The 72,089-nt window shown below is 41.9% G+C and overlaps 2 protein-coding genes across 2 annotated transcripts; both read right to left on the bottom strand.

Annotated features, from left to right (window-relative positions):
* Positions 1 to 12,493: 12,493 nt before the first annotated feature.
* On the bottom strand, positions 12,494 to 12,876 carry LOC120913322 (ATP synthase subunit g, mitochondrial-like; the record flags this gene model as incomplete). The annotated part of the gene is made up of 1 exon (XM_040323229.1): positions 12,494 to 12,876. A coding segment is annotated over one exon (303 nt), but the record flags the coding sequence as incomplete, so codon positions are not given.
* An 8,973-nt stretch (positions 12,877 to 21,849) lies between these two features.
* Positions 21,850 to 53,820, bottom strand: LOC120941704 (teratocarcinoma-derived growth factor-like). The gene is made up of 6 exons (XM_040355295.1): positions 53,685 to 53,820; positions 44,458 to 44,507; positions 40,930 to 41,076; positions 33,210 to 33,324; positions 32,986 to 33,086; positions 21,850 to 22,184 (listed from the first exon to the last, which is right to left on the bottom strand). The coding sequence occupies exons 1-6, from the start codon at positions 53,696 to 53,698 to the stop codon at positions 22,075 to 22,077; spliced, it is 537 nt and encodes a 178-aa protein (XP_040211229.1). The 5' UTR covers positions 53,699 to 53,820; the 3' UTR covers positions 21,850 to 22,074.
* Positions 53,821 to 72,089: the final 18,269 nt, after the last annotated feature.

Genomic DNA, 72,089 nt, shown 5'->3' with positions numbered 1-72,089 from the left:
ACAGTGTTGGGTACATGCTGCATGAGAATGCGCAGCGTTTTCAAAGCTCCGATGATGGTACACAGCTAGAGGAAGGCAGTAACATGAGCCCATAGAGAGGGGGTGCCCAAGAAGGACAGCAATCTGGCAGTCATGTTCCCCCAGCTGCAGCATACTGCCAGGTTTTCTACAGTGATGAGGAGGGAGGGGATGATGAGGTCACTGACTCTACGTGGGTGCCTGATAGGAGAGAGGAGGAGGAGGTGGCACAGGCACATCTCCAATGAGGCAGGATGCCCTCCAGGGGCCAACTTAAGGGCAGCACACCAACTGCATCACAACGCAGAGCTACGCATTTGCAGGGCGCTGCTGTGTCTCAGCGTTATTCCAAAAGTTCTTTGGTGTGGGCCTTTTTTGAGACGAGTGCATCAGATCGCACCGCTGCTATTTGCAACATATGTCTCAAGCGTATCTCGCGTGGCCACAACATCACCCGCTTGGGCACCACATGCTTGACCAGACATATGTCAACCTGCCATGCAGTTCGTTGGCAAGCGTACCTCAAAGACCCACACCAAAGAGCAAAGCGGACCTCCCCTTGCCCCTCATCAGCTGGGATCTCCAACCCTACTATACCCTCAGTCCTCTCTGAAGCCTGCACTGATAGGACTGAAGGTGTATAATTAGGTGTGTCACAGCCTAGTACATGCGGGCAATCTACTATTGGTACACCGATGGCAGATTGTACCAGGCAAATTTCCCTGCCCCAGCTACTGCAGCGCCGAAAGAAGTTCTCTCCCAGCCATCCACATGCCCAGCGGTTAAATGCTAGCTTAGCTAAATTGCTAGCACTTCAACTGCTGCCTTTTCAGTTGGTAGATTCTGCCCCCTTCCGTGAGTTTGTGGAATGTGCGGTACCTCAGTGGCAAGTTCCCAAACGCCACTTCTCATGGAAGGCGATTCCGGCTCTCTACCGCCATGTGGAAGGCAATGTCCATGCCTCGCTGGACAGGGCGGTCAGTGGTAAGGTGCATATTACTGCTGACTCATGGTCCAGCAGGCATGGACAGGGACGTTACCTATCTTTCACGGCGCATTGGGTGACTCTGCTGGCAGCTGGGAAGGACGCCGGACAAGGTACAGTATAGTGTTGGAATTTGTTCCGCCACCACGCCTCGAAAATGCTACTACTGGTTGTGACACACCTCTCTCCTCCACCCCCTCCTCTTCTTCCTCTGTGGCCTCTTCCTGTGCTGATGTGTCCTCGGAACCAGCGGTGCTTCGTAGGCGTTCAAGGGGCTACACAGGTACGCAGGCAAAGAAATGCCATGCAGTGCTTGAGCTGGTGTGCTTGGGGGACAGGAGCCACACTGGGCCAGAGGTTCTGTCAGCTCTGCAGGGGCAGGCTCAGAGGTTGTTGACGCCACGCCAGCTTAAGCCAGGAATGGTGGTTTGCGACAATGGCACCAACCTCCTCTCCACCCTGCGACAGGGACAACTGACCCATGTGCCCTGTTTTGCTCATGTCCTTAATTTGGTGGTGCAGCGGTTCTTGGGCAGGTACCCAGGCTTACAGGATGTCCTGAAGCAGGCCAGGAAAGTCTGTGTGCATTTCCGACGGTCATATAATGCCAGTGCTCGGCTGGCAGACCTCCAAAGGGAAAACAACCTGCCCAAGAACCGCCTAATCTGTAACAAGCCCACCAGGTGGAACTTTACGTTGGCCATGCTGCAGCAGGTGCAAACGCATCAGAGGGCCATCAATGAGTACCTGTGCCAATATCGCAGCAGAACTGGGTCAGGGGAGCTTGGTTTTTTTTCCCCACGCCAGTGGGCCATGATCAGGGATGCATGCACTGTCCTGTCACCATTTAAGGAGGCCACGAGGATGGTGAGCAGTGACAGTGCATGCAGCAGTGAGACTGTACCTCTTATTCACATGTTGGAGCACACGCTGCATGGAATAATGGACAGGGCCCTTGAGGCAGAACAGAGGGAGGAAGAGGAGGACTTCCTTACCTCTCAAAGCCCCCTTTATCCAGACAGTGTTCCTGCTTGCCCGCCTATCACACAGGAAGAGGATGAGGAGGAGGAGGAGGATTGTGTCAGCATGGAGGTGGAGCCTAGCACTCAGCAACAGCAGCAGTCTTCAAGGGATCAATTACAGTCCCAAGGAACCCATGGACTTGTACGTGGCTGGGATGAGGTGGCTGCGGATCCTGTCGTCCTCAGTGACCCAGAGGACTCCGCACCGAATTCCTCAGCAAACCTACGTTGTATGGCCTCCCTGATCCTGCAAAGCCTGCGGAAGGATCCTCGTATTCGTGCTATCAAGGAGAGGGATCATTACTGGCTGGCAACTCTCCTTGATCCACGTTACAAGAATAAGGTTGCAGACCTTATCTTGCCGGCGCAGAGGGAGCAGAAGATAAAACATCTTCGGGAGGCCTTGCAAAAATGTCTGTGCAACGTGTTCCCAGAGACTGGGGGGTTACAAAATCCAGGTCCTGGACAACGTGTTGCTGAGGGTTCGGTCAGTCACAGAAGGAGCGATGGGGAAGGTGGCCGTCTGACCGATGCATTCAGACAATTTTTTAGTACGCAGCCCCAAGGTATGACCGGTTCCAGCAACCATCGCCAGTGTCTGTTTTACACGGTGCGGGAATACCTAGGGGCAAGAACAGACTTGGACACCTTTCCCACCGAAAATCCTCTGGCTTACTGGGTCTTGAGGATGGATCACTGGCCAGAGCTTGCACAGTACGCAATTGAGCTACTGGCTTGTCCTGCATCCAGCGTTCTTTCAGAACGCACGTTCAGTGCTGCTGGAGGCTTTGTAACCGATCACAGGGTGCGCCTCTCCACCGACTCAGTCGATCGACTGACCTTCATTAAAATGAATCAGGCTTGGATCACCACCAGCTACCAAACACCTGATGCTGATGTAACTGAATCATTTTTTTTTAAATGTCAGATCCCTTCAAGACTGCCTATGCTGATGCTGAGTGACTATACTGTTATGCTTGCTGAGTGACTATCCTTTTCCTCCTCAATGATCATGCTGATAGCTTGTAAGACCTTTTTTGGTTCTGGGCACCGCCACCAGTGGCCCAATTTTTCTGCCCCTGTTTAACAGGGGCATGTAATTACATTTTTTGATGCAATACTTTGCAGCGGGCTCATTCCTGTGCTCCAACTAGAGTATCTGTGAGGGGTTGCAGTGTTGTGGCACCAGCACCAGTGCCTAAGACCCAATTTTTCTGCCCCTGTTTAAAAGGGCATATAATTACAATTTTTGATGCAATACTTTGCAGCGGGCTCATTCCTGCGCTCCAACTACAGTATCTGTGAGGGGTTGCAGTGTTGTGGCACCAGCACCACCACCACCACCACCACCAACAAAGGCCCAATTTTTCAGCCCCTGTTCAACAGGGCATGTAATTACAATTCTTGATCTAATATATTTTACAGAAGGGCCCATTCCTGTGCCCACAAAGAGTAACTGTGAGGGCTTACAGAGTTGTGGCACCAGTGCCAGCACCAAAGGCCCAATTTTTCTACCACTGTTCAACAATGGCATGTAATTAAAATTCTTGATATAATAGTTCACACAGCAGGGAGTTCCAGCGCCCACCAAGACTAACTGTGAGGGCTTACAGTGTTTATGCAGAGTATATACGGCAGGCCCCTACTTTCAAACATCCAACTTACAAACGACTCCTACTTGCAAACGGAAGGAGACAACAGGAAGTGAGAGGAAATCTACCCCTAGGAAGGGAAATTCTCTTCTGTGAGGCCCTGTACACACGGGCGGATATCCAATGAAAACTGTCCGCCGGACCGTTTCCATCGGATATATCCGCTGGCGGATTTTGATCTGATGGCTGTACACACCATCAGATCAAAATCCCCGCGGAAAACATCCACGGTGACGCGGCGACGTGCGCGACCCTGGAAGGTAAATACTTCCACGCATGCGTCAAATCATTTTGATGCATGCAAGGGATGGGGATCGGACGGACTTATCCGGTGAGCCTGTACAGACGACCGGATAAGTCCGGAGGACAGGTTTCCAGCGGATAGATTTCTTAGCATGCTAAGAAATTTTTATCAGCTGGAAAACCGTCGGCTGGACAAGTGTCCGCTGGAAAATGTCCGCTCGGGCCTACACACGACCGGATCTGTCCACTGGAACTGATCCGCGGATAAATCCCAGCGGACAGATCCGGTCGTGTGTACAGGGCCTAAGAGGTGTCTCCTGTCCACTGATGCTTTATCACCAATCCTTGTTTCACTAAAAAAAAAACATTTTCAAAACATCATTTGTCATTGGGACAGAAAGTGAATTGCAATCCTCTGAACAGATGCACACAGACAGCAAAACAAATGTTACCGGGGTGATAACCCTTCTCTATGTTTTCAGAAAAGCTTAAAAATAGATTTTATGGCTGGAGCTACACTTTAAAAATAGTACCAGTTCAAAATTACAAACATTCTACTTAACAACAAACCTACAGTCCCTGTCTTGTTTGCACCGCCTGTATAATGCTGTTCAAAGTATATAGGGCCAAAGGGGCTTGCAATGACCTGGGGGGAGTGGGGGGGAAACCCATGCTATTTTTCTCAATGATTTTCATCCATATTGCAGGAACCAGACATTACATTAAAGCCGCAAGCAGTTTTAAATTACTTTTTTCTTATAGTAATCTCATTTTGTGCAGGGACAGTTCTAAACACGTGCCACCTCACAGGCATACTATAGACACCCAGCAGGTACGATATTTAAAGGAATTTATTTTTTCACTTTAAGCATCATTAAAATCACTGCTCCAGAAAAAACGACCGCTTTTAAAACTTTTTTTTCCATTGATACATGTTCCCTGGGGCAAGACCCGGGTTCTCAAACCCGTTTTCCGACAATAACTTGCATATTAGGCTTTAAAATGAGCACTTTTAAATTCGAACGTTCGAGTCCCATTGACGTCAATGGGTTTCTATATGTTTGCGCAAACGTTTGGTCCGTTCGAAGGTTATGGTGCGAACCAAACGGGGGGTGTTCGGCTCATCCCTACTGGTGGTACTGACAGATAACTGATGGCTGCACCAATGTCGGTACTGGTGGCAGGCCTGTGTGACAGATCCAGATAGACTGGGACAAATGGGCTGTGTGACAGATCCAGATAAGCTGTGAGACAGTACAATGCCGACAGGTTCTCTTTATTAGGGGGTATGTGGTGCACAGTAAGGTGTAAAATGTTCAGACAGTAATGAACTCACTGATCTCTTGCTCTCTCCTCACATGACTGGTGTGTGAGGAGGAGAAGAAGAGATCTCCTAGTAACCACTGTGTTGTTTACATTTGTGACCGGCTGTGATTGAACATCCCCGCTATGTGTGCCTTTAGTGTTGACAAAATGTGACTGGCTGTGATTGGACACAGCCGATCACGTGGTAAACAGCCAATTTCATTGGCTATTTACCCTTATCGGGGATGGGCTATGTCCGAGGGACACATGCCGTCCTTGATGGGCGCGTGAGGAGGACTGGTGTGTGAGGAGGAGAAGAAGAGATCTCCTAGTAACCACTTTGTTGTTTACATTTGTGACCGGCTGTGATTGAACATTCCCGCGATGTGTGCCTTTAGTGTTGACAAAATGTGACTGGCTGTGATTGGACACAGCCGATCACGTGGTAAACAGCCAATTTCATTGGCTGTTTACCCTGATCGGGGATGGGCTATGTCCGAGGGACACATGCCGTCCTTGATGGGCGCGTGCTAGCGGCTTATCCTGCTGGATGTCATATGATGCCCAGTCAGGATATTACAACCATTTTCTGGCCCTCATTTTGCAATATGGTGGACGGGAAGTGGTTAAAGCTTATTTAAACCCAAAAACAAAAATATCAACTGGTTGAACGACAAAAACTGTATTATCTATGAACTGCTTTAGAGGAAATAGGGATAGATCACACAGTGTTTGCAGGGAGAGTTTGTTGCTGCCTTCCTATACAGTAATGTTGATAAGTGTTATGTTTACAGTCAGTTTGTGTTAGAGAGGTTTGGAGAAAAATAATTACACAGTGTTTGTAGGGAGAGATAGTTGCTGCCTATGTAGTGCCAAACAGTTTCACCCAGTCCTGTACTGAAAAATGATGTTCGAATTTCACAATGCTCAATTTTCCAGGATGTCCAAAAATTATCAGATTTACTATTTCTAAAACCATTTTGCTAAAACAGTTCTTTGCTGTTTGAACTTTTATATAGAAAGACTCACAACAAATTGTAATTCTTTTCATATTCTCAGCAATATTGCACTACTTTTTTTTTATGTTCTAGCACAGTCTTATAATAATATGAATACAGTTGCATTTATTGGAACATATTTCATATACACATTTTATTGTATTCTAGTCTCTTAGATATTTATATTTACTTGTGATTTAACTCACATGCAACATGTTCTTTGTAGAAGACAATAGCAGGAATCGTGGCTCCTGTTACTTAAACTTGAAACTGTAGTTTTCTATTTCCAAAAGTCGGTCTGTCTTTATTAAGGAGCCAATAAAGATAAGGGAATAGGAAATAACCCTAATTTAACAAGCTGTTGTATCGGGGAAAAATACTTAAGAGGAAAAAACATTCCAATATATCAAGATGCACTTGCAAATGTTAGGGAACTAATTCCAAAGGCCATACAATTACTGAAGCAGTTCAATCTCTATGCATTTATTAAATTCGATTATACAGCTCTAAAAATTTAGTGCATAGAACTATTTTAACCCTGTGCTAAAGTAGCTTATGTTTTCACTACAACTACACAAATATGAGAAAAATATATATAGTTGCGCTAATATCAAAGGAAACCTTTGCGAAAAAGGTGACCATAAATGTGAAAATTATATGAATAAACGTGAATCATGGATTAAGTTAAAATACCTGTTTGTATAAACAATACACAAAACATAAATTAGGCCATAGTGTAGACCTATATGCAAAAAAACAAATAAGAATCATACATTGTAGTAAACAAAACATGAACTATGAGCCCTGCATTGGGCTAAATCTAAAACACACAGTGAATTGAAAAGGAAAAAAGTCCATATGATTGCAATATAAGGAAACACCCAGTGATGATCAAGTTGACAGCTGCTCTACCTCCTCAGGATCCGCAACATTAAGTGAATGCCACCACCCTAGTGTAAGTGAGACTGCTTACCAGAGCCAAAGGTCCCTTGTAGTATAGGACCAAAACCAGCATAAGTGTTAAACCCAGCAGACACGACTGAACACTGCATCCATAACGGTGATACGATGTGATGATACAACAAGCTCCTCATACGACAGACTCCAAAACCAGCATAGGTGTTACAACCAGCAGATACGACAGAGAATTGCATCCATAGCGATGATACGATATGGTGATACGACAAACTCCTCAGCATAAACGTCAATTGACATGGTATCATGCAAAGAAAGCAGATGCCTCGATAGTGTAAAACCAATGACTTTTATTAAAATATAAAACAAACAGTAAAAAACTCACATTTCGTAAGTATAAGAACAGCCTTAAACCTGCAGCGCCGGCCGGACGCAAACAGGAAAACCCGTCCGTATGGGAAACCGAGCAGATGAGGGCGATGACGACAGCAAGCCGCTCGTCCCACCCGACGCGTTTCGTGATAGGTCACTTCTTCTCGGGGCGCATACAGAAGTATAAGGGACCTTTTTTGCAAAGCATCCCAGCACCAGAAAAAACAGGGGATTTACCCACATCTATGATTTTTTTTTCTTTCATGAAAAATTATGAGGCACAAAGAAGAGACTTGGAGCATGCTTATAAATAAATATTACATGCAGACCATACCACTGTTATGGAACAAGAACAGCATTTAAACCAGCAATCCAGCAGTGAAATAATACTCAATTAAAGATAAAAACAAAACATCTTTTACAGAAAATATATCCAAGCTGGAGCTCTCCTGCTCAGTTCTTATTTTCCATCACCAGATGTCCTCTGACTTCTGAGTTCAGTGATATCATTCAACCCACTTCCTCTGAGCACAGGCTGTGATTGACTCACCCACACCTTGTGAATGAACAGTGATGCAGATACAACACAGCGATAAACTCATCTATCTACCTGCTTTCTTCAGCTATCATCATGCTCTTTGTCAGCACACAAACTGATTGGCTCCTTATGCTGCTTTTCCCTTCATGAGTCTGAGCTCTGCACAGAGAATGCATACCAATAAATTCAATTACACCGTTTGTATTTACAAAAAAGAATTTAAGGCATCATACATACTGGACACTTTTCTGTCTCCCTAGATGTTGTTCCTCCTAGCAGGGGCATTTGACAGAAACAACACTTGATGCTTGTAAAAATGTGTAATGCGTTTGGCATGTTTGGATGCATCAAGCATCTGGGCACTAAAGTAGAACTATTTTTTTTATTTGTATTATGACTAGTGCAAGGGACTGTCAGATTTGTAATTTTGCTATCTGTGTCCCATTGTGGATAGTTTACTTCCTGTCCCGTAGCCACACAGGAAGTGAGAGGAAATCCCTGCAAAGTAAAGGATTTCCTTGGGGACCCCCAGATCACCAGAACTAATGTCCCCATTGGAAGATTTCCCCTCTATTACTTTTCTGTGGACAACCCAAAAAATTTTTTTTTCCCTTTCACTTTCAATGATAATGGTAAACAGGACAAATAAAGAGGGTGAATCTCCTTACCGGGGTCACAGACGATAAAACTGGCAATTCGAATCCCTCTGCACTCTAACCAAAACAAAACAAAGTTTGCCTTTAGTTATACTTAAATTAATTTCCTTGGCCAGGATAATCACTTATTCTGGCCATTGAAATAAATGAATGCTCATGTGCTAAATGCACCCACCATTAATATGCATTTAGATGCGTCTACTACGAGTTTAGAAGTGTCCAGTATTTTTTCTGTCAAAACTCTGCTTCTCCTGGACGCACTAGCAGAAGGGTTTTTTTCCTGTCTTCAAATGCCTCTGCCTTTACACTCCTCTAAAAGCTTGGGTGTGCATGGACACATGGGCCAACATGCAAGGTCGTTTAGAGGCAGGAAAAAAAAAATTCAGATATCACTTGAAGCAGCTGAAAAAATGTCCATGAGACCTAATGATGTATTAATAAATAAAGAACTGCATTAATTTCATATTTTATATCTGCCTAAAGTTTAGCTTTAATTTTGAAATGTGTCTGAAATACAGTTAGTATCTTCATGATGTTGGTACATTTCCAATGTTTGTGTGGATCTCCTTTTCTCCAGTTTTCTCCCACAATCCCTATTATGGGAAGTTAAAGTGTTACTAAACCCAGGACCCTACATTCATTATATCTGGTCTATCACAGTACATAGAACATGGAAATGCAATTATTTAAGTAAATATAAACTGACAAATACCCTTTCTCATCAGCAGTTTATAGTCTTATGACTTCTATCCAGTGTCTGGCCGAGCACTGATTAAAGCTTGTAGGAGGAGTTTTTATTCTCCTCTCACTGTCCTATGAGGCTGCAGAACCCCTGACTTTGTCTGGACAGTGCTAATTGGCCCTGTGCTGATCATACGCACCCTCCCAAAAAAATAAAAAACACTCTCTAGCAATACACACTAAACTGAGCATGTGCAGAGTGCCACCTAGGAATTGGTAAAAGAAGGGGAGGATCAGAGAAGACAGGACCAAACAGCCTTTTTACTAAAAGTGGAGGATTACCCCTTTAGGTTCCACAGTGAGTATAACAAGCATGCTTTACTTCGTATACAGACTGATGTTACTGTTGTGGGTTTAGTAACACTATAATATCCCGTGATCCAAACTGGTATCAGTTTGATTCTGTAAGCTTATTATAGACAATGTGAATTGTCAAATGTTTTTTTTTTTATTAAATATTAAAGCTCTTAAGAGAGTTTTATCTCACTGGGCATTCAACATCGCCACTGTTGATATCGTCATGAATAGTCTAATGTTTAAAGATGGCCTCTTGTGAAATCAATTTATAGGATGCTAATGTGTGTCTCTGCCTAAAATGCTAGTTATCTGATATGAAGTAAGTGCAGATATTATAGTTTATGGCTTTCTCTGACGCCTATTTGGTCCATGCCTGTTCGGATTGTATAACTCAAAAGTATTGAAATTACGTATATTCAGGCAACTAGAATTTTCAGAAGGCATCCAGGAAAGGTAGCCCCCATACTTTTTTCATGACAAGTGCACTTGTGAAAAGAGTTGGGGAATATGCAGATGCTGTAAAAATGAGCATCCATTCATCCCGTTCATTATTCAGAGATAAAAAAATTATTACAGCATTTGTATACAAATTAGATTATTCTGAGGAAATCCAAATCAGCCATGCATAGCATAGGTTTATAAGAAGAAAAGCCTTAAATTACCAAAAAAGGAGAGAAAGAAAAAGCAGCTCTTCACAGAGATAACTATATAGACGTCAAGATACACTTGATTGAACAACACTGCAATACTATTAAATTGAATTTCCAATTAATCAATATCCACTAAAACAGGTCAAACACACAATATTGAATCATGTCTTAAACCACATATATGAGTAAATCAAGATGCTAAGGTACCTCAGAAAATCTGAAATCCATTTTAATTAGCAAAACAATTTAGTGAAATATGGATTTTTGCCCCCTTTTTAAGTCTTTCCATCGGATTGGTTTGCGGTGGACTTAAGTCATCACTCTATGCGTCAACATCCCTTGTTGTGCTTCTGTACATATATAAAATGTAGCAGAAACATTTTGCTTCTTTGCTTGGACGTCATTGTGTAGTTCAGTATAGATTTTGTGCCATGGGTTAACGAGGTAGGGAGCTATAGTATGTTGCATATTATAATTAAAACATGTAAAGCATGAAGAAAATAATAACGTTCTTGGCAATAATTGAGGATCTAAGTGCATGAGGTAGTAGTGTTACAATCCCAATGAAAAATATACCTGTAAGCTGAGACTTATCCTGAGTGTCTGGGGAAAAAGGCTATGTACAGGTGGTTCTCAAAAAATTAGCATATTGTGATAAAGTTCATTATTTTCTGTAATGTACTGATAAACATTAGACTTTCATATATTTTAGATTCATTACACACAACTGAAGTAGTTCAAGCCTTTTTATTGTTTTAATATTGATGATTTTGGCATACAGCTCATGAAAACCCCAAATTCCTATCTCAAAAAATTAGCATATCATGAAAAGGTTCTCTAAACAAGCTCTTAACCTAATCATCTGAATCAACTAATTAACTCTAAACACCTGCAAAAGATTCCTGAGGCTTTTAAAAACTCCCAGCCTGGTTCATTACTCCAAACCGCAATCATGGGTAAGACTGCCGACCTGACTGCTGTCCAGAAGGCCATCATTGACACCCTCAAGCAAGAGGGTAAGACACAGAAAGAAATTTCTGAACGAATAGGCTGTTCCCAGAGTGCTGTATCAAGGCACCTCAGTGGGAAGTCTGTGGGAAGGAAAAAGTGTGGCAGAAAACGCTGCACAATGAGAAGAGGTGACCGGACCCTGAGGAAGATTGTGGAGAAGGACCGATTCCAGACCTTGGGGGACCTGCGGAAGCAGTGGACTGAGTCTGGAGTAGAAACATCCAGAGCCACCATGTACAGGCGTGTGCAGGAAATGGGCTACAGGTGCCGCATTCCCCAGGTCAAGTCACTTTTGAACCAGAAACAGCGGCAGAAGCGCCTGACCTGGGCTACAGAGAAGCAACACTGGACTGTTGCTCAGTGGTCCAAAGTACTTTTTCCGGATGAAAGCAAATTTTGCATGTCATTCGGTAATCAAGAGGGGAGGGAAATGCCAAAATGCCTGAAGTCCAGTGTCAAGTACCCACAGTCAGTGATGGTCTGGGGTGCCATGTCAGCTGCTGGTGTTGTTCCATTGTGTTTTATCAAGGGCAGGGTGAATGCAGCTAGCTATCAGGAGATTTTGGAGCACTTCATGCTTCCATCTGCTGAAAAGCTTTATGGAGATGAAGATTTCATTTTTCAGCACGACCTGGCACCTGCTCACAGTGTCAAAACCACTGGTAAATGGTTTACTGACCATGGTATTACTGTGCTCAATTGGCCTGCCAACTCTCCTGACCTGAACCCCATAGAGAATCTGTGGGATATCGGGAAGAGAAAGTTGAGAGACGCAAGACATAACACTCTGGATGAGCTTAAGGCCGCTACCGAAGCATCCTGGGCCTCCATAACACCTCAGCAGTGCCACAGGCTGATTGCCTCCATGCCACGCCGCATTGAAGCAGTCATTTCTGCAAAAGGATTCCCGACCAAGTATTGAGTGCATAACTGAACATAATTATTTGAAGGTTGACTTTTTTTTAATTAAAAACACTTTTCTTTTATTGGTCGGATGAAATATGCTAATTTTTTGAGATAGGAATTTTGGGTTTTCATGAGCTGTATGCCAAAATCATCAATATTTTTTTTTTTATTTTTTTTTTTGTAGGTGTAGTGAATTTTAATTTACTGAGTCTATTATTTCACAAAAAGAATGAAAGGATTTAAAACTGTACAAAACAGAAGGCTTCAGACATTGTATCCAATCAGGCCACCTTTTCCAATGCATTCTCCGATATAGAACCAAAATAGAACCTCAGTTGCAACCAGGCCATTTCTGACAGCATCCCTGACAGTAAGCTCAGACAGGCGGCCCCTCTGGAATGACTGTACCAATCCTTTTAAGCTGTCGATGGCTTTTGGAATCTCTGCTGGACTGGGAGGAGTCAGTTCCACACGAGCATAGTACCAGAAAGTCGCAAGACGTGGCCGTGAGTAGCTGACTGCAGCGCTCACAAGCTTGGGGCCTTTAGTAGTCACTGCCTGGACGAGTAGTAGTCACTGCCTGGACGATCATCATCAATAATCATCAATATTAAAACAATAAAAGGCTTGAACTACTTCAGTTGTGTGTAATGAATCTAAAATATATGAAAGTCTAATGTTTATCAGTACATTACAGAAAATAATGAACTTTATCACAATATGCTAATTTTTTGAGAACCACCTGTATGTATTAAGGGACCTGATTTTATACCACAACATACTACACAATATTGATTTCTTAGGGCTCGTTAACAGTGGGGAATTTAGGGACGGCTTCTAAAGGACTCAATCCCACAAGATTTCGGCATTGTCCTAATTTGAAAAACTATCTGTCATGCTAAGGTTTTTAACAGTGTGGTTCCACTCAAGTCTTCTCAAAGACATATTCAAAGCCATGGAGCAATCCATGTCCAGAGAAATCCTATGCATGTTTGTGTGATTGTAAAGCCTATAACACATATGGGTCTCATAGAAACAGGTGAGTGTTTTTGTTTTTTGCCCCTTATAATATCACTGGTGGCAGCCTGCTTCCTGAGGATGGCACACTCCATTCTTGCCGATTGCTTACTCAGTTTGCTTCCTGAATACAGATTGTATCGTCTACTGCTTGCTTCTTGGCTAGGGCTCTGCCTGCTTCCTGTCTTGTACCACCTTCACCCCTCTTTCCTCCTAATCACAACCTCAGCTACTACCCTGCACCTGTGTAATGCTAGCTGCTGACAGAAGCCAAGCTAAGTTTTGCATATCAGCTCCTCAGAGGTTCCCGATCATTCTGGCACTCAGAAGGAGCACTCCACAATCAAAACTTCCATCTCAAGTGTTTTCATAGATTGTAGGTCACCAGACCCTATTGCCTCTCCAATGGTGTTTGAACTTGAGAGGCAAGAAAGGCGTAATCATATAGTCTCCATATAGGTACTGTATGTAATAAAAAGAAGTGTTAAGAAGATATTTTTGGCATGCAAAGTGGATTCATGCTTATATAATTTGCAGGACAAAATAGTTGTGGGTGTTCATACCTCTCATACAAATAATTCTCACAACACTTCCTAGACCAGAGTGCTGTTTTTTAGGTGACACAAGCCTGTGCAGTAGCCTTAGGGCATATTTATACAATGGTGCCCTAGTACATGCATATGCATTATGTTATGGCAACATACTGCCCTGCATTTGAAGTCAGTGTGTTATGCTGCTATGTAATGCATGTTTACCACATCACAGAAATGCATGCTGTGCGTGTTTACATGCTTTGCGGTAATTAGCATATTTCTACAATATGCTATGGTGTGAATGTGTCCTTACTATTTTGGCCAGGTGTACACAATTCAGTTGACACGCTGCTTTCTCCTACCATCTGTGCTCCCATTAGGGATGGCCTAATGGTTCAGCCTGAGCATCAGTTCGGGCCAAACATTTGCCGAACACCTGAATTCACAGGATGTTCGCCGGGTGTTCCCCCGATAAACACCCTGCAATGCAAAACTTTGCCCAATCAGGGCGCATTGTACACTGGTTAAGGAGTGGGGCCGGGAAGCCTGCCACAGCGTCCTTAACATTTGCTGTCAAGTTAAAAAAAAAATGGAGTGGGTCCTCCCTCAGTCTATACCAGGTCCTTTGGGGTGTGATCACCAATCACACTGCCCGCCAATTAAAAAAAAAAAAAAAAGAAAAACGCTCCTGCCGAATTCCTCCTCTGCACTTTGACATTTCTTATATAGGTAAGGGGTGGGGCCACTGAGTAATGTAGCTAGGTGGCCCCACACCTTACCTATATAAGAACTGTCAAAGGGTATGTCAAAGAGGCATTCGGTGGGAGGACTCCCAGGAGGAGGGAGCGTTTTTTTTAATTTTTTTATTGATGATGGATTTACACTGAGGAACACTTTTTTTTTTTTTTTAATAAAGGATTTGTCAAAAACTGTCTCTTGTGTTTATTACTTTTGATCTGGGGGGGGGGGGGGTTACAGATTCTGATAAGCCCCCCCCCACCCACAGCCCAGGGTTGTCAGAAGGCTCTTGGGCAGGGAAACTCTGCTAGAGATACAAGTGGACAGGAAAACTCAAGCAGACAGGGACACTCTGCTGAGGACACAAGTGAACAGGGACACTTTGCCAGAGACACAAGTTGGGAACACTCTGCTGGGGACACACGTTTTCAGGGAGATACTGATGGGGACATAGATAGACAGTGAAACATTGGTGGGGACACAACTGTAAGGGAAAACTCTAATGGGGACACAAATGTACAAAGACAAAAATATATGGGGAGACTGAATTTTATTTTTGTTCAACCTTTATTTAAAGGTTCAAATTTATTTTGACTGTGTTCTTTGATTTACTGAAGTTCTTTCTCTTTTGTTCAGAATGATATCACTCAAAAAAGATCTACGTAAAACATATTCATTCATTTGAACTTTATTAATTCATTTAAAATAACTGATATTTTCAGCCTGCAAATATTTGTAAAATAAAACACACAACATGCCATTTGTGCTGAAACGTCTGGAGGCCCCTGCTTTAAAGTAATCAAAAATGAAATATGATTTATGGTTGGTAGCTGAGGGACTCTGCAAGCATTTTTAAAATAACCATATTAATGCTTTCTGTAAAAAGTCTTTAGATACAATTGAAATAAAACAAGTGAACATTAAAAAAAGCACATAAAAATGCATTCAAAGCATAACACATATAAAATATTATAAGCTATGAAATAAAAACCTCAGCAGAGATCCTAATTTTAGTCTCTTAAACACAACCCAAAACCTAGCAAAGGATCTACTAGAATATTGTACGAGCTACTAATTGCAAAGAGGGGGCGGGGTAAACAGGGTCTGAGAAGTGTACTTGTGTCATCTCAGTGAAGACGCCAGGCTTCTCCAAAGCAATTTGCACTGAATCTGAGTGACTGATCAATAAATGTCAAGATAAGAAAAGCAATGCAATTGGATCAGCCACATTGATGATATAAGAAAGACAAGACAGTGCTGACCTCAGAATACAACACTCAATTGTTATCTTTAGTCTTGTGATAAAAAAAAAAAGAAAAAGAAAAGAAAAACCTGAAACTGACAGGAAATCCAAACATGTCAGCATCCAGCTTATTCCTCAGCTACTCTCTTTTCAGTTTATTTTTATTTGAAATCATCCAAGTCCTCTTTATTTCATGATGACAAACTTATTTTTAAATTAAATTTATGACAACTCCTACTATTAAAAAATGCGTATACCTATTGAGAACTGTTCAAGCAAAACAAATATTTATCATTTTGTCAGTGAAATTGTCCAATTCAAAGACTTTTTTATCATGATACATGTCATGTTACACAGGTATGTTTTATTTTGCTTGATACCAATCAGTCTTTCAAGAATATCTATGGATTTTTTTTTTTCTTTTTAAAGTGTATTTTGTGCGTGTACTCGAGAGAGGAGCCGGACTGCAGGAGTTGGGAGTAGGCAGGCCTCCCCCTGAGGCAATCTGCCACCTTTCTCTATGCCCCGGGTGGCAATGGCGGGTGTGTGAGGGGGTCCTTCCCCACAGCCCGCCCTACCTGCTCCGCTTTGAAGCCCAACGGGGCAGAGGGACTCCCTATAAGAGGATTAGCCCGCTCAACCAGCCCCGTTAGTCCTTCGCCTCTCTTTTTAGAGACCGCGTGGTCAAAGTGCGTGCATGTTAACCCAATTTCGAGTGCGTGTGTAAGTGCCAATCGCGTTGAGCCACCGCAGCTCCCTAATATCTATGAAATTTGACACTGTGATAAAGATGTAAAACACCATTTGATTGACCACTTTCATTATATAGATTTTTTGTTTTTATTCCTTCTCAAAGAAGCTAACACAATTGGAAGTCCGAGTTCACCTTTATAAAAAAAAAAATAAAAATTCACGTATTTTTGCTGAAAAAAATGTGCATTTGTTTTTTTTTCCTACAGGAGACTGGAAAGTATTGCACCCTCAATCAGTGGATCACATGTGCAAAGTGGGCTCCTGCTATGGTTGCCAACTCATCCCTTTAAAACAGAACACATATTACACAGGTTCTGTGGCTGATTAAGGAGGTAATTAAACTCACTTGGTGCCTTATTTGCATTAAATTAGCCTCAGAACCTGTGTAATTAATATGTGTTCTGTTTTAAAGGGATGAGTTGGCAACCCTAGCTCCTGCAGACATTTCCTCCAGCTTCATCCCATACCTCTGTACTACTTTCTGTTTCAGGCCGGGTTTACACTATACTACACGACTTTAATCCTACTTTGCTCTGCGACAATGCTCCTACACTGATACTACATTGGTCCTACATTTATCCTACATTGGTCCTACATCCATCCGACTTTCATGAACAGGATACTACTTTGATCCGACTTTGCCCTGGACTTGAAGTCCGACTTTCAATGAGCAGGGATCCGACTTGTATCCCTGCCAATATCAGGCACTGTGTTTGATATGAATCTTGAGGGGGAACTCCACCCCAAATTTTAACAAAAAAAAAAATGGCATGGGTTCCCCTCCAAGAGCATACCAGGCCCATGGGTCTGGTGCGGATTTAAAGGGGAACCCCCCCTACGCCAAAAAAACGACGTGGGGGTCCCCCCAAAATCCATACCAGACCCGTATCCGAGCAGCAGCCCGGCCGGTCAGGAAAGGGGGTGGGGACGAGCGAGCGCCCCCCCTCCTTAACCGAGCCAGGTCACCACCTATTACTGTCACAAGGGATGTTTACATTCCTTATGACAGCAATAGAAGTGAGAATTTTTTTTAAAACACAATTAAATATAATAAAAATAAAATACATTTAAAGTGCCCCCATCCTCATGAGCTCACGCAGCAAAGAAAACGCATACGGAAGTCGCGCCCGCATATGTAAACAGTGTTCAAATCACACATGTGAGGTATCGCCGAGATCGTCAGAGTGAGAGCAATAATTCTAGCACTAGACCTCCTCTGTAACGCTAACCTGGTAACTGTAAATACTAGGGTTGTCCCGATACCACTTTTTTAGGACTGAGTACAAGTACCGATACTTTTTTTTATGTACTCGCCGATACCGATACTTTTTTTTAAATGTGTCCCCAAATGCAGCCATGTCCCCCCACATATGCAGCCATGTCCCCCCACATATGCAGCCATGTCCCCAAACATATCCAGCCATGTCCCCCCATATACGCAGCCATGTCCCCCCACATGCAGCCATGTCCCTCACATACCCAGCCATGTCCCCCCACATGCAGCCATGTCCCCCGTACCTAAATGATGCTGCCGCGTTAATCACCGAGCGGGGAACATTACAGTCAGCTTTCGTTTGAATAAGCTGTTTTCCCTGCCGCACTGTGTATAGAGACAGATCCGTCCAATCCTGAGCAAGGGGGAGTGTCTATGCGCAGCGAGGAAAACAGCTATTCAAACGAAAGCTGACTGTAATGTTCCCCGCGCAGTGATTAACGCGGCGGCTTTGCGAAAGGCGGCGCGGGGGGGGGGGGGGGGGAGTATTCTATTTAGGCATCAGGGGTATTTGCGGGAGTACAAGTACTCCCGCAAATACTCGGTATCGGTCCCGATACCGATATCGGTATCGGGACAACCCTAGTAAATACAAATAAAAATTAAAGCGTCCCATATAGAGATTTTTAGGTACCGTAGTTTGTCACCATTCCACGGGTGCGTGCAATTATAAAGCATGACATGTTTGGTATCTATTTACTCGGCGTAACATCATCTTTCACATTATACCAAAAAATTGGGCTAACTTTACTTTTTCATTTATTTTTTTAAATACTGTGTGACATAAAATACTGCAACAATCGCCATTTTATTATTATATAATTTTTTTTTTTTTAACTTGTAAACACCAAGGCCCAGATTCTCGTAGATGGGCGTAAATTTGGGCGGGCGTAACGTATCTGATTTACGTTACGCCACCGCAAGTTTTTCAGGCAAGTGCTTTATTCACAAAGCACTTGCGTGTAAAGTTGCGGCGGCGTAACGTAAATCACACGGCGGAATTCAAATTCGGCGGGTAGGGGGCGTGTATAATTTAAATGAAGCTCGTCCCCGCGCCAAACGAACTGCGCATGCGCCGTCCCTAAAAAGTCCCAGCGTGCATTGCTCTAAATGACGTCGCAAGGACGTCATTGGTTTTGACGTGGACGTAAATTACGTCCAGCCCCATTCACGGACGACTTACGCTAACGACGTAAATTTATAAATTTTTGACGCGGGAACGACGGCCATACTTAACATTGGCTGCGCCTCATAGACCCAGGGGCAACTTTACGCCGGGAAACTTTACTGCGTCGGTCGCGCGTACGTTCGTGGATTCGCGTATCTAGCTAATTTGCATACTCTACGGGGAAATCGACGGAAGCGCCACCTAGCAGGCAAAAAAAAAAAAATTTCATTTAAGATCTATGTGTAACTGATTCTAAGAATCAGTCGCATAGATACGACGGCCCAGATTAGGACTTACGACGACGTACATGGCGCTGCGCCGTCGTAAGTCCTTTGAGAATCTGGGCCCAAATGTCAGAAATAGAACTGGAACCTAAACCTTTGATGACCAAGCCTATCAATACACTACTTTATGCACTCAGGGTCTGTGTTCTTTTGAGTAGATTTTTCTTCACTTGATGTCTTAAAACACTAATAAAATGAAAGTAAACTTCTCTAAATGAAAAAAAAAAAATCCTCTTGGACAGCGGAACAAGCATCTTTGGAAAATGCCCCCCAATTACTGTTTCAGTGACAACTCATTGGATTTTCTGCCACTTTTAGTCCCAGTGAGAAGCGTTACTTGGACAAAGACCACATTAAAAACCTAAGGAGGTTCCAACCCTACATTTTCAGGTCAAAATATATATATTTTTACTTTTAGCTTAAAAAATAAATAAAAATAACAAAAATGCAAAGCTCAAGGTCTCCCAATAATTGCATACCAGAACCTTAATCCGAGCATGCAGCCCACTAAACCATACCAAGCTACATGCCCTCAATGTGGGATACCCCCCCCCCCCAGCAAACCAATATAATCAATCCTGCTGCAACGTGAATCCAAATGACAGTTTCCATTGGCTATGTAAGGGAAGAGTTGGGGGGGGGAGGTGGGGATGGTAGTGAACTTATTGCCCGAATAACAGTGCCCATATTGAGGCAGTAATGTCGCTGCTGTCCCTGCCCTTTTGCTTACGTGGCAGAGATTTCTGACGACATTAGGAAGCAGCGAGTGCTTGGAACCGCTTAGGAACCAGTTACAGTGGCAAGCGGTAATATATAGAAGCAGTATAAATATCACTATATGATTTTCAGACACAGACTTAGACCAAACCGTTGGTTCATTCCTCAGAGGTAAAATTATGCAAAAATGATCTTCATTATCTATGGTACCTTTAGGATATACCAATTATCCTCTAATACAAATAATAGTGGGGATAAAATTAACGCAATTATCTTTCATACCATGGCTTTATTTTTGAAAGTCCAGCACCACACAGACTGAAAATGTAAAAGGAATACTTTATTGTAAACTACATTATATAAACAGAACATAATCGGCATTGCTTGCAAAAACTTGATTTTTGCGGTCATGACAGAAAGTATAAAGAAAATCTCCAAAGTGAAGGGTAATTACCTTCTTAGGGCAAAAATTACTATATACTCAACAAGAAAACTGTATTTAGCCATCTTCTTCCTATTACAGTTGACTGATATCACACTAATGCGAGCAAATGTGATTGACACTCAAGGCAGAGGTTGAAAAGCTGAAAAATACCATTGCCAAAACTATGCCCATTTACCTTGGACCAATGACCAGAAGAGAAAATGCAAATATTGCCAATTCTGCTAGCAGTTTAGTTTCTAGATATACAAGTGCAAAGTGGGTGAGCTGTATAACAGCCCATGAGTGGAAGAAAAAAAAAAACACACACACACACAAAAAAAAAAAAAAAAAAAAAAAAAGCTTGATTCCTTAATCAACACAGTGTTGATGGGGGAATGCCTACCCGCTGCGGTATTGTAATCTGCCAGAGGGGTGGGGAGTTTTCCCAGCCAGAAGAACACAATAAAGCCGTGTTTACACAATCAGATTTCTGATGGACTCAAATCCGATGGATTTTTTCGTTGGATATCCAATGAAGCGAACTTTGATTAGTCTTGCATACTCACCATCAGACTAAATTCTGACCGTGCCAAAACGCGGTGACGTAAAACACTAATACGAGATGAAGAAAATGAAGTTCAATGCTTCCGAGCATGCTTCGACTTGATTCTGAGCATGCGTGGATTTTTCTCCAATGGAGTTCCACACAGACGATCGAAATTTCCCATCGTTTTTTTATCCATAGGAAAAATTGAAAACATGTTCTATTTTTTTACACCGATAGAAAAAAGACCGATGGGGCCCACGTTCGATCGGTTTGTCTGATGAAAACAGTCCATCTGTCTTTTTTCAAATCGGACAAACCGATCATGTGTACACGGCTTTACTCAATTACTGCTAGCTGCTTTATCCACTGGCAGTAATTACATATAAAAATTTGATGGCTGGTTGTACCCAAATTGATTGATGGATTGACTTGGGTACAATCAGCCTGCTCATACGTGGATTGAATCTCGTCTGGTCCAGGCTGAGCCAGCCATGGCCCACGTTGGCTGACAACAACTGCCATTTTCTTTTTTCTAGGTCCACCAATTGCTTTTTGTTGAGAGATGAAGTTAAAAACAAACAAAAAAAAAAAACACAAGTATTTGTATGAAGGGCTAAGTTTCCTCTTTTCCTTCATATCTACTGTCATTTTCCAAACATAGCAAAAATCTATCAATTTTGCTCATACGTACTCCTGCTCAGGTAACAGCTGTTAACAGTGTGATTTTTCCTACAGTTCATGTTTCTCGGACAACTGTCACCAGACAGTAAGCGAGAATGAATCATCCCCAGTGGGGACACAAACAGCAAGCAAACAATAAAAAAATAAATGCCTTTTTAAAAAAAAAAAAAAAAAAAAGTAATATACGTTTTCAGGGTACACAGAAAAGTTAAATGTGCAAGTACAATATAGTATTCTTTCATAAAAACTAATAATTTAACAAATAAAAATATGCAAACACTTGTCATGGAAAAGTGCAAGATTACATTTCAATAAATATGTTAAACCGTTAAAATGGCTATATATCAAATTATACAGCTATTTTACAAAAATGTGAAGAGATCATTTCTAATGGAGTGACAGAATAGTTGCCATAATCAGAACAAGGAGAGATATTGGCGACATTGTAATTCCTCCAGACTGTACCATTTTGACATCTTCATGATATTCATATGCATCTATGAAAAAAAAGAAAAGAAAATGATAAGAAAAAAAATAAAATAAGAAAACATAGGCTTAAAATACAAAAAGGACATGCAATGTCTGTTGGCATTTGTACAAAATAATTAAACAGTTGATTGCTGATGGGTACATAAGGCAGGAAACCCTATAGAGTTGCAAATTACAGATACTTAGCATATAACAGGACAAAAGTCTTTTTACAGGGAATTTGGACACTTTATGCGAATGAAAGGTGTTCAGAGTGTGCAGCTGATTTCTGAAGCTCCCTTTGTAGTCATAAAGGACGTTTGATAAGACAACTAGTGTCTTGTCATTTTCCTGCTATGAAAAGGGCATAAAATGCATGACAGCAGTGATTGCCTCCATATGCTCCTATTTTCTCACATAATCTAGTTTATCTAACCATCTTAACCCCATCTGCAAGGTGACAAATGGAATCCAAGACAACTCATACCAGAATGACATTTTATTGCTTGCAAAATTCAGGTGCAGAGCCAGTCTGTGTCAGTCAGAGGCAAGACAATTTCACCATGTAACCACCATTTATTTATTGTTACATTTATTCGTACTCAAAAGGCTTCACCAATTTTGAAGCCAATATTTTTGTATTTTAAATGAAGGGAACAGCTAATGGGAAAAAAACAAAAAATGGGGGGGGGGGGGGTGGGGGAATCTTGTAATGTCCACTGTTCAAATGATCACCACATATCTTAAAATCTTTGATTTAATAAAGTCCCCAACTACAATTTTTTTTTTAAATCAAGCCAGCAATACTGGGATAGGTTTGGCTGATGTTACATCCCATTTAACACCAATTCAGAGTTGCAAGTATTTTTAATAGCAGCCAGTAAAAACTGGGCACCTTTCTCCTGCCAATAAATACCAGTGACTGGAAAAGGTTGCCAGTAGAATATATGGCTGTGACGCTCAGGTCATTCATGCACGCGCAATTCTGGTTCAAAGCTGGCTGAGACCATCAGAGTGCCTGCTACACAGTATGTACGGGCGGCGGGTCTGGCAGAGGTGGTGTCTAAATGTCTTGTGTGATGTCATGGTGCAAGTGAGCCAAGCGGAGAACTCGTCTACGGGATAGGAGCAAGGCAAGCTGGGAGCGTCAAGGAGCAAAGCCGGCAGTGCTGCAGGGGAAAAGGGCACACAGTAGGCCCAAGCAGCAGATGGAAGGGGTACATGTGCTAGAACCAATCCCCTTGCAGTGCAGCCAGAGGGAGAGAAGGAGAAGCTGGCAGCGCTGCAGGGGGAGGCAGAAGAGGATTGCGGTCTCTAATAAGACAGTACAGTTGGCCCTTCTGCTCAGTAGGTGCCTGGGCCCCCCTTTTGAACTGATGGGGCCCGGGCTCAGTACAGAAGTGCTGGCTGTATTGCCTTAGCAAGCAACCCTGTACACATTAGATAGACAAAACAGAAGCCGATGGGCGATTTAGGCTGCATTCACATCTGAGCGTATTGTTTTCAGGTGGAATTTTGTACTGGTCAAAAAGGTCACAAAAGTAAAAAGCAGAAAACCGCCTGTAATCTGCCCACAAAGAAGCTCATACTTTTTTTGAGCTTCAGGCATCAGAACGCTCAGATGTGAACAGGGATCCTTTAAATTAATGGGATTTTGCTTGTTGGGCATTTTTGAGATGAACATTTTACAAGCTAAAAACGCTCAGGTGTGAATGCAGCCTAAATCCTATTTTATCAGCCACAACTTACTGATATTTTGTAAACTGTATCTGCAGCGTCCCACTCAGGACATGTGGGAACTGCAAAAGTATTACTTCTTTGTCATTGCTATATTGCATGTCATTTTGCATTGTATACCTGTGGTATCCCTGTTCATAGGCTGGTCAGGTGTGCTTCTTACTTCCCACCACAAGATGGGGATAGCACCACTCTGGGAAATCTATCCCAGCTCAGGTTTATCTGTGGTCTGTAGTTGAGTACAGGAAGCAGTATGGAGAGAGAAAGGAGAATGTGAAGGTCAGTCCAGAGAAGGGACACATTTAAACTGCTAAAATCAAAGGATAAAAGCCATTAATCGGCAGCAAGGACCTTTGAGTATACAGGTGAAGGATTTATTAGCCTCCGGCAACCTCACCCATGTCACTGGATTCAAAAAGGACCAGACACAAGTAAGCATTATTACTGAACCACAGCCTGAGTCCAGGCCTACTAAAGTCTATTAGCAGTGGATCAGCAGAATTCCTCTATTTACCCAGAGACTGTATTCTAACTGGATGTTTGTACTGCAACCAAAACCAGACACAGTAAAAGTTGTGAGTTGTATTCTGCCACTGCCTATCTCATTCTTTAACATTGTTACTACAACTGGTTGTACCACCATTAACGGTACTGGCGTCACGACAAATATCATCAAGGGACCCAGCCGCCACAAGCACTCTAAACACCCCTGTCATCACGGGCACCTCAACCACCATCTCGGCTGGCGTTTCCCTATCGCAGAGCGTGCCCCGGAGGATTTCGTGCTGTCTTCCCTTTCACTGTGCGACCGGCCCAGGGAGGCTTTCTGCTAACCGTGAGTAAACCGATGAACTGTATTATTGCTGTCTCTCATTGGCCCACCGTGCACCTCACGTGTTCCCCTGCGGTTCTGGCTCGTCGCATAAGAAAAATTGGCGTCACGAACAGGATTTTTTACCCCTGCGCCCTATCTAAAAGACTGTTGCATCAGAATAAGCCCCTTTGCTTTATTGAGAGACTGTTTACTTATTGCATGCTGTGTGGGGCCACAGAACTGTTTAAACTGTTTAAAAGTTGCATGGAAGCGTTATCCCAGTTATCAGCATAAAAATCGCAGCATCCAATTTGTGTGTTAACAAAACTGCATGCAGTATTTGAATTGACTATTTCCATTCACTTAAAATGGCTGCCAGAGACCTTCTTGTTCAAAAATTCCTACGCCATCACTGTGGATAAGTTAGTGACACCCCCTGAAGAGCGGGAAAGTTTGGTGCCACCTATTTATGCAAAATTGTCCGGCCAGCCCGCCTTACCTTTGCTGTGTCAATCCTGGGAGGAAAGTGTGACAAACGCACGCCCCAGAAGTCGCGAGACTTTGCATGCGAGCAAAAGGAGAGAAAATAATCGCATTGCTTGCCGTCCGAGCAGTAATCGCAGCCTGTCAGGTGCCTCTACTAACTATAAGGAGCACTGATAGCTGGAATTCTGCCAGAGACCCAAAATCAACATTGCTGCAGCATTGTATTCAGCCGGCATTAAATTCTTAAAGGGCCATACACCCGCAAGACAGCGGTTGCCCATAGCAACACCGCACAAAAAGTGTCTAAAAACGCATTTGACTTACCTAACTAGAACTCACCTGCTGTTACCATGTCTGTGCAAGGAGATGACGTGCAGCCCGACCTCAGAGGACCCCCTGCATCAGCCGCAGTCGGTCCCAATGCAATACCAACTGCTGCAGCACCAAGTTTAATGCCTTTAACCATGCCTTATTATTTTGGGGCCCCCTGGTTCCCACGATATTCTGGGGAAATTCATACTTTAAGGGACTTTAAAGAAAAAATTCTGTCTGTGTTCAGATTGTACCCTGTATCCCCAGAGCAACAGATGGAGATTCTTCTTGCGCAATTGGAAGGAGCTGCGCTCAGAGAAGTGAAATCTTGGCCGAGCTCGGAGAGAAAGACCATGGAGCAGATTTTTGAACGTCTCTACACCACCTTTGAACCCAGAACCGTGTCAGAGGTCAAGATGAGGTTCTTCAGCAAGAGACAGCAATCTGGTGAGTCACTCAGAGACTTTGCATTATCTTTGCAGGAAGCCCTTAGAGCTGTTGTCCAAGTAGACCCCCGTGAGGCAGAAAATCAGGACAAAACCCTGAAAGAACAATTTATTGAAGGCGTCCATACAGACAATCTAAAGAGCCAACTAAGAATGTTAGCCGCCCAACATCCAAGCGCTACCTTCTTAGATTTTAAAGAACTAGCTATCAGCATACTGGGAAAAAGCCCACCAACAGAACCTGTTAGATCTGTTGACGTGCCTGTATCACAGCTGGTTACCCCTGTAAAGTCTTTACCTATAGTCAGTCAGGCAACCCAAGCTCCAGTTCCTGACGCAGTTGCTGCCTTGACTGAGCAAGTCCGTTTTCTGACTAAAAGTCTGGAGAAAGTCCACCAAAAATTGGAACAATGGGAGAAACCATTAATGCTAGAGGATGAGAAACCTGTGTCCAGAAGACTCTTCCCCTCTAATTCTAGAGAGACTTATTCCAGAAATTCTGGCGGACGCCCCCCTGACCACACTAGTACCCCTAAGCGGCCTATCTGCACGTACTGTCACAAACCAGGCCATACAGAAGCAACCTGCTGGCAGTTAAACGGGAAACCCCCGAGGCCAAGGACCACCCCTCGGGAGGTAAACCAATAGGTCCAGAAGATCCCCACTGGATGCCAAGATACGTTGGATCCCGTCCTGAAGTGGCACTTCAAATAAATGGAGTCCCTTTTGTTGCCCTAGTTGACACCGGATCCCAAGTCACCACCATCCAACAAGCAGCCTTTGAAAAATACTGGGATCAAAAGCAGCTTACCCAGCCTCCAGAATCCTGGCTGAGTCTCATAGCCAGTAACGGCAAACCCATACCAGTCCATGGTTATTGGGAACCTACCATTCAAGTAGGAGGAACTACACTACCTCGACAAGGCCTTATTGTGGTACAAGTCAGAGACAATAACCCTAACCCTCCAATAGTCCTAGGAATGAATGTCCTCAGGAACTGTTATGTGGAGATGCTAGAAGCCTTGCACCAGTTAGTGCCTACTGCCCCTCCTGATTCTAAGAAGGTGATCCAACAAACCATCCGTGTACTAAATGCGCAACAGAGATTCACCAACGAAAAAGGAGAAATTAGCTGTGCCCGCATCCGGGATAAGCAACCTGTGATCCTCAAACCCAACACCGAAACTCTCTTGTGGTGCCGAGCTGTAGTCGGAATCCAAGGTCAAGACTACCAAGCCCTGGTAGAGCCTGTTGTTTTGGAAGACTATCCTCTAGTTAGAGCTGCAAGGAGCCTAGTAACCGTCTCTGAAGGTAAAGTGCCTATACGACTCCTAAACTTGAGTGATAGCAGCGTAACACTAACAAAACACCGTCCTATTGCACAGCTCATCCAAGTCACTTTTCAAGATGTCATCAGTGTAACTACAGCTACCACAGAGCAAATTCCCAAGAGACAGAACCCCCAGGACCAAAATGTAAACACATCCTGGTGGAAAGAACTTCATGTGGGAGATGCTTCCACACCAGCAAACCAAATGGAGGGAGTACTAAAAATTGTGAAGGAGCTTCACCTTGCCTTCAGTAAGCATTCCACCGACTATGGAGAAGTGGATATCATCAAGCACTCCATTCCTACAGGTTCACACCCACCGATCAAGGAAAGATATCGGCCTATACCACCAACTATGTACCAATCCGTAAAGCAAATGATCCAAGAGATGAAGGACTCCAATGTCATTAGAGACAGCCATAGTCCATGGGCTGCACCTCTAGTTCTTGTCCGTAAGAAGGATGGTAACATCAGATTCTGTGTGGATTACAGAAAAATTAACCAAATCACCCACAAGGATGCTTACCCGTTACCACGCATAGAGGAATCTTTGACAGCTTTAGGATCTTCAGCCTACTTCTCTACCCTTGATTTAACCAGTGGATACTGGCAAGTACCCATGGCACCTGAAGATCGTGAGAAGACTGCATTTACCACCCCGATGGGCCTATTTGAGTTCAACCGCATGCCTTTTGGACTTTGCAATGCGCCCGGAACCTTTCAAAGATTAATGGAGCATTTTTTAGGACACAAAAATTTTGAAACTGTCCTGTTGTACTTAGATGATGTCATCACTCCAAATCGTATGAAGATCACTTGAAACATTTGGCTGAAGTTTTTAAAATCCTCATTAAACATGGACTCAAAGTCAAACCATCTAAGTGCTATCTACTGAAGACAGAAGTCAAATACTTAGGGCATATTGTAAGCTCTGAAGGTGTTAAACCGGATCCAGAGAAGATAGCCGCAGTCCGGAATTGGCCTACTCCTACTACAGTGAAAGAAGTGAGGAGCTTTCTCAGTTTCGCAGGATACTACAGACGCTTTATTCCTCACTTTGCCCAAATTGCGGGGCCAATATTAGAACTTCTGAGAGGACATCCCAAGAGGTACCAAAAGTCTCCAATACCAGTTGAATGGAACACAGAAAGAGAAATCGCCTTCCAGCTCCTAAAGAAGAAGTTAACAGAACCACCAATCCTAGGCTATCCAGATTACCAGAAGCCATTTCATCTTTACACAGATGCTAGTAAGAAAGGTCTGGGAGCTGTCCTATCGCAGGTACAGGAAGGAAAAGAAAGAGTTATTTCCTACGCTAGTAGATCTCTTAAAGGTACTGAAAGAAACGACCAAAACTATAGTTCCTTCAAATTGGAGTTCCTCGCACTCGTGTGGGCTGTTACAGAAAAATTTAAAGATTACCTTGCCGCAACACCATTTGTGGCCTTCACAGATAACAACCCGCTAGCACATCTGAATACCGCCAAGTTGGGAGCATTGGAACAAAGATGGGCCTCACGCCTAGCTAACTACGATTTCACCATAAAATACAGAACAGGAAAAGCAAATGAAAATGCGGATGCATTATCCCGTCTGCCTACCCAAGAAGACCCTACTACACAGGAAGAGGTTTGGGAAGAGGTAGAAATGCCAGCTTTTTACAAAAATTTTGCCCAACAAGACATTATCACCATCAAAGGAAGAAAAGTCCTTAATCTTCAACAACAAGTGGATCCAAGATCCCAAGTGGACAAAGAAAGGTGGATCAAGCTGCAAAATGAAAGCAGAGTGTTGGGAGAACTGCAAGATTTCTTCACCAGCGGAAGAACACCTGAAAGAATTCGCAGAAGAAATGCTGATCCAGAATTGTCAAAACTTTGGAGACACAGAAAACATCTCTTCCTACAGAAGGGCCTACTATTAAGAAGAACTTTAGACCCAATTACCTCGGATTGTCTATACCAAATCTTAATACCACGCCGAGATGCAAGAATCATTCTTGAGATGTATCATGATCAATCAGGACACTTTGGCGTGCAGAAGACAGAAGCCACCATCCGTAGAAGATTCTACTGGATTGGGATGAGAGGAGACATTGAAAAGTGGTGTCGAGAATGTTCCACCTGTGCTGTTGGAAGAAATGAAAAACATGACCAGAAAGCACCCTTACATCCCATTGTAAGCCGAACACCACTAGAAATAGTTGCAATTGACCATGTGAAGCTGGAACCAAGTCGGTCAGGTTACACATACGCCGTGACCATCATTGATCATTATACCAAATTTGTTGTAGCCGTACCTGTCAAGGACCTGACTGCCAAAACAACTGCAGATGCCTTCTGGAAACATTTCCTATTGCCATATGGATGCCCAGAAAGAATCCTTACAGATCAGGGATCTGCCTTTGAGTCGCAACTCTTCAAAGAACTGTGTACACTTCACAATTGCCAGAAAATCAGGACCACAGCCTACCACCCTCAAGGGAATGGACTTTGCGAGAAAATGAACCAAACTTTAATTGAGATGTTAAGAGCAGTACCTCCTGCTACAAGAAGTGATTGGCCTACTCTATTGCCTCAGTTGATGTACACCTACAATAACACGATTCACTGTTCTACTGGGTATACACCTTACTATCTCATGTTTGGCCGACAAGGTAAACTACCTGCTGACCATACTTTGGGCGTACAAGTGCCTGATGCAATCAACCCTCTACCAAAGACTGATTGGGTGAGTGAGCACCAAAGACGTCTAATTGATGCACAAGAAATTGTTCAACATCGCATGGAACGTGCTCATGAAAAGCAACAAAGAGATTATAACCAATCTGCCAAAGCAGAACCTCTCAAAATTGGTGACCATGTATGGTTAAAAAACAACCATCGCACCAGCAAGTTAGATAGCAAATGGGAGAGAGAACCTTACACCATTACAGCTATTCTCAATCCAGAGACTGATACTTATGAGATCACTAAAGAAAACAAATCACGTGTAGTACATCGCAATCGCCTTAAGTTATGTCTCAAGGAAAGTACTCAAGAAGAAACTCTTCAAGAAGAAGCTGTCCAAGAGGAAACACAATCCATAGAACCCGAGCCTACAAAACCATCTGATTCAGAGAATCCACTACAGTCTTTTGGAAAAGCATTATTAGACTCTGATCCTTTACAATGGTTCCTTACACCATGGCTCAATATCTTAGTGCCTGCCAAGAACAATACAACCACACTTCAACCAGAGGAGCTATCTCAAGAAGTGTCTACTACAGCTCAAGAGACACCAAGTTCCCTTGAAACAAGGCCTGTAGAAACTCAGCCGCTAAGAAGATCTGACAGAACTACAAGAGGACGACCACCTTTCCGTTTGGAGGATTACCTGCACCAGCAGCCGAGAAGTCGACTACCGACTCTGTCATCTCATCGTTGAGTGCATCCTTACATCGTCTGAAGTTCCAGAGTGAGAAGAAGACTTACTTGGGATATTATGTTTGTTTCCTTTAAAGGACTTTTCAAAAGGACTACTTGCCTACTGTTTTGCAACGTTCAAGCCTGTACCCGGAGATAGACTTTCACGTACCTGAGCCTCCGTGATATTCATCTGTTGACATTTTCCTGTGCCCAGGGAACGGACTCATACCCTGTGAGCCTCCTGAGATGTTATTTTTGCTTTGTTTTCCTTTTTCCATCTCATCGTGGACTATTCTGGTTTTGCCATACATACCAGTCTTCAGAGGAAAAACTACACCCCTTTTTGTCACCTTTTGTCACATTTCGTTGTTGCCTGAGATATGTTTGCCTAACCCATTTTACTTGCAGATACAAGAAGTACAAGAATGGGGTTATATTGTTATTTCCTATGCATGCATGCTTTTCCATTTCTCTTATATCTTACAGGAAGACACAACATCGAGTCAAAAGTGTGCCGAGGTCGACACACGTTTTACCATGGGGGTATGCAGCGTCCCACTCAGGACATGTGGGAACTGCAAAAGTATTACTTCTTTGTCATTGCTATATTGCATGTCATTTTGCATTGTATACCTGTGGTATCCCTGTTCATAGGCTGGTCAGGTGTGCTTCTTACTTCCCACCACAAGATGGGGATAGCACCACTCTGGGAAATCTATCCCAGCTCAGGTTTATCTGTGGTCTGTAGTTGAGTACAGGAAGCAGTATGGAGAGAGAAAGGAGAATGTGAAGGTCAGTCCAGAGAAGGGACACATTTAAACTGCTAAAATCAAAGGATAAAAGCCATTAATCGGCAGCAAGGACCTTTGAGTATACAGGTGAAGGATTTATTAGCCTCCGGCAACCTCACCCATGTCACTGGATTCAAAAAGGACCAGACACAAGTAAGCATTATTACTGAACCACAGCCTGAGTCCAGGCCTACTAAAGTCTATTAGCAGTGGATCAGCAGAATTCCTCTATTTACCCAGAGACTGTATTCTAACTGGATGTTTGTACTGCAACCAAAACCAGACACAGTAAAAGTTGTGAGTTGTATTCTGCCACTGCCTATCTCATTCTTTAACATTGTTACTACAACTGGTTGTACCACCATTAACGGTACTGGCGTCACGACAAATATCATCAAGGGACCCAGCCGCCACAAGCACTCTAAACACCCCTGTCATCACGGGCACCTCAACCACCATCTCGGCTGGCGTTTCCCTATCGCAGAGCGTGCCCCGGAGGATTTCGTGCTGTCTTCCCTTTCACTGTGCGACCGGCCCAGGGAGGCTTTCTGCTAACCGTGAGTAAACCGATGAACTGTATTATTGCTGTCTCTCATCGGCCCACCGTGCACCTCACGTGTTCCCCTGCGGTTCTGGCTCGTCGCATATCTGACCACCTATGCAATGACCCAAGGATACTAGCCATACACTAAAGATAATTACAACTATATCCAACTGTTTTTTGACTAGCTATCACAATATTCTCATGTCTATGACCAATTGAGATTGGCTAGTGGGAGAGATCCGTAAGAAAAGTAAAATTACTGTCACCCTCACTTGACAAAAACACACTACCAGAATCCTCTCCTACTTATGCCATGACACAGATATACAGTCAACATTCAGAAAATTACATCTGACACTAATCTTATACCTGTCATATTTAAAAGTAAAGTAAAAAAAAAAACAAAAAAAAAAACACCAAAACCCCTTTAAATATCTTAGCCTCTGTGCAGTGAGTACTGAAGTATAATTTTGTAAACAGCATTAGCAGCTCATTTGATTTTTTTTTCTGTCAACAGTTACTTTAGCTGAATTTATCGTCATAGGTATATTCTCAAAAAAATATGATTAGCACTCAGTCATCTACAAGACACTGTTGCTGTCAGGAATCATTTCGGTCTCATTCTTGTAAACCTATTTCGTATGTTTTTCATGTCAGCGTTGCTTATCAAGGACTAACATGTTCCAACTAAGCACACATTGGATCAGTTGGATTTTCTGAAATGACAAAAACCGAAGACAATCATTTCCATTAAGCAGAGAAGATTACCGCAGGCACTGTTTAATTCCAGCAGCTTATTGCTACATCTACCCAAGAAACGTGTACTTATTTGTACACTTTGTTATTTTTATGGTATATAAATGCCTGTACTGTAAACAAAGCTTTGGTTACACAGAATGGATTGCAATAAGAGACAATCTTTCTTTGCTGCTTATAATTGCAAAATTCTATATTTAGACGTACCACAGTCTCCGGATGGAAAACAATACATAGTTCCATAAGAACATCTGCATAAAGCGCACTTTCTAGGCAGCCAATGTCCATTAGCTACAGAGCCACAATGCCTGCAAGAGATGGGAGAAAAGAGCAATGATCAATTCAATCTTTCAAATTTGAGAGAAAAAAAAGGGGGGGGGGGAGTAGAAGAGGGGAAGGCTTTAGATATAGTTAGCTTGCTCAACACGTACTTGTTCCTCGAGTCAAACTCACAATGTCTTCCAGTGAAATGCTTAGGGCAAGCGCAGAAACTGCCTAGCATACAGGTCCCTCCATTCTTACAGCAGTGCTTGTCCAGTGTACTGGCTAAGAAAAAAAAAAAATATACATATTTTGTATGACCCATAAAACCACCAGATACTATAAATGAATCATAAATAGATCATATCTTATATATACACACACACAAAAATGTTGATTGGGCGGTGCCATACACGTCTACCCATTTTAACACAAACATTAGATCACTTTATTCAGCAGAAAATTAGTAATATCTGGGACATAAATGGGCAACTTCAGACCTTAGCAGACACGTCGGGGCTCAATGTTTGCTCAAGTCTACTATAGTGGTTATTGTACTGTTCAGTAATTGGAACATGCACCACTATGTAAAATGAATATGAAAGTGAGGAAAGGTTATTGTTATGCCATTATAACTACCTGTGGTCTCCTGTACCAGTACCGTATGCCATTTTTTAACCTGAGGCATTTAATGGTAGTAGGAGTGAGTCCTCCACATGTAGAATGGTTAAAGTAGCTACATTCCTTTGATGGTTCCATCTGTGCATGCACAAAATCAGCCTTCAAATTATATTCTAACCAAAGATTGTTCTACAAACATTGTGCATGTTCTGATTTTTAAAGAAGGAAGGGAATGCCCAAGTGAAGTATAATGCAGGGCATAGACAATAGCAAAGAAAATCCATCTTGGCTGATCACAGTGGCAAGAGTAGTCTTTAAACAATCTCTTTCTCTGCTCTGGCTGAAAATAGTTGGGCAAATATTCAATTGTTCCTTTTGTCCCCTTTAAATGTATATATTATGTATAAAACAGAAAAAAAAAAAAAGGAGAGAAAAGCACCACTACCCAAGTTTAGCATTTATTAAAACATTAATAAAAATGAAAAATATGCACCCACATTTAAAATACATTAAAAAGTGGAAAATAGGTCTCCAGCAGGTGGCAACCTTCCAGGTGGTCAATGGTGAGCAAACCCCTCCGTGTGGATGTGATGTAAGGTGCTTGGAACGGAAGTTAACCAGGGGAACACCAGGAAGAGCCAGCAGAAGACTGAGCGTGTATATCACATGGATAGGAACCACTGTGGACAGCAGGAAATAGAACTGCTGGCCCTTTCTGGTGTTCCCCTGGTCAACTTCCTGTTTCCAAGCACCTTACATCACATCCACGCAGAGAGGCATGCTCATCATTGACCACCTGGAAGGTTGCCACCTGCTGGAGACCTATTGATACACTTTTTAAAGTCTTATAAAAGGGAAGTGCAGATTTATTGTTTTTCATTTTACCAATAGGTAGTGGCACTTCTCTCTTTTGTTCTGTTTATACACGTTTTGCTGGTGAGAGCTTCCTCAATGTGAACTTTATGCCACAGTGACTTTTAAGGACTAAAAAAGACTTTCATTCATCATTCCTTGCCCATTTTGTCAGTTACACCGGTGCCTCCCCCCTTTCTTGCACTTGAATACGTTTACGGTGTTAATGCCCTTTACGAATCTCTTTATAGTTACAAATGTATAGATTATGAATGAAAGAGTGAAAAGATTTTATGTGTTGCCTAGTGTCAACATCCATGTTTACAAGGAAATCTGGCAAAAAAAAAAAATGTGATTGGGACTTAAAAAAAAAAAAAAAGAAAAAAGGCACAAAAGAAACAAAAAAAATAAACAAGATATATAAAATGTTAGTTTGGCACAAAAACCCTTCTAGTTAACCCATTTTGGGAATAAAACTCCTAACAAGAATTAATCTGTTATCGATACCATGTGGAAATGGGATTTTTTTAGTTTACATCTCTGTGTAGATGAGTATTGTAGTGCATATACTTACTTAACTCTAAAAATGGCTACACATTATACAATTTTCCCTTTACCAAAATCATATAAGTTAAGGTCAAACCTAAACAAACACTTTCAATTTGTATGCAGTCAAGCCCTTGCATGACATAGTTGAAGAGGTAAATCTAAAAAAGGGAATTGGAAAAAAAAAATTGTTTAAAATGTGTAGACTGCTTAATGCCTTGTACACACGACCGGTTTTCACAAGGAAAAAACACTGCCATTTTTTCGCGAAAACCGGTCCTGTATGCGCTCCCCTGCAGTTTTTTCGATGACAAAACTGGCCGCAAAAAAATTGAAATAAGCTTTTTTTTTCTCGTCGCGTTTTCCATCAGTTTTTTTCTCGTCGTGAAAAAACGGTTGTGTGTATGCTTTTCCGAGGGGAAAAAAAATATATATGCATGCTCAGAATCAAGTATGCAGCCCAAAGGGTGGTGCCATTTGAAAGGAACTTCCCCTTTATAGTCCCGTTGTACGTCACCGCGCTTTGGTCGGACGTTTTTTGCATGAACGTGTGTATGCAAATCAGGCTAGAAAGGAATCACGTCGGAAAAATGTATTTTTTTTTCCTGCGGAGAAAAATGGTTGTGTGTACGAGGCATAAGGGTTTTATATGGCTTTTGTAATAAAATAAGTTTTATATTTTATTTCAGAAGCATAAAATACCATGGTCCATTAACCACTAGATGTGTTGCCCACCCAGATCCCTACCAACAATATCGTACAAATGTAGTACAATTGTTTTTTTGGTAAATAGATGTAGCCTTGTAATACGATTTTCATCCATGGATACATGAAATGGTGGGGCATGTGCACTGACAACATGAAAAGCTTGAGACACAGGCACCATATGCCTGCAACGGTCTAATTTCAAACCACATTTAATTTTTAAAGTGCAGAAGGCTGCTCTTATTGTACACCTTCATGCCCTCCACTTTAATGCATACCTTACTATGAAGTTCTTATTAGCCAATGCCTAGGACAGCAGGATAAGACAAACATCTATTACAGTTGCTTTAAATGGCAAACTTTTCAAAATGGTATTCGCTGTGGTAGTCACACAGAAACAAAGTGACTAACAAAAATCATAATTAATTGCTTGTTTCTCTTCCTTATTAAAGGCTTTAATGTGGCTGCATTGATGACTCTTGATTTCCAGAATATTTTAACAAACAGCCTTAGGCAAATGATTTAGGCTATTAAATTATCAAACATTTCACTATGGGATACGGAAGTTGAGAAACAAATATGTCATACATTTTAATCTATCTCTGAATATAATTAGTTGCATTTGACCTAAACCAATGTGTAATAAACACTTTGAATGTACATAGGAATTAGGAGCAAAAAAAAAAAAAAAAAAAAAAAAGAAGGGGTATGCTTTTCCATTAACTACCCATATAAACACGGAATTAAACAAATTAGACCCCTCATCTTTTCTAATGATTAACCTGAATTCCAGTCAAATATATTTTTGATATTACATATATGAAATCTGTCTTGCCTTCAAAAAAGTTTACAAGTCAGGCATTTCTATTGAAGTCTATGGGGCCAAAAAAAAAATAAAAATTGTAATCTGCCAAAAAGAAGCTCATGTACTTTAAGCAACAGGTGTTTCGCTTCAGCGACAGAAGGTTTAGATGTGAACAGGGGCCATTGAAACAAATGGGACTTGGCTTGTTGAGAGTTTTTAGAGCTACGAGCTTCAAGCAAATAAAAAGTATATTTAAAGGCTATTCCTTGTTTAAACCCTTGCCGCCCATCCACCGTCAAATAACGGAGGGGAGTTGCAGCTCTCGTTCTGGCTGGACATCATATGAACCCAGAACGGCCGCTCTCGCAAGGGCACGCAGCGTGGCCACGGCTCTTAAAACATGTGTCCAATCACAGGCAGTCACATGTAAACACTGAGATTCCGGTAATCGGCTCTCATCGTCTCACACTGACAGAGTGTGGCGAGGAGAGCCGATCAGGACATCAAGACATGTAACCAGGGCACTGATCAGTGATTACAATAACATGCCACCAGTGCGACCTATAAGTGCTGCCCATCAATGCCACCCATCAATGCTCATAAGTGCAGCATATTAGTGCCACCTAATCAATGCTGCCTCATCAACGAAGGAGAAAAATTACAGAAATTAAGAAAATAAAAATGTGTTATATTAAAAGTATATCTTTTTGTAAAAAATAAAAAACCCAGCAGCAATTAAATACCACCAATAGAAAGCTCTATTTGTGTGAATAAAATTATAAAAAAATTCACATAGTTACAATGTAGCATGACCGGCAATTGTAATTCAATATCCGACAGCGCTGAAAGCTCAAAATTGGCCTGGGCAGGAAAGGGGTGAAAGTGCCCAGTAGGCAAGTGATTAAATAATGGTGGCAGACATACTGTATGCCATGTGAGCTAGCAAGCTGTTTTGCTTGAAAACAAATCACCATTTACCTTTCAAATGGTCCACTGTAGCTCAAACGCTCTCAAGCGCTTCGTCTTGGTGGGAGGGTTTCAGCAGTGCTTGGATACAATTTTCTTATGATGTGCAAGCTCCTGCTGAAGCCAAATCCCCCATGACCTCTTATTCAATCAAAGAAAGCAGGTGGGACCAACCACTGATTGTTATGCCTCTGTTAGGCACATCCCTATGTTTCATTGTGGTTCAAGTAGTGAATTGGGCACAAAGCTGAACTGATTTCAATAGCACTGGTACAGTATTGTCACCCTATTTAAGGAAGTGGGAGACTAATGGTTTTGCAGACAGGATCAACAGGTTAAAGTGGACAATGCTTGAAGCTATGGGCAAACTTAACCGCTTGCCGACCACCGCACGCAGATATACGTCTGCAGCATTGCACGAACAGGCAAAAGGACACAGACACATACATACATACATACATACATACATAATCTCCCCTTTAAGAATCGGTATTATGCACTGTGAGCTCCGTGACTCCGACCGCAGGTCCCGCAGGACTCGATGTCCACGGGCATACCCGTGATCGTGTCGTGGTGAGGAAGAACGGGGAAATGCTGATATAAGTTAGCATTTCCCCAGTCAGGACAGTGATCACAGCTTCCTGAAATCGGAAGCGGTGATCACTGTCGTGTCACACACAGCCCATCCCCCCTACAGTTAGAAGCACTCCCTAGGGCACACTTAACGCCAACGCCACCTAGTGGCTAACCCCTTCACTGCCATTTTCACAGTAATCAGTGCATTATTATTGCACTGAGCGCTGTAAAAATGACAATGTTCCCAAAAATGTGTCAGAATGTCTCAGTCACAATAAATAAAAAAAACACACACACACACACACACACACACACACACACACACACAGATCGACGCCATTACTAGTAAAAAAAAAGCCATAATTTTATCCCCTATTTTGTAGACGCTATAACTTTTGCGCAAACCAATCAATATGCGCTTATTTTTACCAAAAATATGTAGAAGAATACAAATCGGCCTAAACCGGAGAAAAAAAAAAAAGAAAGAAACATTTCAAGGGGTATAGACACTTTTTCAAGGCACTGTACCTCAGACAGGTACTAATTTTCTGATACAAAATAAATATGCTCCCCCCACCAACCCACTCTGCCCCACCCTATAACAGTAGCATAAACTCAGATACAAATATAGTTCCTCACTGTTGGAGATATGGAGCATTTGGAGAGAGTGGTGTTTTATCCCTCTAGCACACAAAATAGTAGCCTGTCTACAGGTTAGCAGGCAAGTCATTATTTCCTTCTAGTGCAGGGATCTCCAAAAAGTGGAGGGGGGGGCAGGATGCCATTATTCAGTCATTGGGCACTATTCCTTCCCTTGATGGAAGACATCTTCCTTCCACTGACAACAAATATGGGGCACTATTTCTCCCACTGACACCAATAATGTATTTTGTTTTACTCCCACTGACCACCAAGCCTATGGCATTGCTTACTTCCACCTATGCCAGGGCATTTTCTACACTCCTGGTCATAGTCCGGCCTCCCTAATTGAAGGGCAGTAAATTGGCCTTTTGTTTGGAAACTCCTGTTCTAGTACATGTGAGGTAGTAAAATCGACGGTCTCGACACAGCTTCCAAGGAGCCCAGGATTCTTTCTAGCCCAGCAGTGAGGAAAAAGCTTGAGCATCCAAGGGAGATTTTTAAACCTGAACACCAGGGATGACATTTTTTGAACATTGAAAAATGTTTCCCAACTTATTAGTTAAAGTGCACTTGTCCTTTACCTAGTATAAGAAAGTGAAAACACACTAGGTGGCAACACAGAAAGAATGCTCAACTGTACAGCTGCTCCAGGATATGATGCGTGAACCGCTCCTTAGTAAAAGTGGGACAATATTCCCACATTTATGGTTTTAGGGCACATGTGAATTGGACTGAAGAGAAAAAATAACTTTAGTTTCTCGCTGGAACATGATGTAATGGGGTTTAATATTTATGCACGATCCAGGAGAGGTTTATTAGTAAACTGTTATGCATGCATTACCATTGAATGCTATAACATATCAAAGTGGAGTCACATTTTACTAATTAGGTTTAGCCAACAGGTTGAAATCGCAAACAACGACCATTTGTTTTATCCATCTTCTCTGCGTCTACACAGTTCACAATATTAGGCCCCATACACACGAAAGGATTTATCCGCGAATACGGTCCAGCGGACCGTTTCCGCGGATAAATCCTCTCGAGGATTTCAGAGGATTTCCATGCGATGGTGTGTACTCACCATCGCATTGAAATCCGCGCCGAAATCCTCTGGCGATGACGTGTCGCGCCGTCGCCGCGATTATGACGCGGCGACGTGCGCGACGCTGTCATATAAGGAATTCCACGCATGCGTCAAATCATTACGACGCATTCGGGGGATCCCTTCGAACGGATGGATCCGGTGAGTCTATACAGACCAGCGGATCCATCCGTTGGGATGGATTTCAGCAGATAGATTTGTTCTGCATGTCAGCGAATATCCGATCTGCTGGAATCCATCCCAGGGGATAAATATCCGCGGAAACAGATCCGCTGGAGTGTACACACCATAGGATCTATCCGCTGAAACCCATTCGCTGGGATTTTTCAGCGGATAGATTCTATCGTGTGTATGGGGCCTCAGTATACCAGCTGACAGCACAGCTTGCACAAAGCATAATAAGAAAAGCATGATGAGAGCAAAAACTTTCCTGAGGAAGGAACAGGCTTGCCACGCACCAATCAAATTTTTTTGGCTTTACAAAAGCACAAGACAGTATGCGAACATGCTGTCCTGTATCGCAGTCTTGGAGTATTCCCTGAATTACTTACTGCACAACATGGGATTTATTTGTCATTGGGCTGCACATATACAGCAACACTTCTTTAAATCTTATATATATATATATATATATATATATATATATTAAAATGATAAAATATAGCTTGGTTGTGTGTTCTCTCTTTATACTAAAATCAAGCAAAGTTTTATCCAGTCGCTAAGATCGCAGAAAGAGTGGATGGATAGTCAAAGTAACGCAGAGATGAACAGTAGAGTAGATGCAGAAAGCAAACTTATTTTCCCAATATAAAATCTTAATGGCTCATGAAAGCTGATTTTACTAACCACTTTATCCCTTATCTTTTAAAAGACAGTTTTAATATGTGATATGTTATTTATTTCAAAATGTTTTTGACATCAGAGGCTTGAATCGGCATGAATTAATGAAGTGGCCTCACCTTGGAGACTTCATCTGTGTGTTTTGATTTATCACAGTGTGGCTACATGTCCTAGACAATTCTTAGGAGATTGACAAGAAAACGTAAGTGGCAGTCATTGCCAGAGCGTGACTTACTTTTTGTGAGCCCAATAAATGGAATCTTCTCTCTAAAGATTTTCTGCTTCTGAATCTCAGTATGGTTATGTTGTCTCACAGGCTTCTGAGAATGTGTTTCCAGTGACAGCAAGGATCCAGCAGCTTTCATTGTTCCATTCTGAATTGCTAGTTTTCAGCAAAAACATTATTGAAATTATTATTATTTTTTTTACATTTGGATCTTTCAGAGAATAAGATGGTGTAGAACGCATAAGAGAATTTGAAATAGTTTGTGTCAGTTTACCACAAAGTCATAAGATGTATATGAGGTGAAGAATGTATCCTATGTTTAACAAGCATTTGCCCAAATACATAACACCAGCTTCTTTAAAAAAAAAAAAAAAAAAAAGAAGGGTTAAACATTTTCCTCAATAGCTGTGGCCACAATGCTTACCTCCACTCTAATGCCCCACAGAATCAGGTTTCCTGGATTGAATGATGCCCAGTGAGGAAGCTGGTGTTGGACTTTTAAGCCGTTTTTAACCACTTCCTTACTGGGCACTTAAACCCCTTCCTGACCAGAGGACTTTTTGCGATTCGGCACTGCGTCGCTTTAACTGACAATTGCGCGGTCGTGCGACGTGGCTCCCAAACAAAATTAACGTCCTTTTTTCCCCACAAATAGAGCTTTCTTTTGGTGGTATTTGATCACCTCTGCGGTTTTTATTTTTTGCGCTATAAACAAAAATAGAGCGACAATTTTGAACAAAAATAAAATATTTTTACTTTGTTGCTATAATAAATAGCTCAATTTTTTTTTTTACGTTTTTTTTTATCCTCAGTCTAGGCCGATACGTATTCTACATATTTTTAGTAAAAAAATAAAAATCGCAATAAGCGACTGGTTTGCGCAAAAGTTATAGCGCCTACAAAATAAGGGACAGAATTATTATTTTTTATTTTTACTAGAAATGGCGGCGATCTGCGATTTTTATTGGGACTGCGACGTTATGGCGGACACATCGGACACTTTTGACACATTTTTGGCGCCATTCACATTTATACTGCAATCAGTGCTATAAATATGCACTAATTACTGTATAAATTTTTTTTTTTTTACTAGAAAAGGCGGCGATCTGCGATTTTTATTGGGACTGCGACGTTATGGCGGACACTTTTGACACATTTTTGGCGCCATTCACATTTATACTGCAATCAGTGCTATAAATATGCACTAATTACTGTATAAATGCTTTTTTTTTACTAGAAATGGCGGCGATCTGCGATTTTTATTGGGACTGCGACGTTATGGCGGACACATCGGACACTTTTGACACATTTTTGGCGCCATTCACATTTATACTGCAATCAGTGCTATAAATATGCACTAATTACTGTATAAATGTGACTGGCAGGGAAGGGGTTAACACTAGGGGGTGAGGAAGGGGTTAAATGTGTACCCTAATTAGTGTTCTAACTGTGGGGGAGGGGGGGTGACTGGGGGGGTGACCGATCCGTGTCTCTATGTACAAGAGACACAGATCCGTCTCCTCTCTCCCCTGACAGCACCGCTGTCTGCGAGACCCGGGAATGAGAGATGATCTCATATGTAAACATATGAGATCATCTCTCATTGGCCGCACAGATCGCCTAGGAAACGGCCGCTCCGATTGGCCGTTCACGGCGATCTGTGACTGGCTGTGTCCGAGGGACACGGCCAGCACAGCAGTTCCCCGCTGCGCGCTCGGGAGCGCGCGCGGGGAACGCGAAAAGGGGAGGCCGTAAAAAGACGGCCTGTTAGGGATTGGGAGCCGCGCTGAGGCCGTACAAAGTCGTACGGCCGTCAGCAAGTGGTTAATGTGACCTTCATTTTTTTTTTGAAGGACTGCCCTTCAATATTTTTGTTATTGTATTAAAACTAGAAATGTGTGGATGAGCCATTAGCAGGAGCTCTCAGTGGCTCAACTCTGATTCTAAAGAGAAAGAATTTTTTTTTTCCACAAGTATTTCTGATGCCTTCTTGTGGCAACAGAAAAACCCTTCTCCCGTATTGCCAGTGAATTTAGAGAGGTTAGGTTATTTTGCAAAGAAACCCATGCAGAAAGAATTACAGTACTCCATGCTTTTGCAAGGCCAGTGTCTAAGGCCCCATACACACACGAGAGGATTTATCCACGAATACGGTCCAGCGGACCGTTTCCGCGGATAAATCCTCTCGAGGATTTGCGCGGATTTCCATGCGATGGAGTGTACTCACCATCGCATTCAAATCCGCGCCGAAATCCTCTGGCGATGACGTGTCGCGCCGTCGCCGCGATTATGACGCGGCGACGTGCGCGACGCTGTCATATAAGGAATTCCACGCATGCGTCGAATCATTACGATTCGGACGGATGGATCCGGTGAGTCTGTACAGACCAGCGGATCCATCCGTTGGGATGGATTCCAGCGGATAGATTTGATAGCATGTCATCAAATATTTATCTGCTGGAAATCCATCCCAGGGGATAAATATCCGCGGAAACAGATCCGCTGGAGTGTACACACCATAGGATCTATCCGCTGAAACCCATTCGCTGGGATTTTTCAGCGGATAGATTCTATCGTGTGTATGGGGCCTTAGACTATACAGAAGCTGTGAAATAAGCATTCCAGCTAGAAAACTGACGTTTTTAGAACTGGGTAAGCAATGGAAGACCACGTTTACTTTTTCAGTAAGGGTTTAAGATAGAACTTCTAATCTGAATCTGGAGAGTTGAGGGATTTCTTGTGCCCAGGAAATCATTATGGTTCCAGTTGCATGGCATAAATAAAAATATAATGTGCTTATTATACTGTGCTCCTTTTAAAAAAAAAAAATTATATATATATATATATATATATATATATATATATATATATATATATATATATATATATATATATATATATATATATATATATATATATATAAAAAAAAATTGAAAAATAAAAAAGGGGGGGGGCGCAGCAAGCACATGTGTACATATAATGAAATTAATTTAAAAGCTGCAAAAATATAATACATTGTTTTAGGGCCTAGGTAAAGAGGCTTGTGTACGTTTTTATGGCATCAGTTTCACAAGCCTCTGAGATCATTTAAAATTCATTGACAGGTGAATATGACTTGCAGTTGACTTCCCTCTAATGTACAACTGACCAGCTTTAAGCAGGTTTTGCATTCCACAATCTTTTATGGCAATGCAAATCTCACTTGAAGTTAGCAATATATAAATACACTGCAAGTTAGCTAGCTCTACACTTTTCCCTTGAAATAAGAGCTTGCTGCTGCAATAGATCCTAAACAGAAATATATATTTATATTTATATTTATATTATCTTTCCAAAAACTGCATAGTTTTAGAAAAGATTGAATCGTCACACTGAACATAATTAGATTTAATGAGTTTCTTCTGAAGATTATGCATCACTATTATTGACATCAATTTAACCTTTCCTCCATAAGCTAGGCAGACTTATTTTTTTTCCTTGGTAACTTTAGAAGTTTAATCATGTTTTCATACAGGTAAACAATAAACTGGTACTCACCAATTCCCATGTGAATGGAAGAAAGTAGCTGAAAAGCCAGGTAGAACAGCCTAGTGAATACAAAAAGAACATTGTTAATTAACTTTCATGTTCAAGTGTGAAAGGTAAGCAGTTGAATACATTAATCTGACATTTCAAATAGCAAAGTTCAGACGTCTAAGTGGTTTTGCAGGGATTTAATTAATGTTACCAAGTTAAACAAGACTCCAGAAGTGGCCTGTTTAGGGATGCTAATTAATATGATGTTAGAACCACATGAAAAAGTGTATTTCCAGTGTTCATGCTTGTGTTTAGCCGGTCATATGTCTCATGTCTATGAGCAAACCAATAATAGTGACCGGCAGACATGACAATGGTTAAAAAAAAAATTACCACCATAGTGCCCTTTAAATATTGTGCTATTCATCTGTGGTTCTAAGGAAAAGAAGAGCCAACCTTATTTCTCTTCCAATTTTAAATTGAGGCAAAGTTTGCCAATGAACTGCTACCATCAGGGAAAAACCAAAGAGGATCACATAATTACCATCCCTCAAATCAGCAGCACACACACACACACCTTTATTCAATCCTTGTTCTGCCCCTGGGACTGGAGAAAGAAATCCCTGTAAAGTCTCATATTGACTTGCTGAAGCCTCGTACACACGGTACGATTGTTGGCCAACTGAGCATCTGATTTTTGTCAAAAGGGCGTGTTCTAGGATCTTGTCTTGCATACCAACATTACACAAATTGTCGTGCCACAAACACGTACATAGCGACATATTACAAGGTATTTCAGCTATTGCGTACCAATGGTAAGATTTTAGGACCATAGTCTGTCAACAATCGAACCATGTGTACGAGGCTTAAGTCAGGGCCATAGGCGCCTTTCCTGGCCCTATTTACTAGGCAATATATCCTAGTCCCAGTGGTCAAAAGGAGTGGCACAGGAGCAAGGAAGTGTAAGCACGTTTACTTCTATATTTCTGAGTTAAAGAAATATCGACTTTTTGTTGGAGTTTTGAATGACATGGGGAGAATTAGGTCTTCTCAGAATCCATTTACATTTTTTTCTCAGTGTTAACCCAGGTTCACACTGGAAAGCTTTCACTCCCGCCTGTCAGTCCAGATTTCGACCGCGATTTCAGAGACATCTGTGCAGGTTTCTGTACAGATGTCAATGTAAATCGCGGGCCGAAATCGCAAAAAGTAGTACATAAACTTATCTTTGAAATTGGTGCAACGCCGCAGATGCGCCATTGCGCCAATTAGGACAGTGCCATTACCGGCAAATGCCACCGATTTGACACGTCAAATCTCACCAGTGTGAACCAGGGCTCAAAGCTTGGTTTGTTGAGCATTACTATCCATTGCATTAAGGCAGACCATTGAAATGAATAGGCTGTCAATGCATCACATTTTGGAAATTGCAGGTACATTGGGGTCCCATTCATGAACGGCAGTGTAATGCAAAAGCATATATAATGTCCGTGTGTCGTGGTACATGTACATGTACATATTACTGCAACGCAATAGAGTATCAACACAGACCCACGAAGCTGGGACAAATCATGTTTTGGTAACTTTCTGCATAAAAATCTAAAAGGGAAGCACAAGCAGTTGTTGCCGTCACCATTTTATGGATTTCTCTTAACATGTCTAAATCAGTATGCAAACAAAGAAAATATGACAGAATAATCTAAACATATTACTACAAATGATCTGTGTATCATACTATAGTGAACACTATGTGGACTGCAACAGGTCAAGTCAAATAAAATGATGTTATGTTGCTTGTTTGGGACTGGTTTCTCCCGTTTTGCCATGGTCAGATTTTGATACTGCAACAGAATAGTGTAATGTTTACAGTCTCCTTCCAAATTTCAAGTATAGAAACAATATGAATGAATGTAAGCTCTTGTCCTATGACCACTCTTTCTTCACTATCCACTACACCAAACAGGTCAATTATGTGAAGAAATAGGAGGAGTGTTAAAGTGGTTGTAAACCCAACCAGACAGCTTGCACCTACAGGTAAACCTAGATTAAGGCTTACCTGTAGGTAAAAGAAATGTCTCCTTAACCTACATGATTAAAAGGAGATATTTGCAGAAAACACTGCACTGATGTCTATGGCACATATGCTCCATAGACAACGTGCCGGTTTTCTGAATGGGATAATGCCGGAAACCCATGCATCATTACCTTTCCGGTCAGTCACAGCACCGATACAAGGAAGACGCTCCAAGGGGACATGGTGGTGGAGGGGAATGGGGAGCGCTTGAATCTCAGGCAAGTGCTACATAATGAGCTAGTATGCTATGCATACTAGCTCATTATGCCTTTTTCTTGCAGGGTTTTTTTTTTAAACAGGAACATTTTTGGGGGGTTTACTTCCTCTTTAAGCCTCGTACTACACGATCGGATTTTCCGACAGAATTGTGTGTTGACAGCCTGTTTGTGGGAAAATCTGACCGTTTGTACGCTCCATCGGACAATTGTTGTTGGATTTTCCACGGACAACGGTCTGTTGTTGGATTTTCCGATCATGTGTACAAAAGTCCGAAGTACAAACACGCATGCTCAGAAGCAATGCTCACCAAACACAACATTAGCAGAAGGTGCCCAAAAAGGGTGGCGCTAAAGACCTGAAAAATCACGTAGCATGTCACTACGTTTGTTGGCTGACAATTCTTTGCTGTTTGTATGCAAGACAAGTTCATGGCCAATGCCCTTCGTACAAAATTCTGAAGCTTTGTATGCGGAAAATCCCATTTTGTGTATATGGGGCTTTAGGCCTCGTACACACACACACACACAAATACGAAAATCAGAAGGGAATATTCGTAACATGAGCTGCCTGCTGCTTTTTGGATCGTTAGTACAGTGCATTCAACAGACGATTTGACTTTTACATCAGACAAAAACTGGATGTGCAGGCTATAAAATTTGTCTGATGTGAACTCAACGTCTGATCTTCGGATGGTCAGTACAGAAATCCTTCACACAAAAGTCGAAAAACAAACAAACATGCTCGGAAACAAAGAAGGGCTGAGAAGAGTTCGATAAACTACCGTTCGTAATTTAGAATTAACATTCTTGACGCGGCAATTAATGAAATGTCAAAATTCTCATCTTCTTTAATGTCATAATGAAGCTGCTTTGCTGGTGATACTGATGTAGTTATGCCAAATGTATTTTAAAAGGGGCCCGAAGGGTGGCGGTTGAGAAATGAACTTCCTCTTTATACTCTCATAGTACGTCACTACGTTCGCGTTTGTCAAATGACAATTTGCAGATAGTCAGTATGTTAGACAAAATCCTGCAAACGCCCTTTTGACAAAAATCAGACGCTCGGTCATCACACAATCAAACCGTGTGTACAAGGCTTTATGGGTTGGCGCACAATTTAGAAATGTAGGGTTGACTGTTGCCAAGATCACTGTACCCAAAACACTGGATTTGTCCCTGTCTATCCATCTAATAGTCACGGCCGCCATCAGGGGGGGTACAGGCAGTACACCTGTAAGGGGCCCGGATGGCAACCCCCTTTAAAAAAAAAAAAATTTATATATATATATATATATATATATATATATATATATATATTTTTTTTTTTTTTTGTTAAAGGGCCAATTTTTATTTTTTAGAGGTCCCCAGGGGCCCGAAGGCCCCAGATTGGCAACCCCCCCCTTTTTTTTTATAAATAATAAAAAAAAAAAAAAAAAAAAAAATCTAATATATTTTTATTTTATTTTTTATTAAAGGGCCAACTTTTTTTATATATATATATATATATATATATATATATATATATATATATATATATATATATATATATATATATATATATATATATATATATATATATATATATATATATATATATATATATTAAAGGGCTCCCCAGGACCCCATGTGGCAAACCCCTTTTTTTTATAAATGTGCACCCCCCCCCCCCCCCTCCTGGTTCTCTGCACCAGGGTGCCCATGCCTGGAGCTGTGTGAGGGGCCCAATAATTCCTGATTGCTGCCCTGCTAATAGTGCTTGATCTTTGAAACAGTACTCCTCAATACCACTCCAGCCCTATGGCTAAAAATCAGAAGTAGCATACTACAAGCTTATTCCGTTTTTTTATTTTATTATTATTATTTGCAGACTCCAGGTCACCATAAATTAGCTATTGTAATAATAGGAATTGAATATTGGATCACACACTTAAAATGTCCAATAGTATCCTGATCACTTTAGTGCAGCTCCGGTGTACAGAGTAAACTGAACCATTGATATTAAAGACAGCTGTCGCTTGCAGAAAAAGCTCTGTGATCGATCAATCATTCTTCCTACAGAAAATAGGGCAAGCTTTTCTCTACTGAAGGGTCAAGATTCTTTTTTTGAAGTCAGGAGAAAAAGTGGCATCATTGCAATGAAAAGCTCCAGGAAATAGAACTAGAAAGGATATGTCCTTTTTGGAGTTTGGTCAATGTGTTTATTTAGAAAAAGAAAAAAAACAAACACAAACACAAACACACACAAGTATTTGAGCGTTTGTTATTTAAAATAACATACACTGTGCAATGGTATTGCACAGAGAAGCCCCGCACCTCCTCTTCTAAGGTCCTCCCGGTTCCTTTTTTCTCCGTCTTCGAACAGCTTGCTATGAGGGCAGACATGCGTCCATAGGCGCACACACAGTACAGCTTGGCCCTGTCACCCTCTCCCATCATTTGATTAACAGCAAGAGCCATTGGCTCCCACTGCTGCCTCAGACCCTGTGAGAGGGAGAAGGGAGAGAAAAGATGCAGCCAGGTACAGCACTGAATTGTTAGAGGTAAGTATTTAGGGAGGGGGGGGGGGGCAAAGCAAGTTGTAAAACTTTTCTTACCTTCATGAAGGTAAAAAAAAAAAAAAACGTTTTAGCTTTAGAACCACTTTAAAAGTGTATGTCAAGTTAGAACTCTGTTAGAGACATTTTCCCTCACAACCTTTAACCAAACAGAAGCAAGCTGACCTCTGCAACAGCTATTTTAGTCTGTGTTGTTGGAAAAATTTCTCTCACTTCCTGTCTGCTAAAACATTGCCTGCAGGACAGGAAGTGAAAGAAAAACCTCTCTCTCTTTCAAAGTATGGAAATGCACCAAAAACCCAATAGGGGGTTCTAGTCCTTCCCACTTTATCTAAAACGAAGAGAAAAGTTTGAGGCGGGGCTCACACTAGTGTGAATTGTATGCGGTTCTCTGCATCCAATTCGCATGACAGAAGATGGCGACTTGCTCTCAATGGAGCCAGTTCTCCATATCTCTGTGGAGCGGATTGCACAGGGGTCCTGTGAGTCTTTGGCTCAGTTTCAGGGCCGAATTCAGGCAAAAAATTCAGCCCCAGTTCATCCCTGAAATGGAGAACAGGGACGCTCCGTATCCCTGCTGTGAGCTGCATGCGGCTAAGCTGAGAACCCAGACTAAGGCATGGGTTCCAGCTGTTGCGGAACTACAAGTCCCATAAGACATTAGACATGTGCATTAGTTTTCGTCCGAATTTCGGGTATTTTTCTTATCGGTTTAACAAACGAAAATGAATGAAAAAAAAAAAAAAAAGCTTTATTTTCGTTTTCATTGCCAACAGTTCTATATAGATAGGAGATTCGACATGACGCCGACAATAGCAATCTGTGTCTATCGATCCTGTGGTCAAATGTGCTTAACCTTAACTCTATTAGTCCAAGATTAATCTACATAGAGAGGAAAGATTTGATATTATAGAGACAGTGTTGGGGTAGACCATTCAACATGAATGATGAAGATTCAATGAAGCAGCAAAAAAAAAAAAAAAACACATACAAATGTTGAATCTGTCATTGAAGGCTTATGGTGTCTGTCGAAAGTTCTAAGAAGATTCGACAAGCAGCTAAACTGTACGACGCCGCGATCGTACATTTCCAGGCAAATTCTCGGCCCATAGGCTATAGAAAAATTTGAAGGTTGGTTGACTAGTAATAATAATTTATAAATATAATTATTACTAGTGTCATACAACATTAGAATTTTTCTATAGCTTGTAGGCGGAACATTCGACCGGAAATGTACGATTGTGGTGTCATACAATTTTGCTGCTTCGTTGAATCTTTTAATGCTGGCCATACACTATATGAAAATTTGGTCGTTCAGACAGTTCTTTTTCTTTTTTTTAATTGACAGATTCGACCTTAATGATGAACTTGTAGTTCCACAACAGCTGAAGGACCACAGGTTGAGCACTCATGCTTTAAAGTAATGTCTCTTTACATGGATTTTGGAGAATGTCACAACCTGTCTAGGACAGCATGGAAAATGAACGCATTCTGAATTTACCTTACACTGTCTAATTTATATATTTCCGAGAGATCTCCTTTAAGATAACTGTAAGCTTATTATTAAAATGTATTTATGACAAAAAAAAATAAAAAATTACATATGATGCAGTCTGTCATTAGAATTAAGTGCCGGTTCACACCAGTGTGTGGTGTGAGATTGCATGCAATCCACACCGCAGTGCAATGTGATTCCAGCCATACAGATATTATGTCCGAATTTGCATTGCATTCAGATCAAACTCGCAGAGGAGCCTTTTTTTGTCCGCACCAGAATCGGGTCGCAAGGGTGTTCACACCCATGCGAACTGATTCATGTAGAATTGTCATGATATGGGGGTGTCATTAACATTGTATTGGCACTCCCCAAAGTTTGCATATGGCAGTGTCAACTGCCTTGCAAGAATCCACAGTGGATTTGCAGGGTTCCTGCATTGCACAAGTGTGAACCAGCACTAACAGCCTTTTTTGTTACCGCTTGATCCTACCAGTAGATTTGTTATTTTTTCACTTCCTGTGACAGGGTAAGCTTACATGGACAGTTAAAGTAAAACTAAACCCCCAGAAATACTCGCCCCCGGGAGAGTGAGAATGCAAATAAATTAAAGCTAATCTCCTCCAGATAACACTTTTAAACTAGTTACAACATCGATCATATGAATAAAAGCTGACCTATGTAAACACCTCCCCCTAGCGTTGAATGGTCTGTCCCAATCCCTGTAACTGCCACCTTTGCTGGACAGCCTACCTTGGTCAGAAAAATTATATAGATCCATTGACGTGATCAAACGATTATAAAACTGTGAAACAGAGGCAACGTAGAAAAACAAAAACTGAAGTGGCTATATAATAGAGGCATTTTGCCTATAGGTACACTTTTAATACATATAGCATCACAGGTTGTTGCTTCATTGTTATTAAAACAATGTTTAAATACTGTATATAATGTTTTTTCAGTAGTTCGGCAACCATTACTTGTACTAACTATTAGCATTACATTTTCACAGATTGCGGACCACGGTTTGTGTTATCATATCAACAATGGGAAATACATAAGGACTAGGGCAGTACTAATTCAATGGATGAAAAGGGCCAGTTCACACCAGACGCAGTTCTGTGCGCATTTTTTCTGCTCTAAAAATGCATGCACAGTTTTCCATGTATTCCAATGGCTCTAGTTCACACCATGCAGTCGGTTTCCGGTGCAGAAACTGACTGCATGGTGTCAACTAGAGCCATTGGAATACATGGAAAACACTGTGCATGCATTTTGTGCAGAAAAAAAATAAAAAAGCACTGAACGGAACTGCGTCAGGTGTGAACTGGCCCTAATAATATTTGAGAAAACACTAAATGCATGGTAAAAAAAAAAAAAAAAAAATTATATATATATATATATATATATATATATATATATATATATATATATAATTTATATTTATTTTTTTATATATTATTAGAGCTGGAATCTGACTGGTTACTATACAAAAAATAAAATAAAAAATGGGAATGTTCCTCTGATATATCTTTTATACGGGGAGGCCTTTGGGAAACAGTTCCTAGATCATAAATCTTCTGAACCCATTTAAATTTTTTGCAGTGCTTCAACATGTTGTATCATCCGTTGCATTAAACTCATTCAGAATAATGGGCTGCCATTCAACCAAATGTCCAGAAAATTGGACACATCACAAACCTGTAACCCAACATAGTACAGCACGCTAGAATGCATAGCTGTGCCTTGTATAGCATGGGGAGTTGCCTTAGCGCATCAGGGTGCTATACCAAATGAACAGCACATAAATGCATGGATTGCATTGGCAACACAAACATTTTAAGGGGCCCTTAAGCAATTGTATTTTTAAATACTTTTCCATGCACAAAAGACAACAACATGGTAAGTCTTTGCATGGATTATCTTTTGTTAAGAATCCCTTTGCTAATATTCTTCATGTCTATGGGGAGCAAAGTGAACTATAGAAAATTCCTACTGCTGCTTAACAGGTTTCATATTTAAAGTAGAATTATAAGCAAAACGTCCCCCCCCCCTCTTCATTTTTGATAGAGCAGGAGGGCTATAAACCGCCAGATAATTTTTTTCCCGCCACCTGTGTCTCATTTTGAAGATTTCCCTTAACTTTCTGTCCCATATTAAAACAGGAAATAGCTGCAAATTAAAAGGTATTTTTTTTTGGAGGACCCCCCCAGGTCTCCAGAACTAGTGCCCCCATTGGAAGATTTCCTATTACTTTTCTGGGGTCACCCCAAAATTTGTAAATGTCTTTTACTTTCAATGATAATGGTAAACAGGACAAATAGAGAGGGTGAATCTCCTTAACAGGGGCACAGACAGCAATAAAATAAAAAAAAAAAAAAAAAGGGGGAAGGAGGTGTTTAAATCCTTTTCCACTCTATCCAAAATTAAAAAGAAACACTTTTGCCTTTAGTTATACTTTAAGTTACCAGAGAAAAAAAAATGCAAACAGCTTATTTATGGCAAGGATGAGCTCTGGCGCGTTCGCATGCTACACGTGCAGAGCCTGCCAGGAAGTGTGCACGGCGCTGAGCTAATCACAGCCAGGGAGACATTGTCCCGATGCTCGGCTGCAGAGATCAGGAAATGTCTCCCTGGCTGTGATTAGCGCAGCACCGAACACACTTCCTGGCAGGCTCTGCACGTGTAGCATGCGAACACGCCAGAGCTCATCCTTATTTATGGGTAACAACGGTGCTCTAGTATAAATATAAAATCCATTGGTCAAGGGATTTGGGCCCACTTTGATTTTTTCAGTATCAAAACAAACACGGTCTTATACAATATACACATTATTAGAATTGAATCTATATAATTTTGACAGTGTTTAAAATAAGCTACAAAAACAAGCTAAAATAGGAGCTTACCTGTTAGAGAACATCCTGCAAATGAACACCTACAATACTAAAGGGAATCCTTGTGGTAACCTTTGAATGAAGGCTGGTTTGTCTTTAACATTACAATCAGTGAGATATTCAAATTCAATCAGACTGAGACTCACTTTGGGACACACCCAGGAAACAAAGGATTAGTGCAAACGAAGGCTTTATTATTATTCAATGAAAAAACAGGAGTTCATTTTAATAAATGGAAATAGCAGAGGCAGCTAGACTAGAGATAATGAATTTCACGCCAGTTCAATGCTGTTTTCTTACTAATCATGTAATTTTCTATAAATACATCTTGCAAATGAGAAAGCATTGCCCAGTAAGTAACACGTCCTACAGCTCTAGGAGCTCACCTTTTTACAAATGTGAAGCAAAAGACAGCTTAAAATAAACTGATGAAATATTCCTAGTTCTAATATGCTTAGGTCATGTAAACATTTGGCTTCCTTAAAAGAGATGTTATGAACGTTGGCTAGCATTATTTATTTTGTTGTTCATACATACCGTATATCTTTTGTATACTTAGCGCATTCCACTTTTCAATATTGCTTCTTCGTTTTATGATCCCTTTTCTTGATTTACAATACAAGTACAAGAATTGATTGCCAGGGAAGCTCTGTAACTATGAATTATCAGCTGTTTATGTAAAATGCATACAGAAAAAATAAATATAGGAAAATCTAGCTATGCAGCATGATCTAAAACACACTGCAACTATGTTGTGGTAAAAAAAACCATTGCATTTCAATGGGACTCCAATTTGCATACGGGGGGAGGGAAAATGTACCTGTTTTTCAGCTGAAAAAAATAAATAAAACATTAGTTTTTTTTTGGTCAGTGGAGGAATGCAGAGGATCCAATATAAATAGGTGAATAAGCCTGAGTCCATGCAATCGTTATGTCATAGAGGAGGTTATTTACTAAAGGCAAATCCACTTTGCACTACAAGTTCATTGCCAGCGCACTTGGAAGTGCAGTCACTGTAGATCTGAAGGGGACATGCAAGGAAAATAAAAAACAGCATTTTAGCTTGCACATGATTGAATGATAAAATCAGCAGAGCTTCCCCTCATTTCAGATCTTCCCCTCAGATCTACAGCGACTGCACTTCCAAGTGCACTTGTAGTGCAAAGTGGATTTGCCTTTAGTAAATGACCCCCAGAGTGTACTTGGTTGGTGTTACCTTAAAAGACAAAAATCGTTACATAAAGACCCTTAAGCCTCGTACACACGATCTGACTTTCCGACGGGAATTGTGTGTTGACAGCCTGTAGGCGGAGAATCCGACCGTTTGTACGCTATATCGGACAATTGTTGTCCGATGTTCCGTGGACAAATGTTGGATGGCAGGCTTTAAAATTGTCCATGGACAACGGTCTGTTGTCGGACAAAAGTCCAAAGTACAAACACGCATGCTCCGAAGCAATGCTTACCAGACACAACATTAGCAGAAGGTGCCCAAAGGGTAACACTAAAGAGCTCAAAAACCACATAGTACGTAACTATGTTCATATTTGTTGGCCAACAATTGTGTGCCGTTTGTATGCAAGACAAGTTTCTGGCCAAAGCCCTTTAGACAAATGTCTGAGGCTTTGTCTGCAGAAAATCCGATCGTATGTACGAGGCTTAAGACTACACCAAATGAGATTACAGATGAATTTCTCCCTCACTACCTAAAATAAAATTCCCTCCATCTCACTGTATGAGAATAAAAAAAAGCATACTTACTAGGCCATGGAGTCCAGCATTGTCTACTTGCAGCATTGCTCCCACACCACCATTTTGGGACTCCCTATACTTCTTGGTATGCACTGCAAGATTCCACACAACCACAGACACAGAGGTGTATCTAGTGAAAATGGCGCCTATGGCGCCCCTGTCAAAACATTTGAAACCCATCTTTCAGATAACCTCAACAAAAGAAAACAGCTACCAAAACTACAAGTCAAGCGCTTTAATTACCCCTTACACCAGAGTCAATAGCGTTACATCTTATATCACAGTTCCCTCCTTACATCGGAATCCACGGAGTTCCCCTTCACACTGGGAAATCTGATCTAAAGAATGCTGTGGAATCTTGCGTCATCTTTATATACACTGTAAGGGGGGGGGGACTCTAACACAAAGGGGATCTCTGCGGACTGGGATGTAGGGGGGCCTCTGATTTGAGGGGGTATCTGGTTATCACAGAGTCCAGAGATCCCACTTACTTCAGCGTTTCCCTTTACCCCAGTGTCTGCAGAGTTCCCCCTAAAAGCAGTGTGCCAGACAATAAGTATTTTTAGACAGGGGTCAGGTCAGCCATGGCAGCCCTGTAACAGCACAGAGCATTTTACTTATATGACCAGCCCTCTCTCCACAGTATGTGTGAGCATTTCCCCATCTCCATGGGACTACAAATTCCAGCATAGTAGGCTGTGCTCTTATTTCTCTGCTGCTCCCCATTGTGACTGAGAATGATGACTGCACTTGGGTAGTGACATAGTTACATAGTTAGTCAGGTTGAAAAAAGACACAAGTCCATCCAGTTCAACCACAAAAAACAAAATAAAAAAACACAGTAAAATCCTATACACCCAACTCCATACCCACAGTTGATCCAGAGGAAGGCAAAAAACCCCAGCGGAGCATGATCCAATTTGCTACAGCAGGGGAAAAAATTCCTTCCTGATCCCCCGAGAGGCAATCGGATTTACCCTGGATCAACTATACCTACAAATCTTAGTACTCAGTTATATTCTGTACATTTAGGAAAGAATCCAGACCTTTCTTAAAGCAATCTACTGAGCTGGCCAGAACCACCTCTGGAGGGAGTCTGTTCCACATTTTCACAGCTCTTACTGTGAAAAAACCTTTCCGTATTTGGAGGTGAAATCTCTTTTCCTCTAGACGTAAAGAGTGCCCCCATATCCTCTTTAAGGCAAAATCTGGGGTTTATTAGGCCCACTGATCCCTCCTCTGCCCTCCAAGGCTTATTGGCTGCTTTCTTAGCTGGTACCAGCCAGGTAAATGCAGAACCGATACTGGAAGTGATGAAATCTTCATAACTTATGGCCTCAGTTGTCACAGAGGAGAGGAAGAAACTGATGTTCCTCCTCCTTCTTTGTGCTGCCAATCTGACCAGATGGAATGGGAGAGCCTTTATTGCCATTAACTACACACAAGTGTGGAGGAGTTGATATTCCAGCAAGCCGAATTAGAAAAAATAATCCCTCCATTTTACAGCCTCCTGGGCCCCTGTGTTTGATCTCATGGGGCCCAAAAAAATATGATTTCGACTACAAAGGAGCCATGGCCTGCAGGGAGAGGGGAAAGCATGAAAAATGTGCCTGTATCTTAATCAAGAGGATCAGTTTCAGCATAAGGCACTGGCAGTACAGCCGTTCCTCCTGCTGGGCAGGTGGCTGGGCTCTGCTTTTGTACTGATAGGACCCCAAGTCAGAAGGCCTGTGAGGAGACACCTCCTGACTGAGTCCACAGTCCAGGTGTCCTGTCGAGAAATACACCGGCCCGATGCCACCGATATAGTCCTTGCTATAGCATCCCTGACAGCAGGCGGAGGAGTGATATTCAGCTGTCAGTGCTGCTGTAGCCAGAACTATAGAGGTAGCATTGGGAAATGCATATGCCTGCTTACTCCGCGACCAGTGACTTCACTTACAGGAGTAAGAAATGAGAAATAGACCCACTTGCAGAGCTGCCATTGTCCATTAGCAAAGGTGCTGAAAAGGAGATCCAGCTTATGCTCGGGAGCCTGGAGGGAAGAAGAGACCATCAGACCCTGGCAAGTGCATTGCTGCACAGCCACTCACCAGCGCCCCCTTCATATGGCGCCCATGGCACTTTCCATGGCTGCCATACCCTAGATACGCCCCTGCACAGACATCTCCAATTTTTTTGGATCTGGTTGAGACCTAGGCTATGTTTACACACACATAGCAGATAAGAGAGTTCCTTGCATGTGCAGACCAGCTGTGGGTCTCCATTAGGTCCAAAAACCCTGCAAGGGAGATGCACCATGCTTGACATTTGAGTGCTCTCTCTCTCTCTTTCATTTGGGTCTAATGGTGGCTACCAATTTAAAGTCCCTGATCACTCTTGTTTTTTTTTTCTTTGTATCTATATTTAGATGTGGTGAAGACATGTCTCAATCATTTTCCTCCATGTCTGCCACTTCAAACATCTCAGTAGGCAGCAGGAGTGAGGCTATGTCATCACTGCCTAGGCATGAAAGGAGGAGTGGTGGACATCACCATTTAAAAAGGTACTTCCCTTTAACAAAATTTTACTTTCTGTAATTGTGTATAAGGAGCGAGGAGGAAGCAACTGGGACAAAGTTCATTTGATGGGTAAAGGTCCAATAGAGGCAGATTTAATTTTTACTTTTTTCAGAGTGGTGAGGGGTTAGAACCGCTGTCAGGTTCTTATTGCTGTTTTTGTTCCTTTTCTCTCTGATTGTCCTGATCACAAACGACTCCAATAATTAAACTAAGGATCAATCCAACATTCTGAGTTACCACCGAAACTGGAGTGAAAATATTTTTATAAGGACACCTAATCATAAATTGTAGTGGTTTTAACTAGGGTTGCCCCGATACCACTTTTTTAGGACCGAGTACAAGTACCGATACTTTTTTTTAAGTACTCGCCGATACCGAATACTGATACTTTTTTTTTAAATGTGTTCCCAAATGCAGCCATGTCCCCCCCCATATATGCAGCCATGTCCCCCCATATATGCAGCCATGTCCCCCCCATATATGCAGCCATGTCCCCCCCATATGCAGCCATGTCCCCCCCCATATGCAGTCATGCCCCCCCCATATCCAGCCATGTCCCCCCCATATATGCAGCCATGTCCCCCTTACCTACATGCTGCCGCGCCGGCGCTTGGTTAATACGGGCGGGGAACATTACAGCTTTCATTTGAATAGCTGTAGTGTTTCGCGCCGCGCTGCGTATAGACACTCCCCCTTGCTCGGGATTGGACAGTTCACCCGAGCAAGGGGGAGTGTCTATACGTGGCACGGCGGGAAACACTACAGCTATTCAAATGAAAGCTGTAATTTTCCCCGCCCGTATTAATCTAGCGGCGGCGGCAGCGGGGATGCGGCGTAGCGGCGGCGGCGAGTATCGGATGAGGCATCGGGGGCATTTGCGGGAGTACAAGTACTCCCGCAAATACTCGGAATCGGTCCCGATACCGATACTAGTATCGGTATCAGGACAACCCTAGTTTTAACTTTAATTTACTTTACCCAAAATAAACAAAAATAATTGCTTGATACAAAAGTTTGGAAAGTCACAAGAAAGACCTACTTGCATACTGTGCAGGCGGGAAGGTCAACGAGACAGCCAGCCAGGCAAACTAGCAATTCCCAAAATAAGAAGTCCGCTGTCGGCTGACATCACAGAACTCAGTCCAGGCACCGCATCATCCCGACAATAAAGTCTGAACCCGCCATGTGCCTGGACTGACAACCATCTTGCCTCTCAGTGAGCCGCTGAGACCCTGAGAAGGTCCCTCCACAGCTCAGCGCTCCAGTGAGCGAGGAGGAGCAGAGCGAAGAGCTGCTGATTGACAGTCAGCCGCTCTCTGCTCCGAGAGCTGTGAGAACCGAGCCATCGGCGATGTTCGATCACTCAGTTCTCAGTGCAGAGATGCCGGGGGACAGATGCAGCATCGGACCCATGCTGTATCCACCTAGGTAAGTTTGAAACTGGAAAAAAAATCCTTTACTTCTCTTTTAAGCTAGACATTGTTTTTCTGATGAAAGATATCAATCTCAGTGTCAAAAATTGCTATGGTGACAAACTGAAATCCATATTGTGTGAACAATTGAGGTCAGATGGGGTGATCTCAGAGCTTTTGTGATTTTTATTATTGAAGACGTTTTGCTGAAATGCTAATAAATGCAGCTTATACTTGTATAACTAATTTCAGATCTCCTTTCAACTAGATCAACCTGACTCTTTGTGATAATAGTTTGCTTTTGAATTTCCAACTCATTAGGGTTAAGTTACACAAGTAATTGAGAAAACTGCATTTATTTTATTTTTTTTGCTGCACTCAATATAGGATTGAAGACATCCCTATAGAAGTAAAATAATTTTGCACCATGCTTAAGCTGGCCATAGGTGGTGTAATCTTCTATAACCTATCCAGATGGAAAATATGGAAAAAAAATATCCCATTAGGGCAATAGCACAAATAAGACCCAGTTGATTGGTTTTTATGCAGAACTGCACCAGATTTTGCACCATCCAGTTTTAATAAATCAACCCTATTGTGTTTTAAGGACAGTGTTTTACGTATTTTCTATAAGCAAACCCTTAAAAGTGAAATATTGATTAATTTCTGGATTTTGCGGTAACATTTTTACATAAATGAATACAAGCTGACCATTGTAAGCACCCCTGTCGTTGTTAAATGATTTGTCTCATCCCTGTAACTGGTATTTTGTCCGGACAGATTGATCATTTTAAAAAGATGGGAAACAACAGACTTACTGGCTGGATCATCAAAAGAAAATAAAGGGAAAAATACGAATACAGCCACCACATCTTAGAATTGGTGAGTTGCAATTTAATAAATGTTTGTTTTTGGGTTTATTGTCACTATAAAATTATTCAAACCGTATAAGTGCACTTGCAAAAACAAAGGTTTACCAAGAAAAGCAGTAGGTCAAGCCTCAAAAAGTTGCCTTCCAATATACAATACTGTATATAGTTACTATAAATTTTGTCCACACATCACATGTAACACAAAAAGGCCAGTCATAGACAGTAATGCCGCGTACACACGACCGTTTTTCATGTCATGGAAAAACTAAGTTTTTCTCAACGTGATTCCTCTCAAGCCTGCCTTGCATACACACGTTCATGATAAAAAATGCTTGACGTACACGTACGACGGCACTATAAAGGGGAAGTTCCATTCGAATGGCGCCACCCTTTGTGCTGATTATGCAAATCTCCCTTCTCATAACTTGCTTCTGAGCATGTGCGTTTTTTCCCCCGTCGTTAAAGCCTACACACGACCGTTTTTCACGATGAGAAAAAATAGAGCAGGTTCTAAATTTTTAATGGCCATTTTTCTTGTCGAAAAAAATGCTATGGAGCCCACACACGACCGTTTTTAACAACCAATTTTTAAAAAATTTAATTTTTCTTGTCATGAAAAACTGTCGTACGCGGCATAATAATCAATTCCTTCATCAACACAGTCAGAGTTGACCACCAAGCCATTGTATTCTCCCAGCTAAGGGTTGGGGGTGGGGAGACAGTGATTATTGCTAGTGACTATAAAGCCGGGTAGACACTACAAGTTTTGTTTTGTAAAACCCAGTGGTCAGAGAGTGTAGCGACCCCCCCCCCCCCCCGACAGGGGGAAGACCCCCCACCAGAACACTCCAAACAGTGCTCACAGCCATTGGCTGAGAGTGCTGATTGGGAATCAGTCGGTTGATGGTTTTCTAGCATGCACGTCTGACAGAAACCGACCGAACAAACCGACATACACACAGGCAGAATGCCTCCTGACATTCGGCCCGTGTGTACCCTGCTTAACAGCCACTTAAGATAATTGCATGTGAAATCCAGAAAGCTGGTTGTACCCAAGTTAATCAATCCTGCTGAACTGGCCGAGTTTCGAACCCTCTATATGGTATGGGCAGGCTGAATATACAAAGTTGATCGATTGATGAACTTGGGTACAACCAGCCTGCCGGATTTTACATGCGATTATGTTCAGTAGCTTTAAGAAATAATTTCGGACAGCTACACTTCCAAAAACCCTTTTATTGAAGCTTCATATGACAAGTGGTTTACAGATGGAGCAGTGGACAAAGAGGTAGACACGTTTCGTGCAAATGTTAGCGCTTAGACATAACCAGAGACTCACTCACCTGGAGCTTTTCTTGTTTTATATGGTCAGTGGCTGTTATAGCCGCTAGCAATAATCACTGTTTTCTCTAGGCTGGGACAGCTTTCCCCACCAGGAGAATACAATGCCTCAATGGGTGGGATTCCCCTGTCAACACTGCCTGTGTTGATGGGGGAATCAAGCGCATTTATTTCCTGCAACTGGTGGGTGCAGGAAAGGAATTCACTCTATGTATGGATTGCATAACTACAGGGCCATACCTACAAATCAGAGAGCCTCACAACATTAATTTGATAACCCACTTGCCCATTACTAAGATTATCACTCCTTAGAAGTTAACTTCTAAAAAGATAAGCATAGGGGTTTGAAAGGGATTTTGTCACTGTAATGCTTATAAGACAGAACCCTTATTTGTCTAACAAAGTCAGAAATAATCAAATTGTTAAATTACCACAAAAAATGTATAATTTAAAAATACAAACATTATTAGAAAATGGCTGTGTACAGAAGTGTGATTTTACAATTTTTTCAGGTTTTGTGAATGGCAAAGAGTTAAACTTTTCTTTTCTAATATCATCTATGAAGCCTCGTACACATGGGGCAGAATCTCGTCAGGAAAAAACGTTTTCCTGACGAGATTCTTGGCAAGAATCTCTTGCCACCCGAGTTTCCCTCCTCTCCCCTTCAAAAGAACCGCGGTTCTCTTGAAAGGCAAGAACGCGGTGACGTCATCGCGTACGACGAGCATGCGCTCGTCACATTGGATGCCGTCGCTGCCATCTTGCTGCACTCTTCCTATGCCTAGGAAGCTACCGCGCATGCGTCAAAGTCATTTCGAGCATGCGCAGGTTTCCACGGCGACCAGGTAAGTATGAACACTCTCAGGTTCCTGCCGAGAATCTCACAACGAGAAAATAGAGAACATGTTCTCTATTTTTCTTTTCTAGATTCTGGACAGTTTTCTTGACTAGAAACCTGAAAGCCTCGTACACACGCTCGGTATACTCGGCAAGAAAGCTCTGCCAGCAGTTTTCTTGCTGGTTCTTGCTGAGTAAACTGAGCGTGTGTATGAGGCTTAAGTTATAATTTGTAATGTCAACAGCATTTGATTAGGAGAACACTTTAACACTGAAAATGTAGCAAAACGTTTATAGTCCCTGACAACCCTGTTGCTAAACATGGTTCCATGTATAAATGTAACTGGCTACGGACCGCCCGCCACAGTTGTACTGCGGCAGATAGGCTCCCCTGTGTGAATTGGCGTCATGGTACGTCAGGCGCGTACACAGCGATTTGTGGCTGCGCCCATTCACGAGCGGGTCCGGTGGACTCGATATCTGCCGGCCACCGGCGATTGCTCCAGAAACAGGCAGAATGGGGATCTGCCCGTGTAAACAAACAGATCCCCGTTATGTCAGGGGATGAGAGAGAGATCATCTGGTCCTAGGGATTAGGAACAACAATCTCTCTCCTCCTCCAGTCAGCCCAGCCCCCATATAGTTAGAAACACCTCCCAGGGAACACACTTAACCTTTTAATCACCCCCTAGTGTTAACCCCCTCCTTGCCAATGTCATTATAGAGTAATCAGTGGCTATTTTTAGCTCCGATCGCTGTATAAATGTCAATGGTCCCAAAAAAGTGTCAAAAGTGTCCAATCTGTCTGCCGCAATGTCGCAGTCCCACTAAAAATCAAATTTTTTATTTATTTTTTACCAAAAACATATCGCAGAATACCTATTAGGCTAAATTTAAAAAAGAAATACGTTTTTTTTTTTTTTTTTAATTTTTTGAGGGGATATTTATTATAGCAAAAATTAAAAATTTTTTTTTTTTTCTATTCTCCTCTGTTTTTTTTGATTCAGCTTCTTCCCTCTTGTAATCTTCTTGCAGCCACTCCTCCTCTAATCTTTTCATCTCCTCTTCTCTTTTTCTGTTTTTCCATCTTTCCGCCTCCTCCGCCCTTAATTTTTCTTTCCTTCTCTGTTCCTCCTCTTTCTTTATCTTCTGTTTTGCTCTTGTCTTCCTCAAATTAGCTTCCTCCCTCTCAAAATCTTCTTCCAGCTACTTCTCTTTTTTTTGTTTTCCCATTTGCGCAGCTCCTCATGTCTGAATTTTTCCTTCCTTCTCAATTCCTCTTTTTCCTTTCTCGTCTTTTCTGTTCTCCTCTGCTTTTCTCCATTGAGCTTCCTCCCTCTTGCGATCGTCTTCCAGATGCCTCTATTCTCTTTTTTCGTTTTCCCATTTTCTCATTTTCTTCATCCTTCTCTGTTCCACTTCATCATTATTCTGTTCTTTTCTTATCGCTTCTGCTTTTCTCCAAGTAGCTTCTTTGTACTTGCGATTCCCTTCAAGCTGCTTCTTTTCTGCTCCTATTCTGTTTTTCCATTTTTTTGCCTCCTCATTTATGAGTTTTTCCTCCCTTCTCTGTTCCTCCTTTCCCTTTCTCTTCTGTTCATCTCTCTTCTCCTCTGTTTTTGTCCAATTGGCTTCCTCCCTCTTGCGAACTGCTTCCAGCAGCTGCTTCTCTTCTATTTTTTTTATTTCCCATTTTCTCTCCTCCTCTTGCCTGAATTTTTCCTTTCTTCTCTGTTCCTCCCTTTCCTTTCTCTTCTGTTCTTTAGTCCTCACCGCTGCTTTTCTATGTTTCTCTTTAGCCTCCTCTCTCTTGCGTTCTTCTTCCAACCACTTCTCCTTTGCACTACTTACCTTTTCCTATTTGCTCGCCTCATCAACTCTCCTATAGTTGATGGTGTTCACTTTTCCCTATACTGTAAATGAAAATAAGTATTATATTTTTAAAAGTTGAGTAACATTGGCATTCATTTGGATTTTGTTTTGTATGGTTTATTACATGATTGTGAAGTTTATTAAAAAAAAATGTATTTGATTTGCATTAAATGCAAGTGTATGTAACCTATACTCTATGTCTGACTGTGCTTGGCATCGTCCCTCACTGTATACAGTTTTCTTAAAGTGTATGTGGAGCCACAACCTTCTGTTATAATTTTACAAGCCCACCCCCCTCCTTTCGTAGTCAGCCAATAGATGGGGATGTTTGGGACGCCTTCACTATCTTTGCAAGCAGACGGCCTGTTTGTTCCCCCTCCTCGAAGAAAGCCTGCCTATTGAAAAAACGTTTTCTATCAGCCGACTCCCTAGTAATCCTATCCACTGCCTCCTGTGCTGCTATCCATGCCTCTCTAGCCACATCAGAGGGATCTGCAATGAATTCTGCCTCCAGCCTGCTCACCAATATTTCAGATTGCTCCCGTACCCCATTCGTTTTGGCCTTGATACCATTAACCTCCGTTATCAAGATTCCCCTGAGAAACGCTTTAAACGTCTCCCAGGTCAATCCCAAATCCAAGTGATCCTCATGACGCTGCCAAAACCCAGCAATCTCCTCCGCTACTTGTGCATGGGAAGGGAACAAATTAAGCCAGAAGGCGTTGAGCTTCCAAGGAGCCCTAGGAAGATCCGTAGCGGGCCTAACAATCAGGGATGCCAAAAGAGGGGAATGATCCGACACCCCTCTCACCAGATATCTAAGATCCTCCAACAGATTGACTGTCTGGGGCGAGCATAAGCATAAGTCAATACGTGACAGAGAGAGGTGAGACTTGGAAAAACAGGAGAACAACTTTTGCTGCGGGTTATGGCTGCGCCACGGATCAACCCACCCCACCTCCTCCGTGAACTTCCGCAGTGCTGTTCGAGCTCTGTTGCGAGTAGCCAATTGGGGGGGATGTTTGTCCATGACAAGAAGCATATGACAGTTGAAATCACCCATGACGACGAACGGTACATCAGGGTGATCCAACTGGTACATTAACAAAATCCGCAGTACCTCAGAGTTAAATGGGGGGGCACATATATAGCAGCTAATATACATTTCAGTTAACCGATTTTACACAGTAGAACCACATAACGCCCCTCGTCATCTATCAATTTGTCCAGCAGAATAAACTCCAGGGCTTTATGGACCAGCACACTCACCCCTCTCGAATAGGAGGTATGGGTAGAGTGATAGGCCCAACCCACCCAAGAAAAACCCAGGCAAGAAACCGTGTCCGGCACAAGGTGAGTCTCCTGCAGAACATAGATAGCAGGGGAGTACTTTTTCACACTTTTTTCACACTTTTTCCACACAAGTTGCATACACACGGTCACACAAATGTTGTCGGAGATTTCGAACGTCAAGAACAAGTGACATACAACACTACGACAAGCCAAGAAAAATGAAGTTCAATGATTCTGAGCATGCGTAGGATTTTTGTGCGTTGGAATTGCATACAGACGATTGGAATTTTCGACAAGAACTTTTCCCGTTGGAAAATTTGAGAACCAGCTCTCAAATTTTTGCTGTCGGAAATTCCGACAGAAAATGTCCAATGGGGCATGCACACAGAGCTCACGTCGAACTTTTCTTGTCGGAAATTCCGAATCGTGTGTACGCAGCATCACTCTTCTTTTTCTTTATGTAATATAATAATTATTTATATACAGTACAGACCAAAAGTTTGGACACACCTTCTCATTCAAAGAGTTTTCTTTATTTTCATGACTATGAAAATTGTAGATTCACACTGAAGGCATCAAAACTATGAATTAACACATGTGGAATTATACATAACAAAAAAGTGTGAAACAACTGAAAATATATTTCATATTCTAGGTTCTTCAAAGTAGCCACCTTTTGCTTTGATTACTGCTTGGCACACTCTTGGCATTCTCTTGATGAGCTTCAAGAGGTAGTCACCTGGCGTAGCACCCCATCACTCTCCTTCTTGGTCAAATAGCCCTTACACAGCCTGGAGGTGTGTTTGGGGTCATTGTCCTGTTGAAAAATAAATGATGGTCCAACTAAACGCAAACCGGATGGAATAGCATGCCGCTGCAAGATGCTGTGGTAGCCATGCTGGTTCAGTATACCTTCAATTTCGAATAAATCCCCAACAGTGTCACCAGCAAAGCACCCCCACACCATCACACCTCCTCCTCCATGCTTCACGGTGGGAACCAGGCATGTAGAGTCCATCTGTTCACCTTTTCTGCGTTGCACAAAGACACAGGGGTTGGAACCAAAGATCTCAAGTTTGGACTCATCAGACCAAAGCACAGATTTCCACTGGTCTAATGTCCATTCCTTGTGTTCTTTAGCCCAAACAAGTCTCTTCTGCTTGTTGTCTTTCTTTAGCAGTGGTTTCCTAGCAGATATTTTACCATGAAGGCCTGATTCACACAGTCTCCTCTTAACAGTTCTAGAGATGTGTCTGCTGCAAAAGGTGGCTACTTTGAAGAACCTAGAATATGAAATATATTTTCAGTTGTTTCACACTTTATTGTTATGTATAATTCCACATGTGTTAATTCATAGTTTTGATGCCTTCAATGTGAATCTACAATTTTCATAGTTATGAAAATAAAGAAAACTCTTTGAATGAGAAGGTGTGTCCAAACTTTTGGTCTGTACTGTATATAGATAGATAGATAGATAGATAGATAGATAGATAGATAGATAGATAGATAGATAGATAGATAGATAGATAGATAGATAGATAGATAGATAGATAGATCTATATACAATTAATTTGGGTATAGTGTTGCATGACCAAGTAATTGTCACCCAAACTGTCACAGCACTGAAAATGAATAAATGGTCTGGTAATGAAGAAGTATATACAGGCTGGCACACAACTGGTTAATGTAATTTCCAATAATATGCTAGATAGAGTCAGTGATATCACTGCAGGGCTCAGAATATAAAGGGATTATTATTTTCTGCTATTTGCAAGTTTAGAACATTTAAGAAATGGTTAGCAGCCGTGCCAAAATTTTACTGCCCTTCCCCCACGGTGGAATGACCCCTTCACTTACTTAGTGCAGGCTTTTCTACATTGGCTATAGCTGCTTTCTAAGGAGAACACACTATATGGCTATTTCCCAGCTTTGGAAATCATGTATCGGCTTTAAATTTGCTGAATTATATTAACACAAGCAGCTGAATCTACAGTGCACCCTTCCTTACAATGTTCCTGTAAACTACTGTATATTGTTTGTAAGCAAATGTGAAATAGACCAAGATAAAGAAAAGGCACATTCGTTGGTGCATGGACTGTTGTGGGAAAAAAAAAAACCTGATAAAGACTATCGTAAATCAGAAAATAGGTATTGAAGAATTAGCATGTTTTTCTCTTTTATAGGAATGAAATATATATAATACACTTTAATGTAAATATAACAGTTTCATAGCATTTTTACATACGGTATTTACTTGTTATATTTACTGCTAAAAAGAAACACTGTAAGCCATTTTTCAAGGCCAGCATTCTTTGAATTCTGTCTGACTTCTCTTTTCTGTCTGACATCTCTGCTGAATCTTATGTAAGTGTGAAAAAAATAAAAATCGCATTCCCTTCTAGTGCTAAACATTAATTTCTCTTCAACTCATCTGTGCTAATAAAAACTTGACCTCTACCTCTTCACTGTGCTTTCCACATGACCCAGCTTTTCTCTTTCTGGTGCATCAAACTTTTCTTCCTCTTTTGCCGGAAAAGGGCAATTGCTACATGATTTGATACATCCTAATGTTCCGTGCTTTACTTCAAAAGGTACGGATCCCAGACCTTCAAATACATTCTTATTCTTTGAAAAAATATCTGAAAGTGTAAGCAAGCAACTGCAAAATATTTTTTTTCTTCTCGATCAAGATTTCGCTGTTCTCAAAATTTTAATTGTAAACTTCTTAATTACGTTTACCAGACAGTAAGCCATTTATATCTGCTAAGAAAACATTGCTGCTTTGAACTAAAAGCATCCGCTAAAACAAAAGATCCTCAAAGTGACTTGGTAAGGCTGTTGTTAATGAACCACTAGACCTAGAATAGTGATTTCTTTATATAAAAGAGAAGCTTGTAACATTCATAAATATGTATAGCCGACATCATATCTGGAAAGCTGTCCTCGCACACAGCCAGTCTGTTATATAGTCAAAAAATAACTTCAAACAATCTAGTGGCCACCGTCCAAGTTCTAGAGCTTGTCAAGTCATCTGGACTGCAATTTCCTTGTTGGCTAAGACCAGACAAAAAGGCACCTTTTTTCCATTATGTGTTGACCTGGGGGGGGGGGGGGAACAACAGCAGCCAGCTTCTCAGCAGTATCCTATATGTATAAAGTGATACACCAAAACATTTCATTATCAAAAACTCAAGGCCAGCAATACATTATTGCAGATTCTTACCGTTTCCTGTTCTGTGGCCAAAAAGACAAAATACTTAAATCTTATTTGTGTTTTAAAAGGAGTGCTAGATGGAAGGTTCTGAATTTACTATGATCAAAGAATCAGTGATAATTTAGGAAGCCTTGCACTCCCGACAAATAGTACTCTGTGTAAGTATACAAGTGATGAAATATCTTGTTTAATATGCCTTGTGGTTGTCAGAGTATGCCATGTCCTGATTAACCTCTTGCCACCAATGTAACACATGTGCAAAGGCTTTAATGCCCACATACCTCACATATGCATCCATGGGTTTCTGCGGTCTCAGCAAAGAGACAGCGTTGTCCTGACCTCTAGTAATATTCAGGAATCATCTGAATGACTCCCAATCAGGTGACCACTGTGACATCCAATCACAGTGGTCAGGTGATCAGTCAGACCTTCCCATTTCCCAGGCATAATAGCCCAGTTAAAGGGATTGCAGAGTGGGAAGTGATTTAACGGTGATCTAAAATTCGACTTCACACTATGGTGTCCGTTTATGAAGCAGTGAAGAGCGGTGATCCCAGGGATCACCAGTGATCACAGCCCATAAACAGTTCATGAAACTGGGGAGAAGGGGGGAGAAGTGTTTGAACTTGTTCTCCCGCCGATTATCTCCACACACAGAGAAGTCTCATAGACTGACACAGAAATGGCCAGTTTATGAAGCTGTGATCTGAGCTCTTCACTGGCGATCTGTGTCAGAATTCACACTCCCTGATTCACCATCTCAAAAGCTGGTGAAGCGGGGAGTGAAGAGAGAATCCCGGGGGTTCTGAGGAGGAAGGAGGAAGATTTTTAACTTCTTTCTACCTCGTTCAGACCCCCCAACACTGTAACCATGTCCCCCTGTAATATTTATGTGTATACATATATATACATACATTTATATAATGTGTACATGTATATATATATAATGTGTGTGTATATACATGTATATATAGTGTATGTGTGTGTATACATATATATATTATGTAGGGGGACTCGTTATTTTAATTACATTGACCACGCGGTCTGTCAGTGTACTGAGCGGTGATAATTTATCACTGCTCAATAAACTGACATCTCAGTGTTTTTGTGAAATTCTGGTACTGTAATCTCGTAGAGTCTCACGAGATTCCAGTATCAGGGGCCGTTCTCCACTGTTAGAAGCGTTGGAAGATCACTTCACTCCGCCGAGGGTGAAGCGATCTTCTCCGCTTGATAAACAGGCACACAGAGGAGAAAAATCTTCACTGTGATAGCCGGAGAACGAAGCAGTGAATAGAATTCACTGCTTCATATACGGACACCTCTGTGAAGTAGAAACCATCAGTAAGCCAATTGAAGAAAAAAATGATGCTTAAAGACTGTTGCCCTTGTTGAGAAGAAAGAGAGAGATTTTTTGTCAGTTGTAAAAAAATTATTAGCTGCAGTAAAATAAAGTTTTAGTTAGTAACATTAAAATACAAAACAACTTGGACAAAAATTATGTACATCCATGTCTAATAAAAAGTAATGCTTCCTTGCACCCTTTCCTGCTAACAATGATTTACAGTACTTATAGTGAAACTTTAGTCAGAAAATAAAGTCCTGCTAGATCACTTCAGGCTTGCCCCTTTTGCAGGTATAGCTATGTAAAATAATCAAAAAAAGTCCCTATACTGTTTAAAATCCAGTAATATACCATCTCACCCTGTTCTTCACATGCTCAGTTACTCTCCATTTTTAGGCATGTGTAGTCACAGCTGAGTTTGTAGAGGCCGATCTGCTGACAGCCTTAAAGCATAATTAACCTCTTGACCACTGGGCACTTAAACCCCCTTCCTGACCAGACCAATTTTCAGCTTTCGGTGCTCTCACAATTTGAATGACAATTACTCCGTCATACAACATTGTACCCATTTGAAATTGTTGTCCTTTTTTTCACACAAATAGAGCTTTCTTTTGGTGGTATTAGATCACCTCTGGGTTTTTTATTTTTTGCGCTATAAAAGAAAAACGACCGAAAATTCTGTAAAAAAATAAAAAAAAAACTTGTTTCTGTCATATTCGCAGGTTATTTCTCACACACAGCATATGCATACCACGAATAACACCCCAAAACACATTCTGCTATTCCTCCCGAGTATGGCGATACCCCATGTGTGCAACTTTTACACGGCGTGGCCACATACAGAGGCCCAACATGCAGGGAGCGCCAACAGGCGTTCTGGAACACCCAGGCCAATTCTGACATTTCTCTCCTACATGGAAAAATCACAATTTATTTGCTAGAAAATTACATAGAACCCCAAAACATTATATATGCGGAGTATTGGGGTATTGCGGAGTATTGGGGTATTGCGGAGTATTGGGGTATTGCGGAGTATTGGGGTATTGCGGAGTATTGGGGTATTGCGGAGTATTTGGGTATTGCAGAGTATTGGGGTATTGGGGGTATTGCAGAGTATTGGGGGTATTGCGGAGTATTGGGGTATTGCGGAGTATTTGGGTATTGCAGAGTATTGCAGAGTATTGGGGTATTGCAGAGTATTGGGGTATTGCAGAGTATTTGGGTATTGCAGAGTATCGCGCAGGGTATTGCAGAGTATCGGGGTATTGCAGAGTATCGGGGTATTGCAGAGTATCGGGGTATTGCAGAGTATCGGGGTATTGCAGAGTATCGGGGTATTGCAGAGTATCGGGGGGTATGGCAGAGTATCGGGGGGTATGGCAGAGTATCGGGGGGTATGGCAGAGTATGGGGGGGTATGGCAGAGTATGGGGGGGTATGGCAGAGTATGGGGGGGTATGGCAGAGTATGGGGGGGTATGGCAGAGTATGGGGGGGTATGGCAGAGTATGGGGGGGTATGGCAGAGTATGTATGGGGGGGTATGGCAGAGTAAGTATGGGGGGTATGGCAGAGTAAGTATGGGGGGTATGGCAGAGTAAGTATGGGGGGTATGGCAGAGTAAGTATGGGGGGTATGGCAGAGTAAGTATGGGGGGTATGGCAGAGTAAGTATGGGGGGTATGGCAGAGTAAGTATGGGGGGTATGGCAGAGTAAGTATGGGGGGTATGGCAGAGTAAGTATGGGGGGTATGGCAGAGTATTGCTGAGCTGGGAGGGATGGCTGGATCTGTGACTGCAGTTGTCACAGATCCAGCCACAGCACTGCTGACACCCCGCGCTCCCCCCCCTCCTCTCCTCTCGCACTGTACCGAACGGTACAGAGAGGAGAGGGAGGAACCGGCGTCATCAAATGACGCCGG

The sequence above is a fragment of the Rana temporaria genome, chromosome 1 (assembly GCF_905171775.1).
Source record: "Rana temporaria chromosome 1, aRanTem1.1, whole genome shotgun sequence".
NCBI lineage: Eukaryota > Metazoa > Chordata > Amphibia > Anura > Ranidae > Rana > Rana temporaria.
This window is presented reverse-complemented; position numbering and strand designations above follow the sequence as displayed.

What these genes read in the sequence shown, in the direction of transcription:
- LOC120941704 (XM_040355295.1), bottom strand. An exon ending in TTCCATTCACATGGGAATTG is followed by an intron (nt 41,077 to 44,457) that starts GTGAGTACCAGT and finishes GCTGAAAACTAG; the next exon opens with CAATTCAGAATGGAACAATG. An exon ending in ATTTATTGGGCTCACAAAAA is followed by an intron (nt 33,325 to 40,929) that starts GTAAGTCACGCT and finishes TTTTTTTCTTAG; the next exon opens with CCAGTACACTGGACAAGCAC.